The 72,089-nt window shown below is 40.5% G+C and overlaps 2 protein-coding genes across 2 annotated transcripts; both read right to left on the bottom strand.

The window, feature by feature from the left end:
- Positions 1-39,992: 39,992 nt before the first annotated feature.
- LOC136144941 (small ubiquitin-related modifier 2) lies at positions 39,993-41,015 on the bottom strand. The gene has a single exon (XM_065902981.1). The coding sequence runs from the start codon at positions 40,898-40,900 to the stop codon at positions 40,613-40,615; it is 288 nt and encodes a 95-aa protein (XP_065759053.1). The 5' UTR covers positions 40,901-41,015; the 3' UTR covers positions 39,993-40,612.
- Positions 41,016-52,745: 11,730 nt separating this feature from the next.
- On the bottom strand, positions 52,746-58,373 carry AARD (alanine and arginine rich domain containing protein). The gene is made up of 2 exons (XM_065902589.1): positions 58,056-58,373; positions 52,746-54,205 (listed from the first exon to the last, which is right to left on the bottom strand). The coding sequence occupies exons 1-2, from the start codon at positions 58,371-58,373 to the stop codon at positions 54,062-54,064; spliced, it is 462 nt and encodes a 153-aa protein (XP_065758661.1). The 3' UTR covers positions 52,746-54,061.
- Between the last annotated feature and the right edge of the window lie 13,716 nt (positions 58,374-72,089).

Below are 72,089 nucleotides of genomic sequence, written 5' to 3'. Positions count from 1 at the left end.
TCAAAATTCCATGAGAGAGCCTCAGAGATCTAAATGGCTTGCCCAAATTCACATAACTATTAAGCCATGCAGCTACCATATTTGAAAACCCAGGTCAGTACATATGACTCCATTACTGGACACTCTGGACATTGGCCAAAGAGTTGACTGCTAAAGACTCATAACCGCCTTCTCCTAAAATCTCCCTGCAGAAAGGAAGTTCCCTCAAGAAAGGGAGATGTTTCACCCAAGGATTTGCCCCCTCAATAAAAGGTACCAAGATCCAGTCACTTCACATTAATTTGAGAGACAGCAAAGCATTTCCCATGGGATCTTCAGAGGCCTTGGTTACAACTCTGTCACTGTTAAACTTCAGTTTCTGCCCCATTTCACTCCCCACACTTCCTTATGTGTGTTGTTCCCAAGCGTACCCATAGTAAAACTCACATGCACAAAACTCCATTTCTGATTCTGTTTCCAGGGAACCAACCTAAAACAAGTTCAAAGCCTGAGCTGTTGACCTTTATCATAAACTACCTCTTCACATCAAGTTTGTTGACTCTGCCTGCTTAACTCTAAAGAGATTGTGGGAAATGAATCATGAAGTTTTGAAAATGAGCAATTTCCAAACAGGGAACCAAAAGAAAAAGTTCCTGTGACATACTCAGAATGGTAGCATAATTTTATGTGAATTGTGGACCTAGTCAACAGTTTTTCAAGGTAAATATTTTATGTTCTCTATTACAAAGCTGAGCAGAAGGCCTTCATCATGTTGGTTTACTCTTTCCTGTCTTCTTGGCAAATTAAACTGTTTGATGAACAGCTTGCATTTAGCAGTTTCTCCTTTGTGGTGTTTTACAACATCGAGCTTGCCTGCCTGTCAGAAATGGTTTAGATACAAATTGTTTCCTTGAGGAGTAACCATGCAGTCCTGTACTCCTAGGTCACTGGGAATTTGATAATATTCATCAAGTCCTGTGGTATGTCAAATAGACACAAAATTACCAATCCTCAACTTCAGTCTGAGTTGCAACAGAAGCCACTGTAAGAAAGACAAGAAACCAAGAGCACTTTGTCCATCTAGTTCTTGAAGGATGTTTCAAGTTCATCTAGTCCTTCTAGAATTTTCAGAAAATGGTCATTTTTTTCCCTTCCCTCTCAGTATTTTTCAGTAAGAAAGACTGGCTTCCATGTTTGGATTTCTTGAGACTATTTGCAGTTCCACTGTTAGAAATTCTTTCTCTAGTTATCAGTCAAAGGCGACTAAGGCAACAGCAAACTTTTAAACCTTTTTATTGCAGTTCAGTATAAGGGTGACTGAGTTCACCAGCAAACAGGTGGTTTTGATGACTAAGTTCTATAGAGGGATAGGGTAGGAAGCCAGTACTGGTAGAACAATTATTTGTTCATGATACTTTGCAGACATGACTTTATTTCGTCCTCAACTAACCCTAAATTATCCCTGTGTTATCCCCTTTTTGGGCTTCCCTGGTAGCTCAGCTGGTAAAGAATCCACCTGCAATGCAGGAGACCCCAGTTTGATTCCTGGGTTGGAAAGATCCCCTGGAGAAGGGAATGACAACCCACTCCAGTATTCTGGCCTGGAGAATTCCATGGACTATATAGTCCATGGGATCACAAAGAGTCAGACATGTCTGAGCAACTTTCACTATCCTTCTTTTATTGGTGAGGAAACTGAATTTTAGAAAAGTAGATAGGTTTTCCAATATCACATACCTAGAAAGTATCAGACATGGGTTCCAGGTGGGGGCCTGCCTAACGGAACAGCATCATCCTCTCAAAAGATTGGACTCATCAGGGGAGAAGATCATGTAATCATGGTAGAAAAGTGAAGAATGGAGAGGAAGTACGAACCAAAACACAATTACTTAGCCTCACGAGCATCACTGTACTAGGCTCTCGGGCTAAGGTAACACAGACTGCACAAGGCATGACATGAAGCTGGAGGGACCTGGTGAAAAAGGCTCCTTCCCAACAAATAGACTAACAGTTCCCGTGAAGTAGGAAGGTCACCTCCTATGCATGGAGGCCGAGGACATCTGTAAACCCGATGAAATCTCTGGTGCCAGAGAAAGTCCAATCTGGTTTACAGATTCTTTGCTGTTTGGTACATCAGCCTGATATTTCCTCAGCCCACACTCAGAATTAGGGTGCTCAGAAGCAGACTGTGGAGATACCTGGAGAGGGGAATCATCTGAAAGCATCTGATCTATGTAGTTCCCAGGAGGCACTAATGGTAAAGAACCTGCCTGCCAGTGCAGAAGATGTAAGAGACAAGGGTTCAATCACTGGGTCGGGAAGATCCCCTGGAGCAGGGCCTGGCAGCCCACTCCAGTATTCTTGCCTGGAGAATCCCATGGACAGGGATCCTGGCAGACTACAGTCCATAGGGTCACAAAGAGTCAGGCATGACTGAAGCAATTTAGCACACACACTGTATGAGGCTACAGATTCATTCCCAAATAAAACAGCGTTTTCTTTGGGACTATCTACCGCTACATTATCCACAGTGCCTCTCCCTAAAATACCAATAGCGCTTAAGAGTTTGAAGTAGAAAAGGTACTCCCAGGTAAGGTACAACAAGCTTAGTTCTCCGAGTATAAGAAGTTTTACTTATATCATTGGATTTAGACAGAGTTCACTCAACTTAGTATAAATTCAGAAGAACCATGAAAAGACATAACTTTCACTGTATTAAATATAAAAGAAAGCATAATTTTTTTATCTCTGTTTAAAAATAGCATTTCAATCAAACCTTTTGATGATTGAATGATTGATTATTCACCATCTTTAAGTGAATTTTCTTCTAGAGCTCCTTTTCTGGCACCAATTTCCCATGGTAAAGAAGGAGTTTCCCAGAGCACCAGGCTGGGCTCCCTGTGTTGTATAGCATCTTCTCACCAGCTATCTGTTTTACACATGGGTAGCATATATATGTCAATGGTATGAGTTCACATGCAGATGTATGTGTAATATATATGAGTGCTAAATTACTTCAGTTGTGTCCAACTCTGCAACCGTATGGACTGTGACCCACCAGGCTCCTCTGTCGATGGGATTCTCCAGGCAAGAATACTGGAGTGCGTTGCCTTGCCTTTCTCCAGGGATCTTTCTGACCCAGGGATCGAACCTGGGTTCCTTACATCTCATGCATTGACAGACAAGTTCTTTGCCACTAGTACTACCTGGGAAGCCCATATATATAATGTAATGTAATACATGCAATTTTGTATAAATCATTCGGCTCAAGAGTAAAGTAGAATGATACCTGCAATTTATATTCAAATTGTTTAGTTAAAAATTGTGTTACTTATATATGGAAATGTAAAGGTGACCAAAAAAACCCGATAGTTACAAAAAAAAAAAAAAAGAGTTTCTGTTCACTGAGATGGGGACATGTTTGTGGATGCTGTCAAAGGCTCTTGTATTGATACATTTGATGACTCATGTCAGAGAAATCAAAGATCCCAGGAGGAATTACTTTCTACCAACTCATATGTGCTCAGCTTAAGTATGTATTTCCCAGGATTTTCTTCAAAGACAGGACTTTATGACAACTATTTTGACAAGAACTGAAAAAGATACATTCAGAATTTTTATCTCTCAGCTCCTTGTCTAGTTAGGTTTATCCTACAATACCTTTGTGACATTTTAAATGGCATATCCTTTAGCTGTGATGGGAATTTCACAAGGAAATCTCTTGAAGAACCAAAAGGAGTATGTGTACAGATTGAAAAGGCAATTTAAAGGACTATTGTTACCGTGAACATCCCACTGGACTGGATACAGCTGTGTAAACCCAGGGTGGGAGATGTGTAAGCAGAGGCTTGACAGTGAGATGCTGCTGAGTTTGGCTGGAGCTCAGATCACACATGTCAGTTTTAATTATCAGTATCTCCCACCATGTCTTTGACCTAAACAGAATATATTGTTGTCTCTTCCAACACATCTGTTTAAAGTCATATTGGATAAAGTGAGTATTTTGACATACAGCATCTGAAATTTTGACTTTAATGGAGGCATTCTTCTAAGGATCAAAGATTAACAAAAAAGAAAAAATACTTGTACAGAAGAGTAAGCAAAGGCAGAGATGCCAGAAGAATTTCCTTCTGGTTCACTAATCAGTACCAGCATTCTTTCAGTGAATTATTGTAAATAAATTAGTAGGGAAACCCATTTGTCATTACTCTATATGCTACTGAAATTCTATAGAGCCCGAGGATAAAGTGCTGATTCATTTCATTTATCAAAATCCTACTCACACTTTGAAACCCTGAATGTCCACTCCCTGGAATAGGTTTGCCCTGTGCCAGATCCCACCATGCCAGTTTTCTCTGTCATATGTAAGAAAATCATCTGATTACAAAGGATATCTTGGTAGACTTTATATCAGAGTTTGAATCCTGGCTTTTCCACTCCTAGCAGAGTGACACTAAGCAAGTAAGTTTGCCTTTCAAATCTAATAATGAAAACAATGATGACATGTATTGAAACCTTACCATACACAAAGCCTCATATACAATATAGTATTTCTAATCCTCACCACAACCTGCAGTGTGATCAGCAGTGTTCTCCACTGAGGAAATGGAATGGTTAACTAACTTAAGGTAACCCATTTAACAAGCTTATCTTCAAGCTTCAGCAACTAGGCATGTTCCATTCCTTATCCTACTTTTCTCACTTCACCTACCACTTAGGGAGCAAGTAACAAATAGTAGCTCTTATTACATACATGCTGACAATACCAGGCTGTTTATTGATTAACCACATAGGCTAGGTCCTAATGGGACGTTTTAAAGACCATGTTAACCACTGTGGTCTCTCAGAATCTCGGTTCTTCATTTTCTGTGGACAACTTGGACCTTGAATTTTACACTGTGCAGCAAAAACTGCAGCATCAAAGGCTATAAAATGCAACAAGATCTCATACATCTCATTCCTCTTTTCTTCTTGGTGAAAATAACCACTCTCCATAGATGGAGAACATTTTGACCATAATTCACTATATGAGTTCCACATTGATGAATCTGAGCATGATAAAATATTTCAAAATATTGTGATCTCAAAATTACTGGATGCTTAAAAGTAGACTTTATCAATTCCAACATTACGGAAACATTATAAATTGAATGTTTTAATCCTAGATTTTTATTTTAAGAAAAATTGAAAGAAGTATATTTTTATACTCATTTCAAAGTTGGATAAGAATTCCAAAACTTTATTTAGAATAACCACTCTTCAGTCTGGAATACAAGTATTTCAGCTCTTTTTTAAAGTCCTTGGGCGAGGTTTAAAATGGCAATTTAAGACATGTAATTTGTAACAGAAAGAATTCCTTTGAGGGCTACAAATTACTTGAGCTTAGCAACCAGGAGTTTATATATCTTTTCTTGCTCTTGGCAGTGATCTCAGAAGTCTAGCTTCTGAAAAGATAGTAAATGTGTTCAAATTAGGAATTGACCCTGATGAAGCTAGACTTTCTCCATTGAAAGCTACTTGCGTTAGACACCAATCCAGTCAATTAGACCTGTGAACATACTTACTAATAAGGATGGAACTGTTCATGCGTAGAGGCAGTGTGGTACAGTGACAGGAGCAAAGACTTTGAAGGAAAGAAGACAGAGGTCTGCACCCTGGCTTTGTATGTGTTAGGAGAGTTAATTACTTCCCTGGTGGCTCAGCGGTAAAGAATCCATCTGCCAATACAAGAGATGCGGGTCCAATCCCTGGGTTAGGAAGATCTCTTGGAAAAGGAAATGGCAACCCACTCCAGTATTCTTGCCTGGGAAATCCCATGGACGGAGGAGCCTGGTGGCCTAGTGTCCGTGGGGTCCCAAAAGAGTCAGACACAACTGAGTGAATAAGTAGCAGCAACCAAGAGCAGTGAATTAACATTCAGGAATGATTTACTGAGAGCTTGGCTTGTGCTGGGTACTATTTGGGGTATTAGGCCTTAAAACCATTCTCTAAGCTTCTTTTCCCTCATATTAAATCTAAGAAACAGTTCTTAAAATAAAGTAGGTGACTGATAAATAGTGGCTGATATGATATTGTTTCCATGGCCATGGAGGTTGTCTGAATGAATCTGACCTTTACAGCTTGATTTTTCTTTCTTCTTCAGCTCCCAATCAATGTGACTAAAGCTCAATTTATTATTTCAGAAATATATTATTCAGTGCTCACATGAAAAAGTAAAAAGTAGTCATTTGAATATTTTGCCAATACTATTAACCTAAAGTAATATTTTGCCAATAAGTTTCATCATTTTAGAATGAGTCAGTTATTCAGCATGTTGTAATAATAGTACTTGGATCAGGATGCTTTCGGCTGCAGTTAAAAGAAAAACTCCACTCAACACAAACAGTAAAGGAAATTTATTAGCTCATGTAATTGAAAGGTAGAGATAAATATATAAGTCTTACAATGTACCCATTTATCCTCTCCATTTTATGATAAATGAAGCCTGCAGAGGTTAAATAATTTATCCAAGGTTCACACAAACATTGTGTGGAAGTCAATAGTTGAGCCCATGTCATCTGACTCCAAAGTCCATTATAGATTTTAAGCCACTTAGAAAAATTCCTGGCATAGGACACACAACTAACATCTCCCTTTCATAATAACCACTAGGCTCTTTTCTGAAATATGGTGACTTTTTCTTCCATTTTCTATTTTAACAGTACAGTGTCATATAGGTAAAACCAAAGAATTTGGATTAATATAGTACATCACAGTCAGTTTCATTTTTCAGACCAACAAATACCTAGATCCAGGTGCAAAGCCAAGTACTCTGAAGGAGATAAGATATTTGCTCTTCATTTTAAGTTTACAGCATATACACTTATACACTTCCATCGTTTTTCAGGGTTGACAAGGCATAGAACCTGCATTATAGCAAAACTGGTCAGAATTTCTATAACCCTTATCTGAACTGTCAGGGGTCAAGGCCCACAGTAATTGTGGGCTGGCCAGCAATCTTTACACGAAATGTGAATATGTGCTGTAGCCCAGGGCTAGACCACTGGGTCATGGTAGTTTTTGCCAGTTTCTCTCATCACTACACACCCTTAGCTCACTCGCCCCTCTCTTGACTCTAAGGCTAGTGCTAATTTCAAAAAATGCCAACCACACTTGTAACACCAGAGTCAGACAAACGCTCCTTGGGTCTGAGTCAGATACTTAAAATAGAGCAACATGTTCAAGCAGCTTGAAATGGAAGCTTGTTTCATCATTTCTTTTCCTTTGTGTGGCTATAAAACCTTAGTTTATCTCTTGAAGCATCCTAAACATAATTATTTTAAAGTCCAGATCAATATAAACTATCATAAAATTTATAGTGTAAAATGTGGAAAATATATCTTTGTCATACATGCTATAGAATTCATGGTATCTCTAGTACATTCATGTCTCTATATTGATTTTGTTTCTTAAAGCTAGTTTTCTTTTTGTGGTTATGCATTTGGGCTTGCAGGCTCATTTTGAAAGGAAGCCTTTTGGCTGGGGGTTAGGATTTGACATCCGTTCTCTCACATCTGCCTGTGCACATGCTTTCGCTCACCTTGTCTGGATCCCCCTGCTCTTGCTGCCTGCTCTCATCTCTCCCCAAATCCCTGTGTGTCTCCGTCTACATTTGCTTAAACATGCCTCACCCACCCACCCACCCCTACTACAAAGCAGGTCTTTTAAGGTTTGAAGATTTGGGCTATATGTTAGTTTTCTCAGGGTACCACATTAAACTACCATAAGCTTGGTGCTTTCAAATGATAGAAACTAATACTCTCATAGTTCTGGAGGTCAAAAGCCTGAAATCAAGGTGTCAACACGTGCATGTTCCTTCTGAAGACTTTTAGGATGGAATCCTTCCTTGCCTCTTCTCTTCCCAGCTTCTGACAGTTGCTGGCATCCTTGGCTGGCAGTAGCTGCGTCACTCCAGCCTCTGTCTTCGTGTGACCTTCTCCCCAGTATGTGTCCGTGTGTCCTGCTCATCCTATCAGGACATCTCAGTCATTGGGTTCAGGGACCAGCCTAAGTCCAGGATGATTTAGTGTCTAGATACTTAACTAATTATATCTGCAAAGAGCTTATTTCCAAGTCAGGTCACATTCTGAGGTTCTGGATGGCCATGGATTTTTGCAGAGTTGGGGGAAATGTCTGTTCAACCTAGTGCAAGTCACAGGCCCTACGATGATATTGAGAAGAACAAGGACACAGTTGCCAAGCCCGTGGATGGTTTCATTCAGCTCCCAGTCACAAAGCTGTTTGTAAGTACCTTGACCCAGCCAGTAATCTACAGTACTTTTTCCAGCTTTTTGTTTTGGCGTTGAAGGGATGCCTGTCTCATGTAGAGGACTCTCAGTCCCTTGAAGAAACCAAATTCCTGGCACCCCTGCCAGTTGAGGGCACAGTGCATCTTCACTCTAGCCCTGCTACCTGTTCACGTGTCTATTCCATTTCTACTTCTTGAAGATACTTGCATTGTTTTTGAACCCAGCTATGTCTGCTAAGTTTGCTTCCTTTACATTTTTCTCTCTCTTCGTTATATGTTTCAGTACATCGAAGCATCAGTTGACCACATCATCTTGATGGGTTTGTTGACCACATCATATTGATGGGTTTCCCCTTTCATTTTTTTTTTAAGTGCATTCTGTGTAAGTCAAACAAAGTAAGCATCTGTCACTTGGCAACCTCTGCTGAGGTCAAGTGTCCCCAACTCTGGCAAATCTTCTCAGACTCTGCAGACAGAGACAGTTCACTCTGCTTTGTACTCAGCTTCTTTGCAGCACTGGCCAAGGGTAGCGCTGTTTCCAGGAGCTTATCTCCTCTTTGGACTGTGGACGGCTTGAGAGCGGGGACCCTATTTTCTCATCTTTATATCCCTGATATGTAGCACAATACACAGTTCCCAGCAGTCTCTTATATGCTCAGTGAATGAATGAATGAGCAGAGCAACTTCAATAACTTCATGAGTCTTGGGTCTCATTTTATCCCATTTCTGTCTCTGTTTGCCTTCCAAAGAAAACTCCTTCAATAAATATTCTTCATTTTCAAAACACCATCTGGGGTATTGTGCTCTGTACCCTGACTCACATAAAATTTCAAAGCCCTCTTTTTAGATCAATTTCACTTGGCAATTAGGTTTTGGTAAATAAATTTAATTCTCCTGTTCTGGTTTTAATTCAATGCAAAAACACCTCAGAAACAAGTTACCTTTTTTAAATGGCTTTAATTTTCTGATGGTTAAATTGTTATAACTGTTCCATTAACCCCCCTATAAATAATCTAGCAGCTGTGAACATTCTATACATCTAACAAAGAAATACTTTTAATAGAGGACAGGGGAAATGTCATAAATAATGAGGGTTGTTGTAAAAATTAATGTTTCTGCATTTTACAGTTCATCTGCAATGAATTATAGATTATATTTTAAAGCGTGTTCCGGACTTCCACCTCATAAAAACCATCACCAGAATAACAGGCAAAGTGTTCAGTTCCTCATTTTGTAACCCACTGCCCTCTGGGTGGTCTGACTTCTAGAGGTGGATGGTAAGAGGGGAATGGGGCATTATAAAGCCTATTTACATGGGGGTTGGTGTATTATAAAGTCTATTTACACTCTTAGTCTTCTGCTTCTGGTAGTAAAGGTTCTCAGAACCTATGCCCAGATATCCTGGTCATAGAGCCCTTCTGAAACACAAATGCTGCCTATATTTTCTTTGCTAAATTAGACTTTGAAAGGTGGAGTTATGCATAAGGACATCTCCACTTGAATGAAACACGCCAGGTTTCTATATTTAAATTATTTTCTATTTGGGAAACAGCACAAATAATGGAGTTTGGGAGTTGGGCCATGTTTTCCTTTGCTTTTGTGCTTTTCTTCTGATGAGAAGGTTCTGTATGCCTTTTCAAATACCTGAATACCACTGAGCAGAAGCCGTAGGTATATGCAAAAAACATCAGGTTCTCAAGGTTTCAAAGCTACCAGATAAATATACTGCTGCCAACATGTCTTTCATCCTACGTGTTCTCATGGAACAGTGTACATGGAGTGTGCCTTGCGGGATATGTATTGTGGTGGTCTGTGACCTGCACAGGATAAAAATAAGATCATCCACTGTGGGTGGGAAGAGCGAAGAGGGAGAGACAGAAAGAAGGATAGTTGGGGTAGGGAGCAGGAACATAGGAAGGTGGTGGGAACCTAGGTAAAGATAAATTTAAAAGGATGTGATTTTTCCCAAGTACCTGGGACTGAAAGCCCAAGCACGAAGTCCTTATCCAGCTCAGCCTCTGAGCCTCAGTTTCCTCATGTAAAATGAAAGCTTTGGATCCCGTTGGATCCAAAATTTTAAAATTACCATCTATTTTACTTATTAGAAACTTTTCTATTGATATTTATACTCTGCTGTATTTAAAATGGAGAACCTGTAAAGACCTATATTGTATAGCACAGGGAACTCTGCTCAATGTTATGTGCAGCCTGGATGGGAAGGGAGTTTGGGGCAGAGCGGATACATGTGTATGTATGGCTGAGTCCCTTCACTCTTCACCAGAAGCCATCACACAATCAGCTATACTCTGATATAAAGTAAAAAGTTTAAAAAGGAAAAAGAAAAATCCTTGGGGAGACCCAGGAGGCAAAATTAAAAAGTAAAGATATGAAGACTTGGAGATAGTGGCTGCTTAAATATTGTCCCCTCCACCTCCCTCCCCATGCCTGAGATATATCCGGCACCTGCCATATCAGCCTCCCCTCTAGGCTCTGGTCACATAGAATGTTCTCGCCAGAGTGGCACACGACAGTCACCAGAGGAGCTTTCTAAAGAGACACATCCCCTGGCTTGCACCAGGGGATGCAAATCCCATAGCCAGGGAAGGGGCCAGGGCTCTCATATTATAATAAATGTGGTTCTTGTATATGTCAATGGAGAATCACATGGGAAATGAAGTCCTTGTACGTTTAAGGCATCATTGGGATTTGACTAAATACAGATAGAAACTTGACCGTAAGCAACCTATTTGGGTGGCTTATTTGGCTGAAGAATACTTTAGGTCCAAAGTCCACATCTCCTTCAAATGAATTCTTGGCATTTCAACAGCTCCCATACCTGGGCATCTCTCAGTACTTTACAAATACATATTGAACCTCATTCTAGGGGAGAAAATGTCATCACAGCCATCGTGGGGTAGGGCAAAATCAGCTTAGAGGTGAACTCTCTCTCCTGGGGAAACCCTATGTAGGTGTGTGCCTACATGCTTTGTCATCAGCATTTGAAGAGGCATTGGAGTGACCTTCCATGCCTTTACTAACCACAAACAAGAACATGCATATGTAACTGGAAAACAGAGAGAAAGAGAAGCAAACCAATAAATTAATGTTAATCATACTACATTTTAACGATCATTTTCCATAATCAGGGTTAGTCGTTCATTCAGGGAGCTCCCTTCTTAAACCAGCTAAGACACATACATGTCATTTTCTCATGGCCTCAAACAGTAGGGATTACGCATGTTAAGATTTTGAGGATTTACTTTACTTTTGGAAACGAGAGGAGAAGGGAATTTCTTAAAGATGTAGAATACACACAGAGAAGGATTTGTCAGTCATTAGGTTACAACTCATTGAGTTTTTACAAAGTGATTCAGGTGTGTAACCACCTCCTGGATCAAGGTACAGTTTATTACCAGGAGCCTGGAAGTCTGTCTCTTCATGCTTCCTGGAATTACCTTCCAAGTAGCATGAGTTTTATGTCTATGGACACGTGGATACCTGTGGCCAGTTCATGTTGATATATGACAAAAACCATCACAATATTGTAAAGTAATTATTCTCCAATTAAATTAATTTAAAAAAGCAAATAACAACAAAACAAAATATGAACAGGGCTTCCCAGATAGCACTAGTGGTGAAGAACCTGCTTGCCAATGCAGGAGATACAGGTTTGATCCCTGGGTTGGGAAGATCCCCAGGAGGAGGGCATGGCAACCCACTTGAGTATTCTTGCCTGGAGAATCGCATGGACAGAGGAGCCTGGCAGGTTACAGTCCATGGTGCTGCAAAGAGCTGGACACAACTGAAGTGACTTAACATGCACATTAACATGAACAAATAGAATCCTACTGCATTTTAGGCTCTTTTTGCATGTGCATTCTTTCAGCTGACAATATTTCTGTGAGAGTCATCCACACTGAAATGTGTACTGTAATTTATTTTTTTTTTAATGTAGATGGTATTCTGTTGTTTGACTATACCACAATTTATTTACCCATTTGACTCTACCTAAACATATGAGTTATTTCTATCATGAATAATGATGCCATGAATATTCTTGTACATTCCTTTTGATGCACATATCTAACTTATATCTGTTGCATCTGTATCTAAAAGTAGTATGAAATGATCGTGGGGGGGACGCCATAGTTTGGTAGATAGTGTCAAATAGTTTTCCAAGACAGTTGCATCAGTTTACACTCCCACAAGCAGTATATGAGAGGTCTAGCTGCTCTGTATCTCCTGTATTTTATGTTCTCTTGAATAATTTCTGTGAGATTAGTTTTATTTCTTCTTTAAAAGTTCTGAAAAATCCACCAGTGAAGTTATCTGGGTGGGCCTGGAGGATTTTTCCTTGAGGAAGGTTTTTAGTTACAGATTCAATTTATTAAACAGATGTGGGAATGCTAAGATTTTCTACTTCTGTCTGTTTTGGCACATTGCATTTTCAAGAGATTTTTCCATTAACATTTCAAACTACTGTCAGAAATATGGGGGTCACCTTTTATGCTTTCCTTCTCTCAAGAATTAAAGCCCTGTGTTGGTTGCTATCCAGTGGCTGCAAACAGTTATTTTACACATTTTGTCCAGCTCTGATATACATTTATAACAATAGGGTGAGTCCAGTACCAGACAAGAGATGTCACCTCTCCATAGGTATTAGCCTCTTTGCTGTCTCTCTCTCAGTTTCTGAGCCTCTTATCACACGCACGCATCCTTTTGTAACTAATAGATGCCTCGTGGGGAGACTGCGTATATACTTCAGGGCTCACGTTTTGTGACTGCCATGGTAGGCTTGCTCTCCAAGTTTTGTCTTCCCTATACAAGACTGTCACAAGTTTCAGGAGATCACTTTTTCTTAGCATCTAAAGCTTCTATTATCAATAAGGATAAGCAAATGCTCTGAGGGGATAAGACCATGATAAATTTAGCGCTTACTGTGTGTGTTCATTCCTGTCTGCATCATGGCCACATGTTTCTGGTCATCTCAGTTGGTTTCCAGTACTTTCAAACATCTTTTTCCTTTGTTTTGTGCTTTAACTCAACTTATGGAGTTATTCTCAGCAGAAGAGTTAGTCAGATACAAGTTACTATCAATGCAAAAATCCCTCGCTTGCATTTTCACTGTAACTGTCTACCAGAACCATTTTTTTGGTTCTGGCCTGGAAGTTAAACCAAAATCAAATCAAGGGAAGAAATGGCATAACTGAGTTTTCCAAGCTTTGTCATCCTGTTATTTTTGAATCACCTCCTACATAATTTATACTGAGTTTCACCTATAATATAGTTCATTGATGCAAGCAATTTCAGTGCATTTTAGGCAAATAAATCTCACCCATGAAATATTCTTAGTTAATAACTAACACATAAAAAGTCAGAAGTACTTGCCAGAACCATTAATTTTGAGTTAATTTTATAGCTGTTGAAGAGCAGGATGTTATTCTAGGCGTAGACCCTGCATTGCCAGCCTCAGGGCCACAGGACACTTATTGTGGAATTAAATGGACTTTACTAAGCATCATCAAATGTGGCTCTTGTGTTCCTCTCTTTCCATGTTAGCAGCAAACCTGCACATGATTTTACAGGCTGCAAGTCAGAGGGAATATATTTTCTAGTCAGGGAAAGTAATTTAAACTCCAGTATTATGAATCTGTACTAACTAATGTCAGCAGGAAAGTTAAAGATAAAACAGCTGAATTTACATATCTATTGTCACACCAAATCTTTTATTTTGCTTAAAGATTAAGATTCACAACTGATGTCATGAGTGATAAAAGTTTGTCTGAGTTTTGCAAGTAGATTGGAAGAAAATAGAAACTAAAGCAGTTCAGAAAAACATATAAAAATGCAAGTGAACATCCAGAAAGGAGAAACTTTTGATAGAAGATAGCACGGTAGTATTCAAAATTAGAGGAAGTATAAGAGAAATAAGGGAAATGCTGAGTATTCTTCTAGTACTTCATTTATAAAGAGGAAAGGAGGAAGAAAAATTCAAATTATTAAAAGGTAAAGGTGACTTAAAAAATTGAATGGTAAATATTGGGTAGGCCAAAAGTTAGTAATTAAATAGATTACCAATAGCATTTCCCTGGCAAAATTCTCCCCAAATAAAACTGTATTCTGAAGCCTGAATTTAATGTATATTATTTGAATAAGGTTTTAGTTCACACACACACACACAAACACACAAACATACACATGCACACCCCAAACAAGAATACATATATCTCACTAATAAATGTTGTGTAGTGGCTGGTTAAGCGAACTTTTTATTTTAGAATAATTAGAGATTTACAAAAAATGTTGCAAAGATAATAAGGAGTTCCTACGTACCCCTCACCTAGTTTCTCTTAATGTTAACATATTCCATTATCTACAATACATTTGTCAAAACCAACACCAGTACGTTGCTATTAACTAACTTCAAATTTATTTGATTCACCAGTTTTCCACTAATCTTCTTCTGTTCCAGGATGCCACATTGCATTTAGACATCTTACCAGCTTATACAACTCTTGGCTCTGATGGTTTCTTAGTCTTTCCTTATTTTTGCATGACTTTGACAGTTTGGGGAAGTACTGGCCAGATGTTTTGTACAATGCCCCTTAACTTAGCGTTGGCTGATGCTTTCTCATGCTTAAACTTGGAGTTAAAGGATTTGGGGAAGAAGACCACAGAGGTGAAGTACCCTTATCACATCATAGCAGAGTACATGATATAAATATGGCTTATCACTGGGAATGTTCACCTTGATTACTTGGTTAGGGAGTATTTGCCAGTTTACTTGCCATGTGTGTACACACATACACACACACACATTTTTTTTTTTTCCTTTCTATGCACTATTCTTTGGAAGCCAAACTCAAGGGAAATGATAAAGATTAGACTCTACCTCCTTACAGGGGAAACAAATGTTTCCAAAACCTAGATTTTTAGAAATAAACATGAAAGAGTCAATAAAGGGACTTCCCTGGTGATCCAGGGGTTAAGAATCAGCCTGCCAGCACAGGGGAAATGGGTTTGATCCCTCATCTGGGAAGATGCCACGTGCTGTGGAGCAACTAAGTCCCTGCGCCATAGCTAATGAGCCCATGAACCGCAGCTAATGAGACCACGTGCTGCAACTAGTGAAACCCACGTGCCCTAGAGCCCGTACTCTGCAACAAGAGAGGCCACTACAAAGAGAAGCCTGTGAACTGCAGCACAGAGTAGCCCCCACTCACTGCAGCTAGAGAAAGTCCATGAGCAGCAACAAAGATCCAGCACAACCATAAATAAATAGGCAAATTAAGTACAAGCTTTTACTCAGTGTTTTATAACACCAAAACTAACATATAGTATATCTTATTATAGAACCCAACAGAATAAAAACTTAAATACCATGGTTTCAACCTCGGGAAGTTAGTTTTCACTTCTTGCTATCCAGTTGAATGACAAGGAAGATGACACAGTCCTGAGATGGTAAAGATAATGGGCATGCCCTCCTCGTTTTCGTGGCAGATACCGCTGATCAATCAAGAAATCTTGTCCAATTTTATCCAGTGTAGTTTTGGAGTTCTTTCATTGTCAACTATGCTGGCAATAGATACGTAAATAGAAGCCTAACACCCTTTCTTATTTTGTTTCTAACACTGAATAACACATCACAAAATTTAATATCACACTTCCCTGGTGGCTCAGACGGTAAAGCGTCTCTCTGTAATGCGGGAGACCTGGGTTCCATCCCTTGGTCGGGAAGATCCCCTGGAGAAGGAAATGACAACCCACTTCAGTATTCTTGCCTGGAAAATTCTATGGATGGAGGAGCCTGGTGGGCTACAGTCCTTGGGGTCGCAAAGAGTCGGACACGACTGAGCGACTTCACTTTCTCTTTCTCTTCAGCAAACATTTTAACATTGGCCAGTGGTCTTTCTTGAAGAGCTGTAGTTGTGTAGCACATTCAGAGTTATCTGCATATCTCTATTTGTCCCTTCTTCCACATTTAACTCAGCACAACTATGCTCTAATTCTCAGAAATCAACAAATGTAATCCTGCTTATTATTTATTTTTTTTGCATTCAAAGTTATTTTTTGCATATCTGCTTCATTCAGTGACTTGTGTTAGATTCTGTGGGGGCCATAATTCCACTGAGTAGCGTTACTGCCCTCAAAGGAGTCTATATGAGGAGACTTTGCATAAATCAGGGAAGACAGTGAAAAGTCTGTATGAATGGGAGAACGTATTAGAGGCATTAGGAAGATAGGGATCACTTTCCCCAGAGGAAGAAGCAGAGAAGGAAAGTATAGTTCCCCAAGGCAAGCCTGAGTTAATCCAGTCATTCTACAAAAGTAGAGGCTAAGGATTATAGTACAAGAACAATAGCAACTACAATAATATGAATAATTACTTTTAATTCAGGCTTTCTTTGTGCTAGATGAACAAAATTACAGACATGGTCTTTGACAAGTGTTTTGAGAGAAGCATGAGAAGGGTGCTAAGGAAATAGAGGGGTATCATCTAAAAAGGAATTTATGGAAGAGAAAGGCAAAAACTTTAACAGATTTCCCAGAAGAGTGACTCCAGCCAAGCTTTTAAAGATGAATAGGAGGTAGCCCTCTGTATGGGGCCAAAATCCCCACCCCGAAAGAGAGAAGAGCTTGGAGGAAGACCCTAAAGCAAGACAATCCATGGTGCATACTGAAAAAAACTGGATGAGGTGAGGGGAAGGGCACAGTCCCAAAGGAAGATGGGGCTGGAGGGACTTCCCTGGTGGTCCAGTGGTTAAGAATCTGCCTTCCATTGCCGGGGATGTGGGTTCGATCCCTCGTCAGGGAACTGAGATCCCACGTGCCACAAGGCAACTAAACCCTCTGCAACTACTGAGACTGTGCACTCTGGAGCCCATGTGCCACAACTAGAGAGAAGCCTACACGCTGCAACAAAGATTCCTGCGTGCCACAAGGCCTTATGCAACCAAATTAAAATTTAATTAAATTAAATTTTTATTTTAAAAAAATTTTTTAAAAAGATAGGGATGGAGGATTGAGCAGTATATGAAAGGAAGAATGAAGACTTGAGCTTCATAGCATTTAACCTTGTCAGCTGACTATATAGTATAACATGACAACATTCAAAGTGAAGTTTACACCTGCCTGCCATGTGCTCTGTTGGATTACGGGATTGCCTTCACATTGCCCTTTCATGACTTGCCCATCAAGATCACCCATTATCACATTTGCATGGATGAGTTTGTCAGAAGAAGAGTGAGCAGAACAGGGGCCCTGACAGGCAAGACGTGAGTCAGGGAAATCCCAATGGTGAGGAGTGTCATCCTATCAGATAAGTCTAAAAACATGGACCTCAACCCCAACTAGTGAAATGCCAAGTGGGGATATCTAAGTTGAAGAGTGAAGAGAAAGAGATCACCTACCAAGATAAAAAAATTAAAAATAAGTAAGTAAAAATATTAGAACACTCTTCATCTAGCTCATAAGCAATAGATATTTTCTTTTTGGCCTATGGTGGTAAGATGCCTGGGTCAGATGATAATTGAACAGCTGATGAATTCAAGATGAAAGAGGAGTACAGAGACTTCAAAAGAGAGAAACTTAATTTCCCTAAGTCTAGTCTTTTTTCCTTGGGAATGGTCTTGATCACTGCCTCCTGTATAATGTCATGAACCTCCGTCCATGGTTCTTCAGGCACTCTGTCTATTAGATCTAATCCCTTAAATCTATTTGTCATTTCCACTATATAGTCGTAAGGGATTTGATTAAGATCATACCTGAATGATCTGGCAACCCACTCCAGTATTCTTGTCTGGAGAATCCCATGGACAGAAGAGCCTGGTAGGTTACAGTCCATGGGGTTGCAAAGAATCAGTCATGACTGAGCGACTTCACTTTCACTTTTGAATGACCTAGTGGTTTTCCCTACTTTCTTCAATTTAAGTCTGAATTTTGAACTGTGGTATTGGAGAAAAATATTGAGAGTCCCTTGGACAGCAAGGAGATCCAACCAATCCATCCTAAAGGAAATCAGTCCTGAATATTCATTGGAAGGACTGATGCTGAAGCTGAAGCTCCAATACTCTGGCCACCTGATGAGAAGAACTGACTTACTGGAGAAGATCCTGATGCTGGAAAAGATTGAAGGTGGGAGAAGAAAGGGACGACCAAGGATGAGATGGTTGGATGGCATCACCGACTCAATGGACAGGAGTTTGAGTAAATTCCAGGAGTTGGTGATGGACAAGGAGGCCTGGTCTGCTGCGGTCCATGGGGTCACAAAGAGTCGGACACAACTGAGCAACTGAACTGAAGTTCAGTCTAGAAGATATTTATTTTAATCTTCTGTTTTTAACAGAGCTATCCTCTTATTATAGAGACTTTCAGAAAAAATACCCTGTAGAAGTTCTATTCCATGACATGAATAGAATTTGGGTTCTCAGGCTTAAGCAATACTTATCCTGTTACTCACTCTAAAAATGAAATTTTCTCCTATGTCGATACACTATTGTCATTGGAATTTCATCCTGTATAATTTACTTAGAAATGTGTCTTAATATATAAAGACTAACAGTGATAATACAGACCAGTAAAAAACTGTGTGACATATCATGTTATTTATGTTCTCGCTTTAGAAAATGAAAGGTGATAAGAGAAATATCAAGTAATAACTTTGATTTTTCTCAGGTCTAAATATTTTCTTTATCATAACCGGTTTTTTAAAAAATAGAAAATATTCATTCATAAAGACCATCCTTGTAAGTTGCAATAAAAATCCACTTTACACCTCCTACTTGTAAACCCCTGTGTGCCCGCCCTGCCTGTCCCCCAGGCTTACACTTGTTTGCTGATAGCTGAGAAGGCGATCATTCTTTATCATGCAGATTTCTTGGCTGGGGGATGACAGATGAGCTGCTAATTTGCTTGTTTTTAGGTCTATCTTCTGACTTGGTGATTGATTCCTACCGCAGATCATCAGTGGAAATAAAGTGTTCTGGTCCGGCTCTTAATTTGTACTTTAATTAAGTTTTCGATCCAGCAACAAAAATCTCCAATAGGTAGAACTGCCCTTTCTCTCTACTTGTCTGCTCATCATTATGGGATTTACGTTTCCCTGCTCTGTCCTTGCCTGACTCCCCGTCCAGGATTCTTTGAGGGCTCTCAGCAGACATCTGTGCAGACCCATTCGCTCTGTTTTGTCTTCATCCCCACATTGGACTGTGGGTCTGTGGACACAGTCCTTATGTCTCCAGTGCCCTAGGCCAATGCCAGTTAGGTGGTAAATAAATATGGCACCGTGGTAAAGAAAATGCCTGCCAATGCAAGAGACCCAAGAGATGTGTATTGGAGCCCTGGGTCAGAAAGATCCCCTGGAAAACAAAATGCAACCTACTCTAGTATCCTTGCCTGCAAAATTCCATAGACCCAGGAACCTAGAGGGCTATATAGTTCAGGAGGTCGTAAAAGAGCTGGACACAACTGAGGACAACAGCAAATAGTTAAATAAATGAGCAGAAAGATAAATGGGTGGCTAAACAATAAAGAAAATGAAAATGATACTATTTATTAGGTGTTTCTCTGTTTACAGACAAATCTTCCCTCACTTGAAAACCTGTGGGTGATCGTTGACTTCTAGAATTATGTGGTGGGTGGGACATTTCCTACTAATGACACCAATGATGGATCCCATCCTCCCTGTTAGCACAGCGAGGTAGAAAGTTGCTGACTCTCCAGAAAGTGAAATTCACCTCTGTTGGCTTTAGAAGCATATCCTTTCTTTTACTGTAAAAACCTTAGTCAGCACATATTCCAAAGAATTTGAATTTTATAGGGTGAAACGTAAAATTGTGCTTCTTAACAACCTTAAACTGATACAAACACATACATGCACACAAACTCACCATCTCTTAAGTCTATTTATAATTCAGAAAAACAAGAGAACAATGTCTTACTTCTCAGATAGGCAAATAATAAAAGCTTGGGTAGTTTCAGAAAAGGTGTGAGGATATTGGAAAGTCGGCACTTCCATACACTGTTAGCAAGAGCGTATTCTGATGTTTCACTTTTAAAGGACAGCTTGCCAATAATATCAAAATTGTAAAAGCACATATCCTGCAAATTAAGAGACTTATATCTAGGAATGTAGTTTTCATAAACACTTGTATAATAATATGTGCAGGAAATTTTATTGCAACTTTATTTCACACGGGAAATAAAACTCCTGTAAGTAAACTAATTGTTTATTATTGGTAGAAAAGTTCTATAAATTATGGTTTGTCCCTGCAGCTGTGAAAAATAATGAGAATGATCTTTACTGATATATCTCTTTACTGTAGAAATACCTCAAGTGGGAAACAGTGTTACAAAATAATACATACATTATGATCCCCTTTGAGTTTAAAAAAAGAGATAATTTATGAGTTTGTATGTGCAGGGTTGTGTGTGTGTGTATCTGTGATTGTGTGTGCTTAGAACAGTTCTACAAAGATATACAAGAAATAATTGATAATGTCTACTTCAAGAAATAAAGCAGGCATAAGTAAAGGCAAATTTTTCTTCAAATTTTACTTTTTGAAATTTTTAATGGATATGTTTACTTTTATGGGCTTCTCTGGTAGTTTAGCAATAAAGAATCTGCCTGCCAAGGTGGGAGATGCCTGGGTTTGGAAGATCCCCTGGAGGAGGAAATAGCAACCCACTCCAGTATTCTTGCCTGGGAAATAGCATGAACAGAGGAGCCTGGTGGGCTGCAGCCCATGGGGTTGCAAAGAAACATAACTTAACGACTAAACAACAGTAACTTTTATATTTTTAAAAATAAGTTAATAAAAAAGACTTGTGTCCAAAATAAATACATGCAAAATAATTTTTAAAATCTGGGGGTAGAGAAGGTCTTCCTGTGGAACACACAAACCCAGAAACCATAAATCAAAAGATCAACAGATTTGACTACATTTATTTTTAAATTTTAATACCAAAGGGAAAAAATTAAAAGGCATTGTCCAAGGCTGGGTCAGCAATTTTTAGAGAAGATACCAAGAGTAAGATTCATAAAAGGAAAAAAAAAGATAAATTGGTTTATATCAAGATTAAAATTTTCCTCTGTAAAAGACCCAATACAAAGGATGAAAAGACTAACTGTAGACTTGGAGAAAATATTTGCAAATTACATATTGGACAGAGATTATATCTAGAACATATAAACAGCTCTCAAAGCTCAACAGTTTTTGTGTTTTTTTTTAAAGAAAGCAAATGACCCAATTAAATGAGCAGGTTTCTCACAGCCCTCTGCTAGCCCCATTGGTCTGCAAACCACCTCCCGGGTGTCAGATCCCAGGGCTGGGGCGCCCAGTGTGTGGTCCAACTGCTCACTCCCCAGGAAGGATCTCTGAGCCAGTGTGGACCCCTCCTCTTCTGTGGCCCCTCCTAGGGTTGCAGGTCCTGATCCAGTGGCTTCTCTTCCCTTCCTATTTGACTCCATATGAGTCTCTCTTTAGAGCCTGGCTTGTATTAGGGCTTTTCTGACCCTTCAACCTTCAGTTTGTTTTCAACGAGAGCTGCTCCACATGAGGATGTATTTTGAGGTGTCCATGAGGGGAGGTGAGGTCTGTGTCCTCTCCCTCCCATGTTGATCTCCTCCCAAGATTGTGTTCTTGCTTCAGTTCCCTGTTTCCTTTCCTCCCTCAGTCTCCTGCTCCTGAAAGCACTCCGCTGACAGATCGCTTAAACAAGAATCCCCATCTCAGACTTAGCTTCTACAGAACCGCTGTAAGATAAATATATGTTATTTCTATAACCCAAACATAATAACAACAAACCAGAAGCAATAAAAATTTGTCGAATCAATTTCCATAGAGGCAATAAAACTAGGGCAATAAGCACTTACTCGAAATTTCAGTGGTCAGACCATAAAGTCTAAGTTTATGTGAGGTAAGAATACTGGAGTGGTTTGCCATTCCCTTCTCCAGTGGACCACATTTTCTCAAGCTCTAAAATCACTGCAAACTGTGACTGCAGCCAGGAAATTAAAAGACGCTTGCTCCTTGAAAGAAAAGGAGCAAACCTAGACGCATATTCAAAAACCAAGACATCACTTTTCATTTTGCCAAAAGGTCTGTAATAGTCAAAGCTATGGTTTGTTCCAGTAGTCATGTACAGATGTGAGAGTTCAACCATAAAGAAGGCTGAGGGCCAAAGAATTGATGCTTTCAAACGGTGGTGCTGGAGAAGACTCTTGAGAGGTCCCTTGGACAGTAAGATTAAAGCAGTCAATCCTAAAGGAAATCAACCCTGAACATTCATTGGAAGGACTGATGCTGAAGCTCCAATACTTTGGCCACCTAATGCCAAAGAGCTGACTCATTAGAAAAGACCCTGATGCTGGAAAAGATTGAGGGCAGAAGGAGAAGGGGGAAACAGAGGATGAGATGATTGGATGGCATCACTGACTCAATGGACATGAGTTCAAGCAAACTCCGGGAGACAGTGAAGGATGAAGGGGAAGCCTGGAATGCCGCAGTCCGTGGGATCGTGAAGAGTTGAACACAACTTAGCAACTCAACTCAACAACAACCTTTATGTGCAGTTTCCCATGCCTCAGAAAGAGCGGTGATCAGGAAATCACATCCACTATAGTTTTCCTTGTTTTCACAATGCAATTTTAAGTATCAGATTTCTATACAAATTCAACCTCATGTTAGGCCTTCTTCTTTTACTTCCTCTAAGTGTTCTGTCCCTTTAGAAATGATTCTACCTTCACCTCATGAAAATTTTTAATTTTATTTCTCATCTTTATTCCTCTGCTACCATGGAACTGATTTTTGTTGGCATAGTTCAAGCAACCAAACCCCTGGGGAGTCATGGCCAGGATGTATGATAACAGACTGCTTTCACAGGTAGAAGCATCTTGAAAAGGTGATGTCTGCAGTAGTCCTGGAGGGAGGCACTCACTCCTCCTGGGGCAAGTGAGTACATGAAGAATTCACTTGGGCTGCCCTGCGCTTCTATTGTACATTTCAATAGTCCCCTTCATCGTTTGCCCTGTTTTTTCTCAGCTAGCTACTTGAGTACAACATAAGGAAATTCAATTGTAAGGCTTTCAAGGTTTTGATAAATGTCTCCTAGGAATGGGCCTGAGACCACTGGTTCCCAAAGATGCATTAAAAAATCATCCTAGGGCCACTAATCACCTGTCTTGTCTGACCTCGGCAAAATGAAAACCAGTGACAAGGGATGGGAAAGGCATCCCGCTCCATTTCCCAATTCCCTCAGACATTCAGTCTCTCTTCCTTTTTTATCACACAACTTTATAGGTTCTTTGGGGATGTCTGATGTTAGAATGAATTGTACCCGAGTCACCCTAGGATTGGGCTTCGCTGATGGCTCAGCAGAAAGAATCTGCCTGCATTCCAGGAGACAAAGTTTCAACCCCTGGGTCAGGAAAATCTCCTATAGAAGGAAATGGAAGCCCACTCCAGGATTCTTGCCTGGGAAATCCCATAGACAGAGAAGCCTGGAAGGCTACAGTTCATGGGATGGCAAGAGTTGGACATGACTTACCAATTAAACAGCAACACCAATCCATAAGGCCACTGGCTAGGTCTCAAATTTTTCCAGGAAAATTAAAAATTTCTCCAAGGGGAAGTACAGATTGTGTCTGAGCATTTGGACATATTCCTCCCAAATACGTAGAATGTGGCTTTCTTTTGTAACATTTTTTGCATGATATTTTATTTACACTTTTGTACATTTACTAAGAGAGAGGGAAAATGAAGGGAAAAGAGAGTAACAGTTATCACTGATGAGACTTACCAGCATTTTTATCCTTGGTTTGCAATATGACTGATCATCTCAAATTAAGAGCCTGCTAAGAGGAGGTCATAGTTCTGGCTACATTTTATAAAGCATTAAGCATCGTGAATGCTCAAAATGAACCTTGTTACTGCTTCATGGCCAGGGCTTTTCTATTTATTTATTCTGTTTTCCATAAATGATGCAAATGCTGCTCAAAAATTTCCACCTACCTCTAAAAAAATTTTAACGGTGATATATATTTTGCATATCTGTTCTTCATTCAGTCAACAGGCATATTTATTACTCATAATAATAGCAAACATTGAGTGAGAACATAAAATATGAGAATATACAATAGTCTTAGACCAGTGCCAGCTTCTACTCTTTCTTTATTAGCTGCTAGCTCAGCTCTCCCTATTTCAACAGCAACTAACTTGATGCCTGGTTCAGAAGGCCATAATTACCTCCTGATAGCTGAACTGTCTTATGGAACTCCCTTGAGAAAGGCTATGAATGAATCTACCTCCTGCTATTTCAGGTATAGATAAAATGAACATTCCAACCTTGCAGGCCCCAAATTTCTAGACCTGAGATTTAGCCTATAGACCAAAAGCAGGGGACTTCCCTGGTGACTCAGATGGTAACGAATCCACCTGCAATGCAGGAAACCCAGGTTTGATCCCTTGGTCAGGAATATCCCCTGGAGAAGGGAAAGGCTACTCACTCCAGTATTCTTGCATGGAAAATTCCATAGACAGAGAAACCTGGAAGACTACAGTCCATGGGATTACAGGGAGTCGGAAGTGACTGAGTGACTAACACTTTCACTTTTCACCAAAAGCAGAAAAAATCTCCATTAGTATAGTTATACTCTCTTCCATCTTCATTTACAAAGTGGCCAATAATTGTCCAAGCTCATTTCTTTCTTCTGAAATCTTTGTAAAATCAACAAAAAACAGTCAACATAGTCAACATATCTGATGGTCTACCTTCTTCTAACCACATCTCTAAAGTTAAGTGCTATTTCTTTCAAGTCAGTGCATATAACAGTTTTACCAAAAACATTCTCAAAGTATTTCAGAAAAGTCATAAGCCTTCCAGCCTTAATAAGTTTCTTGGTCATCTTGCTTCTGACTACTAAGGCCAAATATTTGAGGTTTTTGTTACAGCTACAATATAGTTTCAGATACTAATTTTTATAGTGAGTAAAGTACAGGTGAAGATTTATAGCAAAGATACCAAAATATAAAGTGTTTTAAATAAATACAATTTATTTTTCCTCTGTACTATTTTTCCCAGAACTAAGTAGTCTAATGCTGCTTGATTAGCCCTGATACTCAAATTGTTCCACTAGTTGCCACTTTCCATAAGGAAAAGGTCTAGATAAAACACCTTGAAAAAAAAAAAAAAAAAACAGAAAGGGACCTAGAAGGTACATATAGCACTTCCACCCACATCTCATTAGTTTGAATTTAGTCACACGGCCACACTTAACTGCAATGAAAGCTTTGAAATGTCATCACTAGAGGAAGTCCATATGACCAGATGAAAATGAGGGGGCCTATTATTAATAAGGAAAACAAGAGAGATGGAAACCTGTGAACACTTGGTGGTCTCTGAACAGGCATAAACAGAAAACAAGACATTGTTTTTCATAGATCAGCATCTGCGTATCAGCTCCAGGAGGCAGTTTTCCTCTGACAATTTGGATGAAATTTCGGGTCAGTCCTATGGTTTTGCTAGTCACTCTCAAATTCTGAAAAGTCTACTGCTGACTTTGGGGGGTGGGGGGGAGCCACTCAGTCATGTCCGACCCTTTGCAACCGCATGGACTGTAGCCTGCCAGGCTCCTCTGTCCATGGGATTCTCCAGGCAATAATACTGGAGTGCATAGCCATTCTCTTCTCCAGCGGATCTTCCTGATGCAGGGATCGAACCTGGGTCTCTTGCTTTGCAGACAGATTCTTTACCATCTGAGTAACCAAGGAAGGCCACTGCTCACTTTAGTCCCCCCAAATATTCTCAGTCAGTTCACTAATTCATATGTGCAGCATAATAATTAAAACTCAGACATTCATTAAAAGTTAAGGTTTTTCTTCCTGTGAGCTCAGGTCTGCTGAAGGTGAGAACATACATTAAGAAAGAGTACAGAGTTGTCTTCTACTCCTCTTCCTTATAGTCCTAACCGTCTTGAATGAATGAGTGAATATGAAGTTGCTCAGTTGTGTCTGAATCTTTGCGACCCCATGAACTGTGGCCTACCAGACTCCTCCGTCCATGGGATTTTCCAGGCAAGAGTACTGGAGTGGGTTGCCATTTCCTTCTCCAGGAGATCTTCCCAACCCAGAGATTGAACCCGGGTGTCCAGCATTGTAGGCAGACGCTTTACCATCTGACCCACCAGGGAAGCCTCAACCCAGCTCAGAAGTAGCAGTCGTGTGTTCCTCCATGATTGAAGTCACTCACCCGTTGACTTACTTCTCTGCCTCAATTCCACGAGAGTTCACAGACTCTTATTTCATTTGTTTGTGGGAAGGCCAGGTCCCAAACCTCCGTTTCAATCCCAGTGTCTGGATAACTTTTTCAGCAAATTTGTACATTGTTCCTAGATGCCTGAATCTCATGCCAGGAATAGGAAGAATGTTAATAATTAGAAGATAAGGTAGGGACTTTCCTGGTGGTCCAGTGGCTAAGACTCCATGCTCCCAATGCTGGGGGCCTGGGTTCCATCCCTAGTCAGGGAACTAAGATCTCATATGCCATAACTAAGTCCTGGTACGGCCAAATAAATTAATTAAGTAAATAGAAAGAATAAAACAAAGATGTAAACGTGCAATTAGATGTGATTCATTGGAAGAAGATGAAAAGAAAAACTTCTGAAGTAATGTAATTGTGTCACTGGTTCTTTTCTTGTGCTTTTGTAGCATCTGTTGTTGTTATTCAGTCACTAAGTCGTATCTGACTTTGCACACCATGGACTGCAGCGGGCCAGGCCTCCCTGTCCTTCACTATCTCCCGGAGTTGGTAGTATCTAAAATGAGAAATTATGGGATTTGATCTAGTTTTTCCTAGTTTGTTCATTTTATAATACACAAAAGGTCATTATTGTTTTAGTTGAAACATTCATTTATATATATATAAATATAGATATCTATAAATATTTAGATATTAAATATTAGTATCTCCTTAACTAGTAAATTTTGCAGGGACTATATAAAGGAAATTAAGGTTAAATTTTCAAGCAGAATCTGTTATATAGATGGAGGAAATTAATCAGACACAATTTGCTCTATAGAATTTCCATCATTATGATCGTGAGGAAAGATGGTGATGCTCTACTACTGTTGCAGTGTTATTTTGGGGAATTACCTGTTTGATTATTTCTCAAAATAGAGTATTAAAATAGTGGAAAGATGCCGTACTCATTGTCTTAGGAAACAAGCTCATGGGAGGAGAGAAGGACTCATGTTCATGATCAGAAACCAACATCTTTTTGTATTTTTTAATTAAGTTATTTATTTTTAAAATTTATTTAATTGGAGGATAATTGCCTTACAACATTGTGTTGGTTTCTGCCATGCATCAACATGAATCACCATAGGTATACATATGTCCCCTCTTTCTTGAACCTCCCTCACACCTCTCCCCCCATCCCACCCTTCTAGGTCGTCACAGAGCAGATTGAGCTCCCTGTGTTATACTGCAGCTTCCCACTAGCTGTCTATTTTACATATGATAACGTACATATTTCAGTGCTGCTCTCTCAATGCATCCCTCCCTTTCCTGCCCCTGCTGTGTCCTTGCGTCTTTTCTATACATCTGAATCTCTATTCCTGCCCTGAAAATAGAACCATCAGTACCATTTTTCAAGATTCCATATATAAGCATTAGTATACAACACTTGTTTTTCTTTTTCTGACTTACTTCACTCTGTATAACAGACTCTAGGTTAATCCACCTCATTAGAACTGACTCAAATTCATTCCTCTTTATGGATGAGTAACATTCCATTGTATATACATACCACATCTTCTTTATCCATTCATTTGTCGATGGACATCTAGGTTGCTTCCATGTGCTGGTTGTTGTAAATAGTGCTGCACTGAACATTGGGATACATGTGTCTTTTTCAATTATTATTTTCTCAGGGTATATGCCCAGCAGTCAGATTGCTGGGTTATATGGTAGTTTTCTTCCTAGTTTTTAAACATCTTTCTGTATTTTATTTTTTGAAAACATAGAGAAAAAGCTTCTCTCTGCCCCTAAAAAATTACTTTCCCTAAAAGCTATTGAAAATGGGAATATCATCAAATGGTCTCAAAAAGAGGAAGCAAAGTTAACAGCTTATGCCATAATGTTAGCCATCAAATCCTCCTTCTTGCTTTTTCTGCCAGGATATCTTCAAAGACTGATGACCAAAAAAGAAAAGAAAGTGGTAAAGAATCAATGATACGGACCAGTTGAATTGTGTAGAGAAGGTCACTTTAAGAGATGTGGGAAATTAATATACCATCCTCCTATCATAGCTACTTTAATTGACTTGTTTATTCTACAAGAAATGCCTATTTAAATTTACTATCCCCTCAATATAACCAGTGATATTAATAGCTAACACATGTTACTTACTATGCATGTCAGTTTTCATTCTATGTATATATACATTTTTATGTATTTATATATACACAAAAACTCATATCAGTTTCTTAATCATCCTATGGGAAGGGATAAATATTATTATCCAAATTTTCCTGATGAGCAAACAAGCATAGAAAGATAATAGAAAGTAACTCTAGAGGTAGGATAAAAACCCAAGTTCAGAGTCTATGTTCTTACCCACCATCCAGTGCAGCCTCTCTAGTAATAGCGATTGTGGTGATAATGTAATGCACTGTATTCAGTCATATCTGACTCTTTGTGACCCCATGGACTGTAGCCCTCCAGGCTCCTCTGTCCGTGGGATTGTCCAGGCAAGAATGCTGGAGTGGGTTGCCATTTCCTGCTCCAGGGGATCTTCCCAACTCAGGGATTGAGCCCAGGTCTCCTACATTATAGGCGGATTCTTTACTGTCTGAGCTACTAGATGTATTATTATTCCCAACAGTTCACTCTCACTTCCTATAAGAGATTAAAATATATTTATTCATTGCCATGAGACTTGCAATGGCTTTGGGGGACAAGTGTACTTCACTTCTTCATTAATAGCAAGCTTTGTGACGCAGCTTACTTTGGCTGTTTGTTCCCACAAGAGCATATAGAAGCATAATGTACTTGCTCTAATTCTCTTTCAACCTCCCTCTCTGCCATGAATAAAACAGGTCTCACATAGATGCTGCTCCATCTGACCTGCAGCTATTGACAAGGAACACGGGCAAGAATAACTGTTTGTTGTCCTAATCCACTAAAACGTGGTAGTTATTTGTTATTGCAGCACAGCTGATTAATACAGTTGCCTCTCCTGTGTGCCAATAGGAGTTGAAATGAATTCTCAGATCTTGTAAGTATAATATGTCATCCTTCAGAATTCACAAGGGTAGTTAGCATGTATTTGAATAAACCAAGGGGTTTCATAGGTTTTATCGTTAAAGTATCATTACTTTCAGGGCTTCCCTGGTAGCTCAGACGGTAAAGCATCTGCCTACAATGCGGGAGACCTGGGTTCAATCCTGAGACCTGTTCAATCTTCCCTGTGTCGGGAAGATCCCCTGGAGAAGGAAATGGCAACCCACTCCAGTACTCTTGCCTGGAAAATCCCATGGACTGAGGATCCTGGTAGGCTACAGTCCATGGGGTCGCAAAGAGTCGGACACGACTGAGTGACTTCACTTTTTTTTCACTCACATCATTACTCTCACCTTATAAAGGAGAAATAGTTTTCATATTAAGTGATTTGGCCAACATCACAAAATTAGTATTGGGAAACTATTCCCACCCTTTTTTGGTCTGTGATATCAAGGCACAGGCCTTCCTTATGATAGTATAGTGCATGTTCTTCCAGGAGAGAAAAGATCCCAGAAGACCCGCATTACCTTTAGAGAGTTTATGACTCTGAAGGTTGAAGACTTTGAATCTCCAAACTTCAGCTAGCCTGCCCTAAAATTACTGAGTGTGTCATACAATTTGTTCCTTTCCTAATCTAAAAAGTACAACTGTAAGTTATATCTTATCATTTAGAAAGAACTATCACTTCTAACTGTAGCTGGTTATACTTTATAAACATATATGCTACCATGAGGAAATTACAATATATCTTAATCAATATGAATCATCTTCATGTATGGACTTGGTTTACTCAGGTATATGCTAATTACCTCTGTGAACTCTGAAAGACAAACCATTACACTTTGAAGATTAGAAAATCCAATTGACCTTGGTGGTTTCAAAGTTATAGAGGTGAAATGTAGCTTGATCAATGTGGAAATCAGAGCACATCAATCCTTGTTAACTATCAATGTCCTGAGTGGATAATTTCCATGATAACGTGGAAAAATGCATGAATGAACAACATGTTTCAAGTAGATATAGATTATTCAAATTAAAATAATTTGCTGTGTGCTTAGTCACTCAGTTGTGTCCAATTCGTTGTGACCCCATGAACTCTAGCCCACCAGGCTCCTCTACCCATAGGGATTCTTCAGGCAAGAATACTGGAGTGGGTTGCCATGCCCTCCTCCAGGGGATCTTTCCAACCCAGGAATTGAACTCAGGTCTTCCACATTGCAGACGGATTCTTTACCATCTGAGGCAAAATAATTCTGTAGACAATTTAAAAGTCATATAGAAAAGATAAGGTGATTCATCAATTTTTTATGCTAACTTTCCATTACCAAGTCTCTTCTCTTCCATCTGCTTTTTAACACAAGCTAAGTTGGACTCACCAGGATTACATGCTTTTTATATTTTTAAATTTAGACTACCACTTCAGACAGAGAAATCCTAAAAATGTATTCACTCTACACTTCTAAAAGTTGATTCCTCAATCCTGAGGGATATTTGTTTGAGTCACAACACTGTCTTAGACCTTTATAAAATGCACGTACTTACTTTTCTCTTGTGACAATGACAAAATATAGCTGTTTATTATTTTTCAAGGTTTAAAAGAAGCAGTTGAACAGCCAGAAACATTCAAGGGGTGAGGATAGATTACTGCAAATTGCCCCCAAAGCTCCCTTTGGTGAATGAGTCAGAGACTTGTGTTATTCAAGTCTGGTTCTTGTATTTAGACACACATTTAAAAGATGGGAAGCTAGCAGTAAAGTGTTTTTTGGAACTTAGCATCATTGCCTTCGTGGCACTAATGGGCTTTTATTGTCATCATTTTGTACTTGAGTGTTAACACCCTCTCCTCTGGTAATTTTTTTTTAATTTTTAAAATTTTTATTGGGAGTATAGTTGATTTAAAATGTTGCATTAGTTTCCAGTGTGAATTAGTCATACATATATTCACCCTTTTAGATTCTTTTCTCATATAGGCCATTAGAGAGTACTGAGTAGAGTTCCTTGTGCTATACAGTAGATCTTTATTAGTTATTTATTTTATATATAGCAATGCGTATATGTCAATCCCAGTCTCCCAATTTATCCCTTCCCTCTCTTTACCCAGTGATAGCCATAAGTTTGTTTTCTACATCTGTGACTTTGTTTCTGTTTTGTAAGTTCATTTGAATCATTTTTTTAGATTCCATGTATAAGCACTATCATATGGTATTTCTCTTTTCTGTCTGCCTTACTTTATTTAGTATAATCTCTAGGTCCATGCATGTTGCTGCAAATGGTATTGTTTAATTCTTCTTTATGGCTGAGTAATATTCCATTGTGTATAAGTACCACATCTTCTTTATCCATATTTTAGTAACAACACCCTCTCCTCTCTTATTTACCTGGTAATTTTTTTTATAATTGAGCAAGCATCTCTTAGGATCACAATATGACAAAAAGTAAGCTATAAGAAAAAACTGCAAAGACACATGTGGGGTCTCAACAATATGCTGGCAAACAACTAGTGGGTTGTGGGAGAAATCAGAGAGGGAATTTAAAAATACATGAAAACAAATGAAAATGGAAACACAGTGATCCAAAATCTATAGGATGCAGCAAAAGCAGTTCTAAGGGGGAGATTATAGCAATACAAGACTACCTCAGAAAAGAAGAACAATCTCAAATAAGAATCTAACTCTTCACCTAAAAGAACTAGAAAAGTAAGATACAAAGTGAATAGAAGGAAAGAAACAAAAAACAGAGTAAACAGAGACAATAAAATAAATAGAGACAAAAAACAATAAAAAAAGATCAATGAAAAAGAACTGACTCTTTGGAAAGAAACAAAATCAATAACACTTTAGCCAGGCTCATCAAAAAAAAAGATAGCAAGAGCCCAAATCAACAGAAATCAGAAATTAAAGAAAAGTTACAGCCAACACCACATAAGAGATAATTGTGAACAATTATATAGCAGTATAAATGGACAATTTAGAAGTATTGGATAAATTCCAGAAATGCACAATAGAAGAAGAAATAGAAAATATAAACAGACCAACTACTACTAATTAAATTGAGTTGTTAATAATTAAAAAAAAAAAAACCTCTTGACAAAGAAATGTCCAGACTCAGATTGCTTCATGGGTAAATTCTACAAAACATGTTAAAGAGAGTTAACATCTATGCTCCTCAAACTATTCCAGAAACTGGCAGAGGGAGGAACACTTCCAAACTCATTCTACGAGGCCACCATCAGCCTGATATCAAAACCAAAGACTCCACAAAAAGAAGTGAAATTACAAGCCAATATCACTGATGAATATAGATGTAAAAATCCTCAATAAAATATTAACAAACTTGAGTTCAACAATTCTTTGATACTTTCACAAAGTGGAATTTATCCCAAAGATGCAAAGATGGTTCAATAGCCAGAAGTTAATCAATGTGATGATAGACAGCTTTAACAAATTGAAGAATAAAAATCATATGATCATCTGAATAGATACAGGAAAAGCTTTTGACGAAATTCAACATTCATGATTTAAAGAAAAAAAACTCTCAAAAAACGATGTAGAGGGAAAATTGTAATTGTCATTGTATACTCGCTAAGTCTTGTCTGAGTAGTTTGTGATCCCATGGACTGTAGCCCCCCAGGCTCCTCTCTCCATGGTATTTCCTAGGGAAGAATACTGGAGTGGGCTGCCATTTCCTTCTCCAGGAGATCTTCCCAACCCAGAGATCAAACCTGCATTTCCAGCACTGGCAGGCAATTTCTTTACTGCTGAGGCGCCTGGGTGGCCCATAGAAAAAAAATACCTCAACCTAATAAAGACCATATATGATAAACTCACAGTTAATATAATGCACAACATAAAAGTTGAAAGCATCTTCTTAAGAACAAGACAAGGATGTCCACTGTTGCCAATTTTCGTATTGATAAGTCCTAGCCACACCAGCGGAGAAGGCAATGGCACCCCACTCCAGTACTCTTGCCTGGAAAATCCCATGGACAGAGGAGCCTGGTAGGCTGCAGTCCATGTGATCTCTTAGAATCGGACACGACTGAGGGACTTCACTTTCACTTTTCACTTTCATGCATTGGAGAAAGAAATGGCAACTCACTCCAGTGTTCTTGCCTGGAGAATCCCAGGGATGGGGGAGCCTGGTGGGCTGCTGTCCGTGGGGTCACACAGAGTGGGACATGACTAAAGCGACTTAGCAGCAGCAGCCACGCCAGAAAAGAAAAAGAAATAAAAGGAATCCAAACTGTAAAAGAAGTAAAACCATCACTATTTGCAGATAATATGATATTATATATAGCAAATCCTAAAGACTGTCAAAAAAACTATTAGAACTAATATATAAATTCAGTACAGTTATGGTTACAATATTAATGTACATATCTATTGTGATTTTTTTTACACTAACAAAAAACTCTAAGAAACAGAAATTAAGAAAACAATTCCATTTACAAATTCATGAAAAAGAATGATATACATGGAAATAAATCTAGACATTATGACTAGATAAATCAAATAAATCAAATCCCTTATGACTATACAGTGGAAGTGAGAAATAGATTTAAGGGACTAGATCTGATAGAGTGCCTGATGAACTATGGATGGAGGTTCGTGACGTTGTACAGGAGACAGGAATCAAGACCATCCCCAAGAAAAAGAAATGCAAAAAAGCAAAATGGCTGTCTGAGGAGACCTTACAAATAGCTGTGAAAAGAAGAGAAGTGAAAAGCAAAGGAGAAAAGGAAAGATATACCCATTTGAATGCAGAGTTCCAAAGAATAGCAAGGAGAGAGAAGAAAGCCTTCCTCAGTGACCAATGCAAAGAAATAGAGGGAAACAACAGAATGGGAAAGACTAGAGATCTCTTCAAGAAAATTGCAGATACCAAGGGAACATTTCATGCAAAGATGTGCTCGATAGAGGACAGAAATGGTATGGACCTAACAGAAGCAGAAGATATTAAGAAGAGGTGGCAAGATTACACAGAAGAGCTGTACAAAAAAGCTCTTCATGACCCAGATAATCATAATGGTTTGATTACTCACCTAGAGCCAGACATCCTGGAATGTGAAGTCAAGTGAGCCTTAGAAAGCATCGCTACGAACAAAGCTAGTGAAGGTGATGGAATTCCAGTTGAGCTATTTCAGATCCTGAAAGATGATGCTGTGAAAGTGCTGCACTCATATGTCAGCAAATTTGGGAAATTCAGCAGTGGCGACAGGACTGGAAAAGGTCAGTTTTCATTCCAATCCCAAAGAAAGGCAATCCCAAAGAATGCTCAAACTACCGCACAATTGCACTCATCTTACATGCTAATAAAGTAATGCTTAAAATTCTCCAAGTCAGGCTTCAGCAATATGTGAACCATGAACTTCCAGATGTTCAAGCTGGTTTTAGAAAAGGCAGAGGAACCAGAGATCAAATTGCCTACATCCGATGGATCATCGAAAAAGCAAGAGCGTTCCAGAAAAACATCTATTTCTGCTTTATTGACTATGCCAAAGCCTTCGACTGTGTGGATCACAATAAACTGTGGAAAATTCTGAAAGAGATGGGACTACCAGACCACCTGACCTGCCTCTTGAGCAACCTGTATGCAGGTCAGGAAGCAACAGTTAGAACTGGACATGGAACAACAGACTGGTTCCAAATAGGAAAAGGAGTACGTCAAGGCTATATATTGTCACCCTGTTTATTTAACTTTTTTGCAGAGTACATCATAAGAAATGCTGGGCTGGAAGAAGCACAAGCTGGAATCAAGATTCCTGGGAGAAATATCAATAACCTCAGATATTGAGCTGAAGAATTGATGCTTTTGAACTGTGGTGTTGGAGAAGACTCTTGAGAGTCCCTTGAACTGAAAGGAGATCCAACCAGTCTACCCTAAAGGAGATCAGTCCTGGGTGTCCATTGAAAGGGCTGATGTTGAAGCTGGAACTCCAGTACTTTGGCCACCTGATGCGAAGAGCTGACTCATTTAAAAGACCCTGATGCTGGGAAAGATTGAGGGCAGGAGGAGAAGGGGATGACAGAGGATGAGATGGTTGGATGGCATCACCAACTCGATGGACATGGGTTTGGGTGGACTCCGAGAGTTGGTGATGGACAGGGAGGCCTGGTGTGCTGTGGTTCATGGGGTTGGACACAACTGAGCAACTGAACTGAACTGAAATCTAGACAAAGAGGTAGAAGACTTGTTCTCTGAAAACTGTAGGACATTGATGAAAAAAATTGAAGATGACGCAAACAGATGGAAAGTATCCCAGGTTCATGGATTGGAAGAATTATTATTTCACAACTAAAATAATTCTAAAATACATATGGTAACATTGAAGACTCTGAATAGCCAAAGCAATTTCAAGAAAGAAGAACAAAACTGGAAGTATCACACACCCTGGTTTTAAACTACTGCAAATCTACAGTAATCAAACCAATACAATACAAGCACCAAAAACAGATATATAGATCAATGTAAGAGAACAGATAGCTCCGAAATAAACCCATGCTTAATGGTCAGTTAATCTATGACAAAGGAGACAAAAAATATACAATGGAGAAAAGACCAGTCTCTTCAATTAGTGATGCTGAGACTATTGGACAACTACATGTAAAAGAATCAAACTGGACTATTTTCTCACACCATACACAAAAATAAACTCAAAATAGATTAAAGACGAATGTCAGACCTGAAATTATACAACTCCTAGAAGAAAACATAGAGAGTACTCCCTTTGACATAGATCTTAATTATATACTTTTGGACCTGTCTCCTCAGGCAAGGGAAACAAAAGCAAAAATAAATAAATGGGACTACATCAAACTAAAAAACTTTTGCACAGTGAAGGAAACTATCAACAAATGACAGGTCAACCTACTGAAGGGGAGAAGATATTTGCTAAATACATAATAAGAGGGTAATATCCAAAATACTCAAAAAACTCATACCACTCAATGTTTTTTAATTGATTAAAAAATGATCAAAGGACCTGAATAGATACTTTCCCATAGAAGACATAAAGCTGGCAAACAGTCTCATGTTAAAAGGCTCAGCATTGCTAAACATCAGGGAAATGCAAATCAAAAGCATAATGAGTTACCACCTCACACCTATCAGAATGGCTATTATTAAAAAGACAACAAATTTAAAATGTTGGTAGGGGATGTGAGGAAAAAGGAAACTCTCATTAAGTGTTGATAAGATTGTAAATTGGCACAGCCACTTTGGAAAACAGTGTAGAAATTCCTCAAAAAAAATTTAAATAGAGCTTATATATGATCCAGCAATTCCACTCTTTTGAGTATTTACCTAAATAAAAACAAAAATACTAATTTGAGAAGTTATATGCACCCCTGTGTTCATAGCAGCATTGTTTATAATCACCGAGATATGGAAGCAACCTAAGTGTCCATCAGTAGATGAAAGGGTAAGGGAGACACAGTAGCCCACCAGACCCCTCTGTCCACGAAGATTCTCCAAGCAAGAATACTGGAGTGACTTGCCATGCCCATTGCAGTTCCGCCTGCAATGCGCAAGACCTGGGTTCGATCCCAGGATTGGGAAGATCCCCTGGAGGAGTGCATGGCAACCCGCTCCAGTATTCTTGCCTGGAGAATCCCCATGGACGGAGGATCCTGGCTGGCTACAGCCATGGGTTGCAAAGAGTCAGACACGTCTGAGTGACTAAACACACACAGCACATATATGTACTCATGTATGCATATGTATACATATGCATATGTACATGTATATTCCACACAATGGAATATTACTCAACCATTAAAAAGAATGAAATATTGCCATTTGTGACAACACCGATGGATCTAGAGGGTATTAAGCTAAAGTGAAACAAATCAGAGAAAAATGATACCATGTGATCTCACATCCATGTGGGATCTAGAAAGCAAAGCAAAAACCGAGCTCATAGAGAACAAATGGGTGATGACCAGAGGAGGAGGTTTGGGGGCAAAATGGGTGAAGGGGATTAAGAGATACAGACCTTCATTTATAAAATAAATAAGTCACAGCAGTATAATATACAGCATAAGGATTATTCTCAATAATATTATAATAACTTTGTATGGGGATAGATGGTTACCAGACTTATCATGTTGAGCATTTCACAACGTATGCAAATATCAAATCACAAAGTAGTGCACCTGACCTTAACATAATATTACACACCAATGGTGGCACTAGTGGTAAAGAATCCGCCTGCCAGTGCAGGAGATGCAGGAGGCATGGGTTCAATCCCTGGGTCAGGAAGATCCCCTGGAAGAGGAAATGACAACCCACTCCAGCATTCTTGCCTGGAATATCCCACAGACAGAGGTGTCTAATCCATAGAGTTTCTCGAGGCTGCAGTTCATGAAGTCACAGAGTCAGACATGACTGCATGACTGAGCACAGCACAGCGTATTTAAAAAAAAATAGACAAAATTTGTTACTATTTTACATTTTTTATTTTATTTGAAGGTAGCTAACATTAACAAAGATCTCAGGCTTTCAGAATAAGTTATCCTTTGGTCTGTATTTCAGCTTTTGTCAATTACTTTTACTATCTATTTACATAATTGTTGTGAGCATCTAAAATAAGAAACGTAAAATGCATAATACATAGTAGCACTAAAAGACTTAATACTTGTACAGGCTGTTTATTGGGTTAAGGTATGTGAAGGTACAGGTCTTCCTTGATGGCCCAGTTGGTAAATAATCCTCCTGCAATGCAGGAGACTCTGGTTCCATTCCTGGATCAGGAAGATCCACTGAAGAAGGGATAGCCTACCCACTCCAGTATTCTTGGGCTTCCCTTGTGGCTCAGCTGGTAAAGAATCCACCTGCAGTATGGGAGACCTGGGTTCGATCCCTGAGTTGGGAAGATCCCCTGGAGAAGGGAAATACTACCCACTCCAGTACTCTTGCCTAGAGAAGTCCATGACTGTATAGTCCATGGGGCCGAAAAAAGTAGGATACGACTGATCGGCTTTCATTTCCACATGTGAATATACCACCTTTCCCAACAAGGTGCTTGAGTAGGTAATGGAGAGATTTTATATAGCATCAGGCATTTTTAAATGACAAAAATTTAGACAGGGCTCTTGATGTCTTGTTGTTGCTTTTGGGCCTGCTGTGTGAGCTTCTACAGCCACCTCGGTCTACTGTATCCGGTCTTGGGTTGATTCAAGCCTAGGATACAGGTTTTTCTCAGAAAGTCTGACATCCAGGAATCCAGATGCTGAGGGGAGTGGTCTACATAAATACTTTGTTAAGTTGATGATCTTTCCTAAAGCACCAATGTGAGCCAAGTATATAATAGGAGCTCAGACAAATATGTAATTGTCTGCTCTTCTCAATAGAGTTTTCAAAACAGTCTGGAGCCATAAATAGTTCAAATTTGTTTTTTACCTGGTTATCTCTCAGAGACCATTATGAAGGTTGGCTGGAACAGTGCAAATGTCATTGGTTCATCTGTGCTTGAGCTTCTACTTTGGATTAAAGCAATCCTGGATTTCAGTTCATTAGAATGTCCTGAATAAAGATAGTTTAATTAATGGATTTAACAACCACAGTCAGCATGCCCATACTTCAAAAGAATTGCACTTTTTTGTGCTTCCAATAGCTCATTAGGAAAAACAGGTTAGATGGTGGCAAACTAATTCAACTCAATTTGTCTCCTTTCAGCTTCAGGTTTTCTAAGATTATAAAAGCTCACACCTATAGAGGTTGAATTTCATGTAAATTTATTGAACTATCAAACTTCTTGTACACTACACTGTAATGAATGCCTGCGTACATAATACCTCTAATTTAAATATATAAAGGCTGCTTTCAGATGGCCTTTAATAGTTTCACAAAAATTACTAATCCTCCAAGTGATCTTTTAAAGTCAAGAGAGAAAAAATTAACAAAGCACATGATAGCCTTGAAAGAAATGCTTTCTCATTAAAAGTAAATTCAGTAAAATGCTGTAGCTGCTGTGGCAAGTAATTTGTGGTTCTATGAAAAGCTAAGTATAAAATTACCATGTGGCCCAGCAGTTTCATTTCTCATTCTAAACTCATAAGAACTGAAAACAGGTGTTCATAGAAAAACTTACATACAGATGCTTGTAGCAGCGCTATTCACAATAGCTAAAAAGTTGATCCAGAAGTTCATCAACTAATGAATGGGTCAGTAAAATGTAGTATATCCTTAAAATGGAATATCATCAACCACAAAAGAAATAAATATGCCATATGCTGATATATGATAGAGTACGGATGAACTTTGAAATTATTTTGCTAAGTGAAAGAAGTCACACACAAAAAGTCATATATTTCATGAAATAGTCATATCTTCATATCATATTCATATTCATATCATATCATATGAAATATCATTCATATCATATCATCAAATATTACACATCATAAGAAATATCCAGAATTGGCAAAGCCATAGAATATAGAAAGCATTTTATTTTATTTTATTTTTTCATTTTAAACAAGAAGTTTATTTAAACAACAAGACGCTTGACTTGAAGGGAAAACTATCTAGGATTCATTTCTTTTAGAGTAATTTATCCCTACTTAAAGACAGATTGCCCTACATGTAACAGCTACGCACAAAAAAGTTATAAAATTGTCCTTGGTTTTACAATGATAAACGAAAAACATTAAAATTCTCCAATCGAACAAGGTATGCAAGAATTTTTATGTTGTTCTTTTTTTTTTGTTCAACAGTGAGAGCAAAATAACTTACCGGAATATAAAGATAAGAGCTGATGAGCATGCCACTAATGGAGAAAAGGGGGTATTTTCACAGAATCAGTATTTTTCCCCATCCCATCTCCATTTGATGTCGATCAAAACATACCATTAGCCATTTAGTTAAAAAAAAAAAAATGCAATATGCTTGTGCACATACACCAGTTACTTTATGTGCAATAAAGGAACGGGGAAGGGGAAATGGAAGAATAGAGAAACTATACTGTAGTAGTCAGGATGTGGTGGAACCAAATTGCGGTTTTCTAATTGAGAATGTCTTCTTGGTCTGAAGGAACAGAATTCTGGAGTAAAGTAGCAGGTTCCCTTTTTAGTAGACACCTCCTGTCTGCTGCTGGAATACATCGATTGTATCTTCATCTTCCATCTCCAACTGTGCAGGTGTGTCTGTTTCATTGATTGGCTGCCCGTCAAATCGGAATCTAATCTGCCTCATTGACAAACCCTTTCGTTCACAATAGGCTTTCATTAGTTTACTAAGTGGTGTATGCCTCTTAATCTTAAACTGCACCACAGAACCATCCTGCCCCGCCACCTTCAAATTAATATGATCGTTGTTCTCAGTCTTGACTCCTTCCTTGGGCTTTTCGTCCGCCATGGCAAGCGCCGGAGTCTCCTCAGCTGCCGCTTCACAAAAGAGGTACCAGGTCCGCACGGAATGAGCACTCAAGCAGCACCAGGAGCGGCAGAAGGAGGAGGCGACAGCGGTGGAGGAGGGAAAGCAGAATACAGAAAGCATTTTAAAGGTTGCCAGTGTCTAGAGGGAAAGGAAAATGGAGGTGTGACTCTTTAATGGGTATTGCATTTCATTTAGAGCTGATGAAAATGTTTTGGAACTAGATAGTTGTGATGGTTGTACACTATTGTTAATGTGCTAAATATCACTAGTAGTAAGTTTTATGTTATGTGTATTTTAACCACAATTTTTTAAAAGAAATTATTTCTGTAAGTTTTATTCTCATGTTTCTGGGAGGGTATAACTACAGTCCTGCCTGAAATCTAAGAGGGAAACTTTAAACAGCCTCATGGTTCCCTTCAGACCTGGTGTTTCAGGGAAATAAATGAAGCCCCATTTAAGTAATTTCCTCAATTCCATGAAGTGAGCTTTCTCTGTTAGTCTAAAGACCTCCTAAATTTTTAAGCAAAGCCTTCCCTGACCTCCCCAACTCCCAATCCAATTTAGATGCCTTATGTAACACCTATTATACAATACCTATATTAATACCATCATATTGCATCATACCTGTTTGCTGGCTTGTCTTCCTTCCCCACCAGACTCTGAGTTCCTTGAGTCTTGCCGTTTTTTCTGTGGTCCTTGCACTCTACTTTCGCATGTAGGAGGGATTTCAGAAATTACTCTCCCTTGTGTATAAAGTGAAAACTGTATGCTGTTCCCAAATTATGAACTGTTAATGCACTAATACTTCATAAAGCAGTGTGTCAGTTTCCATAAACTGAAATCAGATCTTTGCTGGAGAGTGTCATAAATGAAGTGCCTTTAGACAGGGATATGGTTATATTTTTTACTACGTGGTGAATAAATACGTTAAAAGCAACATGAGATTTTTGTAACTTGTGTTGATCTTGCTTTAATTTTTAACTTTTAATTCAGTGAAAATGAATCAACTCTTGGATAAACTGAACAAATTCAAACTATTCCTAGGCTATTGTTGCCCATAAAATGACTTTAATGTCATGGCTGAAGTGAGTATCAGTAAGAATAGTTTTGTGATGAATTGAGGAGAGTGAAAGTTACAATGGGGTAAAATCTATGTCAAGGTCTTGACATCAGTGTAGAATAAGAAGGGATAAAATGGAGATAGGAAGAAGGAAGATTACTTAAAATAATTAAGATGACTCTTTTTTAATACCCAGGTAGCATGGCTTTTACTTTTTGTTGTTGTTCACTCACTAAGTCATATCTGACTCTCTTACCCCATGGACTGCAGCACATAAGGCTTCCCTGTCCTTCACTACCTCACTGAGTTTGCTCAAATTCATGTCCTTTGAGTAGATAATACTATCTAACCATCTCAGCCTCCACCGCTCCTTTCTCCTTATGCCTTCAATCTTGACCAGTGTCAGAGTCTTTTCCAATGAGTTGGCTTTTTGCATTAAGTGGCCAAAATATTGGAGTTTCAGCTTCAGCTTCAGCTTCAGCAACAGTGGTGGTGGTTTCGTCATTAAATCGTGTCTGACTCTTGCGACCCTGTGGGCTGTAGCCTGCCAGGCTCCTCTGTCCATGCGATTCTCTAGGCATGAATATTGGAGCGGGTTGCCGTTTCCTTCTCCAGGTCAGCAACAGTAGTTCCAATGAATATTCAGGGTTGATTTCCTTTAGGATTGACTGAATTGATCTCCTTGCTGTCCAAAGGACTCTCAGGAATCTTCTCCAGCACCACAATTTGAAAGCATTGGTTCTTTGGCACTCAGTCTTCTTCATGGTCCATTTCTCACGTCTGTACGTGACTACTAGAAAAACCATAGCTTTGACTATGGATCTTTGTCACCAAAGTGGTGTCTCTGCTTTTTAATATGCTGTCTAGTTTTGTCATAAGCTTTCCTTCCAAGAAGCAAGCATCTTTTAATTTGGTGACTGCAGTCTCCATCCACAGTGATTTTGGAGCCCAAGAAAATAAAAATCTGTCACTATTTCTACTTTTTCTCCATCTGTATGCCACGAAGTGATGGGACCAGATGCCATGATCTCCGTTTTTTTGTATCTTGAGTATTAAACCACCTTTTTCACTCTCTTCTTTTACTCTCATCAAGAGGCTCTTTAGTTCTTTGCTTTCTGCCATTAGAGTGGTATCATCTGCGTATCTGAGGTTGTTGATATTTCTCCTGGCAATCTTGATTACAGCTTGTGATTCATGCAGGCCTGCATTTCACATGATGTACTCTGCATAGAAGTTAAATAAGCAGGGTGACAATATATAGCCTTGACGTACTCCTTTCCCAGTTTTTAACCAGTCCATTGTTCCATGTAAGGTTCTAACTGTTGCTTCTTGACTCACATACAGGTTTCTCAGGAGATAGGTAAGGTGGTCTGGTATTCCCATTTCTTTAAGAATTTTCCTCAGTTTGTTATGATCCATACAATCAAAGGCTTTAACTTGTCAATGAAATAGAAATAGATATTTTTCTGGAATTCCCTTGATTTTTCTGTGATCCAGTGAATGTTGGCAATTTAATCTCTGATTCCTTTGCCTCTTCTATACCTAGTTTGTACATCTGGAAGTTCTCAGTTCATGTACTGCTGAAGCCTAGCTTGAAGGATCTTGAGCATAACCTTGCTAGCATGTGAAATGAGTGCTTTTATGGTAGTTTGAGGCATTGCCCTCCTTTGGGATTGGAATGAAAACTGACTTTTTCCAGTCCTGTGGAAGTTGGCCTAAACAAATGTATGTATACATATAGCTGACTCATTGTTCTACAGCAGAAACTAACACAGCATCGCAAAGCAATTATACTCCAATGTTTTTAAAATATTGGTTCTTGTTAGTATAGCTCTATAAGGTTAATGTTCCATACTAAAGGCAAAAGTCATCACTCTGGAAAGCCTTCATTGAACCCAATTGTTTTCCAGTTAATGAATTAATACAATGAGCTAACTTATTGAGCTCCTAGGCATATATATTATAAATAATTTGCCCTTGATGATTCACTATAAATAGATTGCAGTGTTAGTTGTTGGAAAGCTTAGGCTCAATATTTGACCTATTGCTTAAAAATACTCAAAAACTGATATTTCAAGTACTGATCTTACCCTGGTGTCAATTATTCACCCAGTTTTATTTCTCCTTGTCCCACTTTCTCATTTGGATCTTCATTTCTGCCTTTACATCACATATATCTTTGTAGGTTTCCATAAACAAGGTAGAATATTATACATAAATAGAAGAAATTCAACTATATCTTGAATGAATGAGTGAATAAATAAATAGCTGTACTTAGCTTTTCTTTCTTCTTTCCTTCCTTTATTTTGTGTTTCCTTTATTTTCTTTTCCTTCCTAAGGATATTGAGGAAATCTTAAGGGTATTTATTATTTAAGATACAAGAGCCATAAAAAGTGGGAGCATAAATCAAATCACAAAGTATAGAAGCATTAATATCCTCCACATTCTTTAAGACAAAAAATCAAGACAGACATTTCCCTAACATTGAACTCTCATTAAAGATGTGAAATCTGCATTTCCCTCAGTTCAAGTGTGGTTGCTTCAATTTCTGTAAAATTCTTCTAGATTCTAACCATTTCAGTTTCTTAGCTAAGTAGACAGAAATTATGAGCACACATATAGTATCCCAAAATGCTTAACCAATTATCTTAATGAACTTATAGAGTTGTTTTAAGAGTAGCTGAGATATGACTAAATCCAAACATTCAGTATTCCTTACTATTGCGTTGTGTGTGGAAACCTGCCTGTAGACTTCTACAGAAAGGTATATTCCCCCTCCCACCCCATTATAATATTGGGAAGAGTAAAGGGATTAGAAATAAGAGAGCTAGAATTCTTCTCTGTCATAATAAGAAAGCATAATATCCAAAAACAACAAAAGAAACAGGCATTATTTTGAAAGTGAAAGAATTGACAGTGGTTTCCTCTGGGATGGTATCAGGGCAGGGGTACCATTAGGGCACTGAGAGTTTTTAAGTAAGGCTTTTAGACTTTACTGTTTTTATATATTATGTGCATGTATCATTATAATGAAAATTGAATTTTAAAATATTCTTTAATGCCTACCCTTGTTTTTAAGGATAAAGTCTGAAATCCAAAGGGAAGCTTGCGATGTTTGTCATCATAAAGCCACATCTCCTTACAACTCAAGCCATACTCCTCACATCTTACCCTTTCCATCTAAGCTCCAGTTATAGAGCCTCTTCACCTCCTCCTAGTAGATGATGACTTTGCTCACCTCTGGGCTTTCCATGAGCAGTTGCTTTTGCCAAAGACTGTCTGTTCCTCCTCTTCTCTCCCCAGCCTCCTCTGCTGGAAGCCTTCCCCCTCCCGACTGACCCAAATTAAGTGTGCTTCCAGTTTACTCCCTCAGCACTCTAAATTCTCTCCCATTACAGCATTGATCATATCACACTACAGTATCTTAATGAATTATCTGCCCCCTCATCCAAGGTATAGACCCATGAGAGCTAGGATGCCTTCTTTCATGTTCATTCTCCTATGCTTAGCACCATCAAGATGTTCATTTCAGTGTTGATGTCCAACACATGCCTAGAATAGTGCCTGGCCCCCAATAGGCATAAAACTAAAGTTAAATGAAAAAAGGAAGGGAAAGTGGAGGGAGTGAGGAAAAAAAAAAAGAATATTTGGACTATTAGATTCATGCCTGTCAATTGAACTTAAGGCCAAATTATAAAGGGCAAAGAATTTAAATTTTGTATTTTTCCCTTAATTCCTATTCTCTTCTTTAATTGTTCACTACAGATACTCTAAAGGTCAGTGTTTCCAAATCACCACCTAAAATAATCCACGCCAAAGAACTGGTGAAAGCATGGTTTCCAAGGGTGATTCCAAAAGCATCAGTTGGAGACAATATGCTTAACCCCAAGAATCTTAAAGATCATTTTGAGTTCAACCTCTGACTTTATAAATGAGGAGATTGAAACCCAGAGACATCAACAGTTCACCAGATATCACACAGCAGGTTCAACTCAGAGCTGGCTCCCATAGCTGGATTTTCTGACTCCCAAAATGGTACTTCCTCCTGGAGGTAATACTGACCACTTAGGGAGAGTGACATCTTGGGAAGCAGGAAGAGGGTGATATTACCAAAGTCAAACAAGCTTTCTTGCTGCCCCTCAAATTTCAACAGCCTCAAGCAACATACCTCCAGAAGGTTATTGTGGGTTTAATAAACATTTGGCTCTGACAACAAGTGGTAAATTATACACCATAAAGAACTCGGTAAGCTGTAGGGTTCAGGTAAACAATAAACCATCAAGTCATTGGTTGTGCTCTCAGTAACCTGACAATCTCACCTCGAAATCTTGAGGAATTTTTTGCATGGCAATTCCTGAATGAATCCTTTAGAAGTTTAGAGAGAGGAGTATCCTTGATACCAGTTCAGAAGCAATTTTTGTATAGACTCGATTTTGGCTGGTTTTTATTTTTTGGACAGTTTGCTAAACTTCCCTGAAATAAAAATTTAAAGTTGATGAACAGTTTACTGTATTTTGCTGCCAGTTCACTCTTCAAACACTTTAGGAAGTTATTTCATTCCAATTTATTTCAATTGCTAAAAAATAAAATGACTTCTCTGACAGACTCAGATAGGTGGTAGGTTCCATAGGCATTTGGGTATCCTTGACGGAGTGTGTTAAAAGATAAACTGAGACATATTAAAAAATTTTAAGAGTTTATTTGAGAAAAAAATCGATTTGAAGCAGACAGCATCCAACCTTGCAGATAGGAGCTCAACAAAATGAAAGACTCTTATAGCCAAAAGGGAGTAGAAACAAGGAAGTTATATTAGGCCCCCCCAAAAATAAAGTGGGTTGGTTGTTGCAGGGTCACTTTCTTTTAGGGGATGGCAGGGTTCTATCAGACAAATTACCTGATTAGTGCTGATCACATGATTACTGGCTGACTGGTTTAAGCTTCCATCTCTCAGAGGCCCTAAACTGTAATTGACTTAAGTCTCAGCTTGATGGCATGGGGCTTAGCATAAGTGACTCCATTTTGGACCTGTTATCTTTCCCTTAACAAGTGTGAGCATGTGGAAATATTTTCATTAGAACATTTACTGCGGAATTCCAGAGCCTCCACAGCATTAGGGAGAGGGTCTCTCTCAGACACATTTTGTTCTGATATGAACTTTGACTGGCCTCCTGTTGCATTAAGGTAGGTCCTCATTACAGGCATTTAAGCAACTAAATGATGTTTCTGGAGTCCTTTGCATGTAGCTTCCGATATCTAAGGTTCCAGTCAGATAATACATCATCCTGAATCTTCATCCCAGGAGGTTGTTGAGATTCAAGCGTGTCAGTTAGTGATCCTTCATTGTGTTCATGGAACTAAATACTTAAATAAAAGTGATGAATAATTCAGTTTTATCCATGTTGCTCTTCTATTAGAGATCAAGACTAGCCACAGGTAGGCAGTCTCAGGGCTGGCTCAGGACCTCACTGGTGGCCTCAGCGACATTGCTTCTCTTCATCTTGCTGTCTCCCCATCCTCAAAGAGTCCAGGTACCTGCTACCTAGGTCACAGGGTCGCTGCAGCAGCTGCAAGCTTTCCCACCTTGTGTGACAGTGTTCCTCAGCAAGAAGGACATAAGGAGAAAGAGAGCTTATTCCTATTCCTCCTCTTGGAGGAAGAGAAAATGGTTCTCAGAAAGTGAAAGTCGCTCGGTCGTGTCTGACTCTTTGTGACTCCATGCCAGACCATGGAATTCTCTAGGCCAGCATAATGGAGTGGGTAGCCTTTCCCTTCTCCAGGGGATCTTCCCAACCCACGGATTGAACCCAGGTCTCCCGCATTGCAGGCGGATTCTTTACCAGCTGAGCCACAAGGGAAGCCCGGTTCTCATAAAAACCCCTGCAAATTTCCTTTACGTCGTATTGTACAAAACTGGATTTCATAGCCATCTTGAGCTCCCAGAAGATCTGGGGAAAGTGAAAACTGCCCTTCTCAGTTTCTCTTGGAATTGGGCACTTCCAATAGACAAGAAGGATGAGCAGGATGTTTGTTAGGTGGGCTGTTAATAAGCACTGCTTGAGAGCATTCTAAACACTTCACATACCTTAATCCATGAGATCGCCACAAGTCCATCGGGTGGGTAGGTGTGACTATTATCACTTTACAGAGAAGCAGCAAACTGAACGTCAGCAGTAAGAACACAGGGAGGCATTGAAGAAGCCAAGATTTCCACCTCTGTCACCGGACTCCAGAGACTGCACTCCTAGCTACATATTACACTGCTCTCAGCCTGCGGCGTCCCCCACAGCAGGCAATCTGCCAGGCTGCTTCCAAAATCTAACACATAAAAGGTCTGAGCAATGCTTGCCTCCTTGTGAAGTGCAAATGTGACATTTTCCCCTGGCTGCAGTCACAGTGTGGGTGAGAAGAGCAGAGAGGTATCTGAGAGTGACAGAAATTGCTTCCCGTTGTCATCAAGGCTGCCGCAGCCAGGGCGTGATGGGGTCAACGACCAGGAGAGTACAACTCGCAGTCCAGGGCCAGTGATTAACAGCCAGCAGCTCGCCTCCACCTCTCCTACCCCATCCACAGGTGTCAGGAAGAATGGGTGAGTCAGAGGTGATGGAGGGTCCAGGTACAAGCAGGCAGCACTGGAATAGAGTCTCCAAGTTAGAAAAATGCTTTAGAGACCACTCCAGTCTTCCTCTCATTTTCCAGTGAGTAAAGTGCAAGTCAAAGTCATGTCTGACTCTTTGCAACCCCATGGGCTGTAACCCACCAGGCTCCTCTGTCCATGGAATTCTCCAGGTCAGAACACTGGACTGGGTAGCCTTTCCCTTCTCCAGGGGATCTTCCTAACCCAGGGATCTAACCAAGGGATTGAACCCAAGTCTCCTGCATTGCAAGCAGATTCTTTACCATCTGAGCCACCGGGAAATCCTCCAATAAGTAAAATGAGGCCCAAATAGAGTGGAGTAGTGTGTTTGGATCACCCAGCTTGTTTATGTAGAATGTAAGGCACGGAATGAGGGTTTTTTTCCAGGTGAAACAGAAAGAACTTAAGAGCATGTCCTCAAGGAAATCTTGTCTGACCCTTGCAGAAAATATGCCTAGCACCTCACTTTTTGTTAGTTTCAAATTTATCCACTTGTGTCTGGGTCTCCCTACTACCTTGAAAGTGAGTTGCTCAGTCGTGTCCAGCTCTTTGTGACCCCATAGGCTATACAGTCCATGGAATTCTCCAGGCCAGAATACTGGAGTGAGTTGACTTTCCCTTCTCCAGGGGATCTTCCCAACCCAGGGATCAAACCCAGGTCTCCCACATTGCAGGCGGATTCTTTACCAGCTGAGCCACAAGGGAAGCCCTTGGGAGAGTCTCAAAAACCACACTACACCCAGCCCTGGACCAGAATCTTGACAGTTCCACTCACTTAGCCTCCTTGATACTCATCTCCTCCTCGATAAAACGGGAAAAGCAATAGTTCCAACCTCACAGTGTTGCTGGGATGACTGAGTTCTAAATGCACATGGCACTGTGTGCCAGGTAGATTCAGGGGTTGGTAAGTAGCAGTTACTGGTGACTTCATATCTCCCTGGTGCCTCCTCTCAAGTTTGGTAAATCAATTTACCAACCAGCAGAAGAGGCAACATCACAACAGAGAGCAGGTGGCAGAACGTTAGAGAGTCACAGTGAAGACATGATGAAGAAAGAGGCACAGGAAAGGTCTGAGTCCAAAAGTGCAGTACGATCATGTAGAACTGAAGATGTAAAAGAAAGAAATGCAGGAAGTGAAAGAGCCGTCACCACTCACTCTCTCCCAAACCTGCTTCAAGGTTCTTTAACTTGAGCTCCTCAGGTTTTAAATAAGACAGATACTATTTTGACTTGGGGCTTCAGTGGTTCAGCAGTAAAGAACTTGCCTGTCAATGCAGGAGACATGGGTTTGATCCTTGGGTCAGGAAGATCCCCTGGAGAAGGAAATAGCATCCCACTCCAGTACTCTTAACCGGGAAATCCCATGGACAGAGGAGCCTGGTGGGCTACAGTCCATGGAGTTGCAAAGAACAGGCACGACTTAGCCACTAAACAACAACAACCCATTTTGACTAGCTTCTTTCAACAGATCTAAAGAGATTAAAAGCAGTTTAGGTTATAAAGCTGGCACGTGACAGAGCCAGGGCTAACTACCAAGGCCAGGTGACTTCAAAATCATGGTCCACGTGCATATCAATCATTATGGGATTAAATAAGCTAATACATACTGTACCATTCCTGGAACAACACTGGGCATAGAAGAGAATGGCCCGTGTCATTGCTGGCTTCATTATCATTACATTCCAAGGGTCCCTCCTGCACTGGTCCCGGCACAGAAGGATGGAAGTAGTGTGGTTCTTTAAGGAAGAGGTAGAAATTTGTAAGCCCCAGCATTCATCAGAGGCAGGACCCAGAAGCACTGATGGTGCCATGGCCCCCTGAGAAGCGGTACCTGGCTCGGGCTGCTGTGAGAGGTATGTGCCCATCTCTGAGTTACAGCACCTCGTCCAGGTGAAACAAGAGGCTGCCAGACGCAGAGGTAAGCAGAGTGGCATAGGTTCAACCTGAAACCTACCCATATTTCTAATCCTTCCATAACCCTTGTTAATGACACAGCCAAAGAGGCAGGAGAGGTGGCGACAATGAACGAGAGGAAGCAGCTGGCACCGGAGGGCCCCGTGCCAGGCTCAGGGCTGGGAGGGACTCCGGCAGTGATAACAATGGTGAATACACCAAACTGATGGTTGCCTGATGGCCTGGCACCCTGGCAGTGGAGATGGTGTTCTTGCAGTTAACACTGGTGCAGGCCCAGCCATCCCAGGTTTACCCACATCAGACTCTGCCCAGGCTGGTGCTCCAGAAGCACCTGTATAATAGCAGAAGCAGTCTGGCAAGCAACCAAAATGTGGATTCATCCAGGCCACCTGTAAAGGGATTTAATGCCTAACAACCTGTGCAAAGTTCCTAAGTGTCATCATTAATTTGGCACCTCTTCACTGGTAGGTCCTGACCAGGTACCATAGAGTGAAAGCCTGTTCCCAACTAACATGGTTCCCCCTGTAATTAAAGCTATGAGAAATCAGCATTTTGGAAAACCTTAACACCCTGTTTTCCTCACTAAACTGTCTTTTCAGTTCTCGTCTTTGGCATTCTCTATCCACTACTGGGATGAACATCTTACGTACTTTGACTTACCCAATTACTGCTTCCCTGATGCATCATTTAGGCATAATTATTTTCTAATTTTCCCCTCCAGCTGGCAGTAGTTTGGTCCCTTCCACCTCGTATTTCTTTAAAATGTCACACAGTTGCTCTCACTTATTTAAACGCTCTGAAAAGTGGGGAAGTGTAGCCATGGAAGTGCATTCCCACGTCCTATAGAAAAGAGTCCCTGTTGTCTGTGTGCAGCGAACAGAACCAGAATTCAGCAAACAATAAACAGCTGAGTGCAATTGCAAAAATATATCTATGTATGAACACAATCTGGCTTCTGCTACTTAAAAAAAAAAAAGGAGGGATATGGTATGAGAGCAGAATTCACTTCATGAGGGGAAACAAAGGAAAAACACTTAATAGTTGTCCCATGTATCAAGTTCTCACTGTATCTCTCTGTGTCAGCTAATATCACAAGCCACCTCCTCTCATGAGGGCTTCAAAAAATAAGAGACTTTTGAAACAAAGAGTTTCTTTTTCTGTTTCTCCATCTGTCATTCCTAAAAGATATGGTGATCCAAAGTTTATCACTGAAAGATAGGAAAAAAACTGGTGACCAAGAACTTTACAATAAATTGTGGACTTTTTATCTGACAATGTGAAAAACAATGCATCCATTTTCAGAAGTTCTCTTTTTAAGCTTCTTTTGATTCCCAACAGAGCACATTTAGTGGAATCAAATCATTCACATGAATTCTAACTAATGTCGGTTTCTCTGCATTCTGTAAGGAATTGCACTTATAAAGTAAAGCATTTTGAGTATCTGCTAAACACAAAATCTCAAGAATTTATAAACGTTAAACTGTAAAATGTACTTAAGAATGACTGCTCCAATATCTGATTAGTCTCTTTTGAAGAACAGATCATGAGGAATTCCACTGCCTCTTTCTTCAGAATGTCTATAACTTTGATGAAGAAACATAGAAGAAATCCGTTTTACAAATACAATTTAAGAAATCAGCCTGTATATTTGGAAGGCAGGAGCACATATGCAGACTATTTCAAGAAATACAGGGACTAGGTCTCATGATATTGCTGACAGCTCATTGACAATGTCCTGGAAGTTGAACTCTAGTGGTACCTCAGTTTAACAGACAGAAGAAATTAAGTATCAAAGAATTTAAAGAATTCATTCAGTTCAGTCGCTCAGTCGTGTCTGACTCTTTGCAACCCCATGAGCCACAGCACGCCAGGCCTCCCTGTCCATCACCAACTACCAGAGTTGACCCAAACCCATGTCCATTAAATTAGTGATGCCATCCAACTATCTCATCTTCTGTCATCACCTTCTCTTCCTGCTCTCAATCTTTCCCAGCATCAGGGTCTTTTCAAATGAGTCAGCTCTTCACATCTGGTGGCCAAAGTATTGGAATTTCATTAAGAGTAACCCAAAAAAGTTAAGGACAAACTAAAATTTGTTCAGAAAATCCTCAAATTCTCTCACACATAAAACTTGTATTTAAGAGAAAGACCACATTCATTCTGTTCTGCTTTTTCTTCCAGAACTAATTTTTATTGTTAATTAAATGTGCAAATGACCTGTTTTATAAATTCATTTTTACAGATGATTATTATGACTATGGCAACTATTTTTAAAATTAACTTTATTTTTTGCATCCAGAAGGCAGCACGTTTAAGGTAAAGGTAGCTATTCTAATTCAACAGGAGCCCTTTAACTCCTGAAAGCTTAATAACAAAAGAATTGTGTTAGTTAGGAATCTTTGGCATACAAGTCGTAAAACTCCAACTCAGCTGATTTGGCAAAAGGACATTGTAATAGAAGGCTACTAGAGAATTTTCATGTATCCTAATGACAGCCAGGACTGGGGATTTAAACAGCTGGTCCCCAGAGCCAAGGAAAAGCAGTTCTCTCTCAGGGGTGCTGTTTAAATCTTCTGCAAAGAGCTCACACCTCACTTGGTAGCCGCCAGCAGCTTCCAAGCCCCTCTGTCCCACAGCTTTTCCACCATCACCTTCTAAGACTCATCTGCTCCCTTAGTTCTAGTCCAAAAGCTCCCAAGAACAATCTGACCAAACTGCCTTAATTTGCATGACTATATCCAAGGTAGTGAGTCACCCTTAATGGCAGACTCTACCTGAAGGGTATGGTTGGAATCTAGGCAGAAGTAATTCTTCCAAAAACAAGGATGGGGTAGGGTGCGGAGGGAAGACTACTGAACAGTTGACTGGGCAGACAAATGAGGAATAATCAGAACAAAAACTAACAGACTCTGTTGAAAGTTCGGGTATGGTCAGAAAATTAAGGTAGCACAAGAGAAAATGCTGGAAATTGGCACTAAGACATTCTTCCATACATTCTTCTTTTACAGCTTATTTATTTTGGCTGTGCTGGATCTTCATTATTATGCGGGCTTTCTCTACTGGAGGCGAGTGGCTGTGAAGACAGCAAGTTGTGGCACTCAGGCTTCTTATTGCGGCGGCTTCTCTTTTTGCGGAGCACGGGCTCAGAGCGCGCGGGTTTCAGTAGCTGCGGTACGTGGCTCAATAGTTGCAGCTTGGGCCTTAGTTGCCCCACAGCATGTGGGATCTTCTAGGACCAGGGATCAAACAAGCACTGGCAGGCAGATTCTTAACCACTGGACCAATACGTAAGTCTCAGTACATTCTTTTACCTCTATGTCCCACACAAAACAATACGTAACTTTCAAACTTGTCAACACACCATTTTCTCTCTCCCCTCTCATAGCACTGGCACATCCCCATGGCCTAGAAGATTTTGGTCTAAAAATTGCCCCTAAAATCTTATGCTAAGCATCCATCATGTTACTGTTAGAACTGTTTTGGCATTGTCTGCATTATTCCTAGGTTTCAAACCTTCATCTGTGCATGTACTCATTCCAGATTCTGAGCATTATCTTCAGAGCTTTGGAATTCTGATGCAGTTTCCATTTCGTCCTCCTTTTTCAGTTGTTGCATTTTCATGCTTAAATCCAGCAGAGTTCTGGCCAGCTGACGATTCTGGAAACGCATTTCCAGCTGAAAGTTAGAAAAAGAATAAGGGTTTTTATTAGCCTGAGGTATGGATCAAATGAACCTGCTCTCTGCACAGGAAAAATATAAGGATTTTGTAGGAAAGCAAAACAAGACATCAAGAAAGATGTATTTCTCATCTCATTCTCCAGTTCTGACTATTTGGCCTGACTATAAAACTGACTTTCTATACGACAAGGTAAAATCCAGATATACAAATAGCTTTCAAAATGGCCTTGCAATGAAAACAAAAACAGCTGATGCACAGAGCTATCCATTTGAAAAATTCCTGTCCTTGGAAGGCTGTTTCCAAGCAATGGCATGTGATCTGCGAGGAAATCACTTATCTTTATGAGCTTTCTGAGCTCCAGGATAACTGCCCAGGGCCACCTGAGCTTTCAGGACCTGGGCCCATTTACTTGATTACTTGTCATTTCAAGTTCTTAGGATTTTAAACGGTCTCCCTGTTGAGCAAAACATTTAATGACCCCTTAGAGGCACATGTACAGTTATGTGTACTTATAGAATCTAATAATTTTCACTCTAGAGTGAAATCTGTTGCAGAGCAAGGTTGATTTATAACCTCCCTCCAATGGGAGTTTGTGAAGGTCCTTGTATATTAAAAAGAAAAAATAGATCTTTCGGGCAGTGTACCTAAGAGGCAGTCCAGCATAATCTTTGCATTATAGTTGAAAACTAGTAACCAACTCTGCATATTTCTTCAGTTAGGGTCTTGTTTAATGCAGTTCAGGAGAGCCCTGTTCTCTCTGCTGAAAACCCCACATCAACTCCCCATCAGAAACCACCCAAGGGTGACCCAGGACATTCCATTGGTAAAAAGCAAACATGGGTGGTCCCCTCGTAATTCACAAAATAAAATCATTGGATATAATTTCTTTCAGTTTTCCTCTGACATATTTTTCATTCTTCAGCACTTGAAACCATTTCTCTAATAGCAAGAATTTGTAGAATGAAGTAAATGAACATCCAGGAAACAAACGGTAATAACACAACCACCAGCACAAGAAGCCCCTACACCTTGCCTACAGGAAGCGTCAGTTCTCCAGTGGCACAGAGGCCCTATAACCCTGCCCTGCTCTTCCAGCTTTATTTGCTGGCCCCCTCCACTCACACACACAGCCACCCCGGGGCAGCTGGTCAGAAATCTGCCTGTCCTGGAATAAACATGTCATACTGAGCCACATCTTCTGCCCTCTCTGCCCCTTGCCACCCACTTGCTGTTGAGCCCAGCCAAATGCCAGCTCTTCTTAGAAACCCTCTCTGTCTCACCTTATCTGTGCCTCCACAGCATTTTGTACAAGTCCCTCTCCTAGCACACAGCCTACACTAAACTGGTGATTTTGAGCACAAAGTCTGTTCCTATCCTTAATTGTATCCTTAACTACGGGTACACTGCCTGTGCACACAACATGTTGGGTTCTCTGTGTATTTGTTAAAAAACTGAGTGAAGGAATGAATAAATGGATGAACTGATGAATACCCATCCTGTACTTTCATGCCAAGAATCAGTTAAATTATTGATAATGGCTTACCATCTAAATTTTTTTTTTAATAGCACATGTAACTCATAATTCTTGAGGAAGTCTGAACACCAATGGTTCCTTAATTTTCTCTCCTCATGGATCACATTGAGGATCTAATGAAAGCTATTAACTCACTCTGGGGAAAGATGTGCATTTTATGTGTACACAAAGCTTGGCATACAATGTGAAGCATATAGAACCCCTGAAATTCACTCACAGACTCCCAGAACTCAACGCATCCCATTAAGAAGACCAATTCAAACAAGTAATAGCATAAATGACATCTCAAAAATAGCAACATGAAAATAAATGAAAACAAAAATAGCAACATGTCTGTAAATTAACTGAACCTGTTCATCACTGTTGCTTACACAAATAGCACCTTAACAAATGAGGTGTGGATATACACGTATGGATGGGTATCAATTCCTATAGAAATCTGGCTAAGAGACCATTATCAGAAATGACTTGTTCTAGTGGTGATAGTGTTAAGGATCCACACTCTTTTGCTTCTTCTTCATGACTGGTCACATACAATGGTAAAATGGCTGGCCAAGACAATGACTATGGTCTGTGTGTCTGGAACACAGCATCTGGGTGACAATCTCTACCTCTTTCCAGCAAAACCCTTGATCTTTCATGCCTATGTATCTGCCATTTGGGGGGCACAACCAAAAAACAATAAAAGCCACTCAATAGTGTCAATATTCTAGGCACTTCGTGTAACATTATCTCACATAATACTTACAGCCATCCTATGGGTTTATTATCTCCATTTTACAGATGAAACCTAAACTTGCTAATTAGCATTCCTAAGGTAACAGGAACAATAACAGCAGAAACTGTAAATATTAATGCTGGGCTGTGAACCCTCACCTGTTTGAAATTTTATTCTCTACTTTCTCCCCACCCTGGTACATTACTTGCTTAAAACTCCTTCTGGTGGAGTGACTAGTTAGAATGCTAAAGTTCAAGTGTCTCAGAGCTTCTTGAATATACTTTCTTCACCTGATTTAAGTATCAGTCAACTGAGGCGTGAGGGGGTGACACTCCAGGTCAGCAGCAGAGAGATGGCTCAGCCATCCCGTTGGCATCCTGACCCACAGCACACCCCTCCAGGCCATCTCTTCTAATAAGGGGTCTCACTCACCCACTGCTCAGCTGTCGGGAGAAAATCATGTTTCTTTGATATGGCTGGGTCAAAATTAATGCCTTCTTTGTCAAATTCAAATTGTTAACACAGGTACAATTAAATGAAAACTAAATGTACTACCTTCTTGCCCTTCTTAAAGACAGAAACAAGGTGAACTTTTAAGGTTCAGACAATTAACTGATGGTTGAATCAGTTCTAAAGTAGGTACTACTTACTATTTTATTAGTATGCAGTGAAAGAGAGTATAACTTTCCAAATCTCCACTGTGCATATTCAGGGTGATGGTGGTTTAGCCGCTAAGTCGTGCTCAACTCTTGGGACCCCATGCACTGTGCAGCCTACCAGGCTCCTCTGTCTATGGGATTTCTCAGGCAAGAATACTGGAGTGGGTTGCCATTCCCATCTCCAGGGGATTTTCCCAACCCATGGATTGAACCGGGTCTCTTGCATTGCAGCTGTATTCTTTACCGCTGAACCACCAGGAATTCCCACGCAAAATCATACGTAGCACCATTTTAAAGCTTAAATTGCTCTTATTTCAAATTTTGCCTAACTCGAAAATGGTTTAAATTACAAAACAGTAACTAAACTATTTACCTACAGTTCTCCTGCCTAATGTTAAAGAGCTACAATTTTACAAAATTCCTTATTACCATTTCCTGTTTTCTGAATTCTTACCAAGGAGAAAGGTAATAGTAAAACTTGCAGAATAAAAGAAACATTTGCTAATGGACTCTCTCCACCCATCCCCTGAGTTTATTTCATTGAAATTTCCGCCCCAGCCCCATTTATGCGCATATACTGCAAGTGCCCTAGAGGGAACTTTCTATTTGGTGGGAAAAAAATGGAGAACAAGCTGAGGAGGAGTGGTTACGGGGGACTTCGGTGTGTCACCAGTAGACTCAGCCCTCGCCGGAGACAGTCAGCCAGCACCTCGGCTCTGCAGGGCCGGCTCCCTCCGGATGCTGCCTAGGAGGCAGTAGCATCAGCGCCGTCGGGGACCCAGCTGGCCCGCGCTGCACGGCCTCACCGTCTCCCCGGGAAAAGCTGCCCTCGGCCTCCCCAGTCCTCTGTGGGGCACGTGTGCGACCTACAGCCGAGGGCCCCGGGCGAGGACCAAGGCGAGGTGGCCCCGAGAGCCCGCCGCGGGCACGCTCACCAGCTCGGCGCGCAGCCCGGCCAGGGCGCTCTCCACGCGCGCCCGGCTCTGCGCCTCCCGCGCCGCCGCCTCTTCCCGCAAACGCCTGGAGCTGCCGCGCAGCACCGCCCGCTGGAAGGCGCGCACCAGCCGCCGCTTGAGCTCATCCAGCCGCGGACCGGCGGCCTGCGCCTCCTCCGGGCCGTCCATGCCCCTGCCGCCTTCGAGGAAGCCTCGTGAGGGACGCAGGGCGGAGGACCGGAGCCCGGCCGCGTGGAGGATGCTGTGGGGCCCCCGGGAGGTCCCCTCTCTGCGGCGGCCGGAGTCCTCTAGGCCCATCTCGGAGGTGCCGGCTCCCAGGCTGCAGGGCTTGTATGGCTAAGGGTTTCTTTCCAAGTGTGGGAATTAGGGCGGGTGAAGGCGGGGGCGGGGAAACTCGTGGGACCCGCGGGACCCCTGCCAAGTGGGACGCGGCTATCGCTTGCTACTCGGAGGCGCTCCACTCCTACAGCCTCACGTCTGTCCTCCTTTCCTCCTTAGCAACAAACGAAGAAAGTAGTTCCCATGACTCCGGGAAGAGTTTTCAACTGTATCCCTTTTTCTCGCTCCTTGAGTGTCATTCCAAGGAGAGACTGAGTCCATTCCAGGTAGGTGGAAGAGAGGTCCGGCTGCAACATTTGAGACCCGGGTTGCCTTGATTGTTTAATATTTCAGAAGCCCTTTAAAATATTTTTCTCTGGCTTTCTACTGACGGCCAGGCATTATGACAGGTGTTGAGGATATAAAGTTTAATTAGACCCCTTAGCCATCCCAGACATTGCTAAGACCGTCTAGTGGGAGAAGCTTGGCCCTATTTGCAAGTTAGAATAATCTTTCCACAATTCTAGGCTTGTGGGAACCCACAAGGCTTCCCTGCTGACTCAGCTGGTAAAGAACCCCTGCCAGTGCAGGAGAGGTAGGTTTGATCCCTGGGTCAGGAAGATCCCTTGGAGTAGGAAATGGCAACCCATTCCAGTATTCTTGCCTGGAAAATTTCAGGGACAGAGGACCCCAGCAGGCTGCAGGCCATGGGGTCACAAAGAGTCCGACACAACTGAGTACACACACACTTGTTTCCACAAGCCCAAGAATGTAGGAGACACTTAGTTTCTGAAACTCCATGTTCTTTTCTATACTTAAGACCATTCTGCCACTTTCACATTATGAAGGGGTTAAAATGAAAAGTAAGCCTGGAGTGATGCCGTCCTTGGGGTCGGAAAGAATTGGATACAACTGAGCGACTGAACAAGGCAAAGTCCTTTACTCCAAAGTGTTCTTTTCTAAATCCCAATTCAGTGTAATCATGTGCCAATATTACTTGTATATCCTTTATCAATGAACATAATCAGCTGCCTCTTTGGCGTCTAATGAATTTCTAAAAAGGAGTAAACAATTAAAAGTTTTATGTGATCATAGAATGCAAATACCTCCCCCACACACACACACACACACAAAGGGCAGAAATATCTATGTAGTACTCTCAGAATTAATCATTTGTTTAATAAAGATTTACAGGTTACCCACAATTCCCACAAACTGTTCCAAGTTCGTGATTGGCATTGAGGGCATTGCTATTAGTATTTACTGTGTGTCAGGCCCTTTTCATAGATTAACCCATTTTATCTTCACAGTAACCCTGTGAGAAAGGTGCTGTTAGTTTCTCTGTTTCACAGGTGAGAAAACTAAGGCAGTTGTTAAGCGGTAAGTCTTCCCAGGTGGTACTAGTGGTAAAGAACCTGCCTGCCAATGCAGATATAAGAGACACGTTTTCGATCCCTGAGTCGGGAAGATTCCTTGGAGGAGGGCGCTGGAAACCACTCCAGTATTCTTGCCTGGAGAACCCCATGGACAGAGGACCTGGGCTGTGGTCCGTAGGGTCACAAAGAGTCGGACACGACTGAATTGACTTAGTGAGGCAAAGATCACCAAACTGGTAAGTGGTAGGGCTGGGATTTTGCCGGACCAGCCGGGAGATTTCAGCGAGCAACACGACGCGTTCCTTTAGACTAAGAAATAAAGACACAGGACAGATGGGGTCGAGAGGATCGCTGCAGTCAACGATGCTCCTTTATTTCTCTAAGCTTCATTTATACTTAAACCAAGAAGGAGACATCACAAAGAAAATTCTTCCCCATGTACATCATCTTAACAATAATTAGAACTCTCACTAGGCGTCAGAGCACAGGAATGGCATCCTGATTTAGATTAGGGGTAATCGTAAAAAGGCTATCTGTCTGCGTCTTGTGTGCATTCAAGGCTTACTAGTGTTGTGTTTATCTTTGGATACTAAATTCAGAGGGGTGGTGGGACAGAGAGCTATGTCCTTGAAGGAACCCTTGATAGTCAAGGCAGCTCCCAGAGTCAGCTCTTTCAAGCCGCTCCCCGCAGGATTTGACCCGAAAACGTCTAGCTTGTATTCTAAGCCACTGAGACACACCTTGGATACACACTACTTCCGAAAGAGGAAAGACATGCTCAGTTTACATGTTGCATGACTGAATGTGCAGATTCCCTCTGCTCTTAAAATTCAACTCTGCAGAAATGGATTAAGGCTATAATTGAATAAAGTGGAATGCAGGTTACTGCTTCTGCAGATAATCTGCCAATTTCAACATGTTTCAGTAGTTTACAACCTGAACAGCCATATATCTATCATTGTATATTGTTCTATCAAGATTCTCTAGAAATGTTTGAAGGTGTGTTCTCTTGGTGGAAGTTATGGACATTCATATGGTCTACTATGAACCAACTGAATATAAATTTAGAGATTTAGGGGTTTCTTTATTTTTGTGTGGCTTTTATTGCATGTATGTGATAGGTGATGAGGCTTAAAAACCAGCACCTGTCAATGTGCAGTATAAATGTTTAAAATTAGTTTTCTCCCATGATTTTCCACTTCTGCTTCTAGATCATTTTCTTCAACAAGGATTTCAGCCAAGTTTGATTTAATTCAACAAACAGTGAATGGAGCATGTTCAGTTAAGCATTGTTTCATATGGGATAAAAAAAGGAATAAGGCACAGTTTTTGTCCTCTAGAAGCTTAAAACCTGAAGGAACAAATTCATTCATTTATTCATCAGCAATATTTATTTAATATCTCATTATATACCAAGTATTAGAGTGTTCAAGCTGTGAAAGTAAACCACTAAGACAAAATGGTGTTTTAGAAGGATAGTTTTACCACGAATTGATAATTTTCTCCATAAATAGATATTTTTCAGTTGTGGTGCATTTTGGTGCATTTTAATGTTGAATTTTACAGTATTTTTTTATACAAATAAGGTGAATCAAAGCATTGATAAATCAGAGTGAATATAGCATGCAGAGACATTTGAGTTAGGAGATGGATTTGTTATTCATTGCTGCATAAGAAATAATTCTAAAATATAGTGGCTAACAACGATAAACATCATGTCTCATGGTTTCCATGGGCAAGAATTTGGGAACAGCTTAGATAATGATCTGGGACTTTCGTGACGTTGCAGTCAAATGTCAGCCAGAACTATAGTCATCTAAAGTTGGGTGTGATTGGAGCTATAGGGATCACATGCAAGGTCGATCATTCACATAGCTGGCGGTTGGTGCTGGTGTTTGGTGGAAAGCCTCAGTTCCTCTCTTTAAAAAAAAAAAAAAAAAATTATTTATTTTTGGCTGTGCTAGGTGTTTGTTGCTGGGTGGGTTTTTTCTGTAGTTGTGGAGAGTGGAGGCTGCTCTCCAGTTGCGGTGCACTGGCCTCTCATCGTGCTGACCTCCTTTGTGGGGCATGGACTCTGGAGTGTGCGGGCTTCAGGTGTTGTGGCATGGATCCTGCAGTGCTGGCTCCTGGGCTTAGCTGTTCCTAGTTATGTGGGATCTTTCTGGGCCAGGGGTTGAAACTGTGTCTTCTGCTTTGGCAGGTGAATTTTACTACTGGGCCCCTAGGGAAGCCCCTCGGTTCCTGTCTCTGTGCATCCTTCACCAGGACTGCTTGAGTGTCATTATGATATAGTGGCCAGCCTACCTCAGAACAAGACAGAGAAAGAGACAGTCAGATGGAAGCTCTGTCTGTGTGTTCTGTTTTATGATCTAATCTTGGAAATCACACGGCAGCACCACATTCTGTTTACTAGAACCAGGTATCTAAATCTGGACCCCGTTTAAGTGGTGGGGGATTAGGCTCCATGTTTTGAAGTAAGGAGTATCAAAAAATTTCCAGACATGTTTTTACTCTGCCACAGGAAAAATATCCACATATGTAAACAACGATTAAGTGACTGCTGACTTCCTGTCAGAAAAGAAAATGAAGGCCAGAAGATATTAGAACAATATTTTTTTTAGATTCAGAAGAAAAAAAGTAACATAGATTTCTGTATCCAGCAAAAATAGCCTTCAAAGGCAAAATAAATGTGTTTTGAAACAGAGAAAATTAGGAGAATCTGTTAGTAGCCAACCTGAACTGAAGTGAAAGTCGCTCAATCATGTCAAACTCTTTGAAACCAGGCCAGAACACTGGAGTGGGTAGCCTTTCCCTTCTCCAGGGGATCTTCCCAACCCAGGCATCGAACCTGGGTCTCCTGCATTGCAGGCAGATTCTTTACCAGCTGAGCTATCAGAGGAGCCTTTGGCTATTAGAAATACTGAAGGAAACAGCTCAGGGTGAAGTACCCCCACCCCCAACTCAGTAAATGGAAATTCTGTTCTGTCAGTTACCCAAACCATAAACCTGGGAAGCACCCACACTTTTTTTTCCTCCCTCTTTCTTCCCAGCCGAAATTCATCAGCATATGGTGTAGGCCCTACCTTGCGATATATCCAGAGTCGCAAGGAAACTCAGTTCATCTCAGATCCTCCCTCTCTCTCCTTTGCTTACGCCATCCTGCCACCCTTTTCTCTTTACTGTTCTGATTTCAGGGCCTTTGCTTTGTTGTTGTTTCTTCCTAGGAGTCTCTTCTTGCAGATTCATGAATGGCTAGTTCCCTTACTGGGTTTGGGTCTCTGCCCAAATGCCACTTCATCAGAGAAACCTTCCTTGATCTAAATTAGCAGATGTACACCCCTCGGTTCCTGTCATTCTCTGTGTCTTTGCCCTGCTTCGTGTTGCTTCACACCTATACCAACTGTCATATATTTACTGTTATCTCATGTATCTTCTATGTCTGCTAATAGAATCTGCATGAGAATAGGTACTTTCTTCTGTTAACTGCTATAACCTCAGTGCCTAAAATGGCATCTGGCATTTAGTTGTCGTTCAGTTGCTAAGTCATGTCCGATTCTTTGCAAACCCATGGACTACAGCACACCAGGCTTCCCTGTCCTTCACTATCTCCCAGTTTGCTCAAACTCATGTCCATTGAGTCGTGGACATCAATGGATGCCATATTGGATGGACATCAACATCCAGCCATCTCATCCTCTGTCGCCCCCTTTTCCTCCTGCCTCCATCTTTCCAGCATCAGGATCTTTTCCAGTGAGTCTGCTCTTTGCATCAGATGGTCAAAGTATTGGAGCTTCAGCTTCAGCAGCAGTCCTTCCAGTGAATATTCAGGGATGATGTCCTTTAGGATTGACTGGTTTGATCTTGTAGTCCAAGGGACTCTCAAGAGTCTTCTCCAGCGCCACAGTTTGAAAGCATCCATTCTTCCATGCTCAACCTTCTTTATGGTCCAACTTTATATGACTACTGGAAAAACCATAACTTTGATTACATGGATCTTTGTTGGCAAAGGGATGCCTCTGCTTTTTAATACACTGTCTAGGTTTGTCATAGCTTTCCTTCTAAGGAGCAAGCGTCTTTAATTTCATGGCTCCAGTCACCATCCATAGTGATTTTGGAGCCCAAAGAAATAAAATCTGTCACTGCTTCCACTTTTCCCCATCTGTTTGCCATGAAGTGATGGGACCAGATACCATGATCTTAGTTTTTTGAATATTGAATTTTAAGCCAGTTTTTTGCTCTCTCCTTTGACCCTCATCAAGAGGCTGTTTAGTTCCTCTTTGATTTCTGCCATTAGAGTGGTATCATCTGCATATCTGAGGTTGTTAATATTTCTCCTGGTAATTTTAATTCCAGCTTGAGATTCATTCAAGCTGGCATTTCTCATGATGGACTCTGCATGTAAGTTAAATAAACAGGGTGTCGTACTCCTTTCCCAATTTGGAACCAGTCCGATATTCATTGTAAGGTTCTAACTGTTGTTTCTTGACCCGTGCACAAGTTTCTTAGGAGATAAGCAAGCTGGTCTGGTATTCCCATCTCTTTAAGAATTTTCCACAATTTGTTGTGATCCACATGATCAAAGGCTTTCATGTAGTCAGTGAAGCAGAAGTAGATGTTTTTTCTGGAATTTCCTTGCTTTCTCTGTGATCCAATGAATGTTGGCAATTTAGTGTCTGGTTCTTCTGCCTTATCTAAACCTTTCTAAACCCAGCTTGTAGAACTATAAGTTCTCGGTTCATGTACTGCTGAAACCTAGCTTGAAGGATTTTGAGCATAACTTTACTAGCATGAGAAATGTAGGCACTGTGTAAAATTTTGTTAGATGAATGAAAAGAAGGGAGAGAGAAACAGAGGGCTTCAGAACAAAGAGAAGGATGAAGGGGAGAGAAATAAGGCAGAAGGAGTTGAGTAGACCAAGCAGAGAGCCAAGACAAATGTCAGTTTATGAGATTCTCCAGAGTGACTCCAAATTGATAAATCGGGCCTGCTTAAAAATAGCACAGCATCCTCTAATGAAAAGAAAAATAGTTCCTGTCCTTGTAGCATATATTTCTTCAGTGCATTTGTGCAATATGGATTGCATGATGCAGTGACAGGTCATGACAGCAATCCCAAGTCTATCCAGCTGACAGTGCCTGAACCTAGAAGTCTCAGCGAACTTTTTGAAACCATGTGATGTCTGGAATCATGTGGTCTATATGTCTATTTCTCCTTTAGCTTCTTAAGGACTGGGTCTCTGTCTTCATCACCTTTTCGTCGTCTTCAGAAACAAGCACAATGCTAGCATGAAACAAACACTTAAATATTGGTTAAATGAGTTAGTAAATTGATTAATACCACAAGGCAGAAAGCAATTAACATTCATAGAGCACCTCTAAAGTAGTATATAGGTATAGATATGGACACAGGTACAGATGCAGATATTTTCATAGATATACACACATAAATATAGACACAGATATAAATAGTATACAGTTTATGTAATCTTCACAAAAATCCCATGTTAGGTTTGTTTTGTTCTGTTTTTTGTATGGAAACCTGGAGTTCAATGAAAATAAGAGACTTGCTTAAGGTCATATAATAGACAAAGAAATGGCTGAGGTAAGATTTGATACCAGATCTGTGTGTCTCCAAGGGTTTTGCTCTTTTCTTTATTCCGTATCAGGCAGTATACAGTTACAGAATCATTTAAAATCTGCTAAAGAAGGTTAGAACTTTGAATTTCTTTTATTCCAATTACCTAAACCAATTCTTCCCTAGCCCAAGTGCCATCCTGCTTCCTCCCTTGTGTTTAGCAAGGCCACCTTCTCTCCGCCCTTTTGAACAGCAGGAGGTTGAATGCACATGTGTGTGCGTGTGTGTGTGTGTGTGTGCGCACACGTGTGCTCAGTCGTGTCCGACTCTTCATGACCCCATGGACTGTAGCCCGCCAGGCTTCTCTGTCCATAGGATTCTCCAGGAGACAATACTGGAGTGGGTTGCCATTTCCTTCTCCAGGGGATCATCCCAACCCAGGGATCAAACCTGTATCTGTTAGGTCCCCCTGCATTGGCGGGCAGATTCTTTACCACTAATGCCACTTGGGAAACCCTGAATGCATATGTCATCCTCCTATGTATGAACAGCAACAAAATAAAAGTCAGAAATTCTTTATGCAAATTCTAGTCTCTCTAAGTCCTTTTACGTAAACTCACCAGTTAATATCCACCTTTGTTGCAACTCGTTTCTACTTTTTTCCTCTGCCTATTTGCTGTTCCCTGGGAAACCTGGATCCCAGTTCTTTTATGTATTCTTTATCTGTACCTTGAAAACCTTTAGCTCTAATTTCACTTCTTCACTTCATCTTCAACCATCCCCTCTGAACAATTATTCTTTTAAGCAGAGGGTTCTCTGTGTTCCCACTGCAAACAGAATGTCCTCAAGTGTTCTGTGCAAAAAAGGAACAAATATTTCTCTATCAAGTGTTCTCAAATATTTTTCTATCAAGTGTTCTGTGCAAAAAAGAAACATGTTTTCTAGGCTTCAGAGAAAGTAGATTTTCCTTGTAAGCCTTAAATATTTTGTAATTTATTTCAGTGAACAGATTAGTGATTTGAATCACTTGAGAGCCTGTGGGGAACGTGGTCATTCTGTTTCCTGGCTAACTAATAGTTGGCAAAAATTTCTTTTTGGTTGTGGAATGTCTGGAATGTAGTCACTGTCTTTCTTGCTTAATTTGCCAGAACCCTGGGGTCAAAATGTTGGCTTCAGATCCCAGCTTCACCCCTTGCTGGCCATTTGACTTTGTGTAAGCTCTCTGGGTCAATTTGTTCACAAGTAAAAAGAAAATAATCCTTTCCTCTTCACTCAGTTACTAAGTAGATTAACTAAAGCACACAGGAGCGCACTGAACCATTTATGCCCTATGGCCCTTCATATATGTTATGCATACTTCTCACATGAGGGATGTGATGGGGTTCTTGATGTAGAGACATGTTTCTGAACATGACATCAGCGAAAATCAGTGCCATGAATCTAAAAGATATAAGAGAATTGGTATTAGGATTGCAAGGGAAGCTGAGTCAAGTCTGCACTACAAAAGTGAATTCAGCTTGGATCCAGACCATTCTCATGGGTTGGATGACCATTTTAATTTGTCAGTGATCACATGGCATCAGTACAATCATCTCATTCATATCTTCTAAGTGTGTTTAGTAAGTTGTTTTATTGCTCACAGTATTCTCTGCTTCTTGCAATGGAAAGATTGTATTTCTACACTACAGTGACTTCAGGCTTGGCCATAGGACTAGCTTCAGCCAATGAACTGTGAACAGATGGGGCACTTGTGATGTGCCAGCGAAATCTGTAGATGGTGTCACACAATCAACCCTCTTCTGTTTTCCAGCACTGTCCCTGGGCAGGCAACTCCTCACCCTGAGTCGCAGAAAAAAGATAATCATGAACTAGAGGGGAAGCTGGCCTATCGTGGCTATACAGTTTGAGTGAGAACTAAACAAATGTAGAAATCCAAGAAGATGAGTGTATTTTCTGTTTTGAAAGCCTTGATATCTGATTATCCTTTTTCTTTATTTCCTTTTTCTAAAAGTAGAGTGCAGATGTAAGCATCCAGAGGACTGGGCGTTTTGGTAAATTGAAATTTGACTGAATCATTTCTGGGCAGAGATGTGCAGAGGCATATTTGCCTCAAACAGGAAAAAGCTAGTTGTTGGAAGGTACAAAAAATTTCTAGTAACTGTTCAAAAACACTTCCTGTTTTATTAGGTTAAATGAGTTATGGGTTATGTGTGAAATATAGATAACAGTAACTTTTTTATTGACAGAGTATATAGAAGCAGATATACAAGACACTGTAATTTTAGACTGTCACTTTATAGTCTGAATAGAGCATCACAGCTTCAAAATCCACACCACATATAAAAGGGGTATGTTATTTTAATATAGTTTTGACTATTTATCTTGTCTTCAGGCTATGTTTCTTGAAGACATTTCAATTACAGCCTTCTTTTAAGATTCAACTAAACATGACACCAGAAAAATACAGAAACTTGAAAACTTAGAACATTTTTCTGCCCTTTATGTACTATGATATTCAAGAGTTTTGAGAAATAGAATAAATGTCATATTTGTCCAACAGCAACTTTGATACCCATTCCAATAGATATATTTTTACATAAGATACATGACTTAACTATTTGGTAATTTCTGTTCTCAGAATAAGTTATAAATACCCAGGAAGTACTCAGGAAGCAAAATCTGCTGGAGAATATTATTACCTTCTTTTAAGATTGAACTTTGCAGTGAAAGTTAAATGTTACTCAAACAACCAACATGTTCGTTGGACCGTATTTAGTGCAGCGTGCTTCCCAGATGGCTGAGTGGTAAAAGAGTCCGCCTGCCAATGCAGAAGACACAGGAGATACCAGTTCAATTCCAGGGTCGGGAAGGTCCCCTGGAGGAGCAAGTGGCAACCCACTCTAGTATTCTTGCTTGGAGAATCCCATAGACAGGAAGGAACTTGATGGGCTACAGTCCATGGGGCCACCAAGAGTCAGACACGACTGAGCAACTGAGCACAGAAAACCCTGTTCAAAGAATGCCCAAGCAGAAGAAATATGCTAGCAAATGCCTTCTTTTTGTGACTGATGACACAGATTTAAATTGAAGCGCTGGTAATTGTCAGAAACATTTTTAGTATTTGGGGGTGTGCATGCCTGGAGCTAAGTCACTTCAGTCGTGTCCGACCCTTTGTGACCCACTGGACTACAGCCTACCAGGCTCCTGTGTCCATGGGATTTTCCGGGCAAGAATGCTGGAGTGGGTTGCCGTGCCGTCCTCCAGGGGATCTTCCTGACCCAGGGATTGAACCCAAGTGTCTTCCACCTCTGCATTGGTAGGCAGGTTCTTTACCACTGGTGCCTGGAAGTGGGATGTCACTTCTTAGATTGTGTTCATGCTCGGTTGCTTCAGTTGTGTCCGACTTTTCGCGACCCTATGGACCGTAGCCCACCAGGTTCCTCTGTCCATGGGATTCTCCTGGTGGGAATACTGGAGTGGGTTGTCATACCCTCCTCGGGGGGGTCTTCCTGACCCAGGGATCGAACATATGCCTCCTGCATCTCCTGCATCGCAGGAGGATTCTTTACCACTGACTGGCCCCTTGAAATGGCATGTCACTTCTTAGATGAGGTTATAGAAGGACTGAGTTTGACCTTCCTCAGTCTTTTGTACTTCCTTGCTTGCTTCTTCTGAAGGACGCGGATTGCTATGCCAGGAGCTGACCTGCGAGAAGCCACGAGGCAAGGGCTGGAGGACAGCAATGAGCCCTCTGTCCAGCGGTCCATGAGACACTGATACTGACATAACCACATGAGTGAGCCCGAATGAAAATCCTCCCTGAGCCAAGCCTTCAGCTGACTGCAGCCCCATCCAGCGCCTGACTGCATCCTCCATCAGACCCTGAGGCAGAAAACCCAGCTGAGTTACACCAGATTCCTGAACACAGAAATCTTAAGATAGTAAGTGTTTGTTATGTTAAACTTGTACTTTTTTCATGTTGATTTTTCTGTGAATTGTCTCTTCTTGTCTTTGCAATGTCTCTTTTTCTATTGCGTGATTTGTCTTTATTTTTAATTGGAGTATAAGTGCTTTACAATGTTGTTAGTCTCTGCCGTATTACAGCATGAATCAGCTCTACGTGCACATATATCCCCTCTCTCTGAGACCTCCTTCCCATCCCACCCCCATCCCACCCCTCTACGTTATTACTGAGCACCGAGGTGAGTCCCCTGTGCTATATGGCATAAGCTTGCACTGATTTTAAACTGTTTTCTTTTATCTAAAACAAACAAGTAGCATTTTATAGAGGTATGACTCACCTACAGAAAGCTGTATACAGCTTGAGGTTTTTTGTTGTTGTTCAGTCGCTAAGTTGTGTCCAACTCCTTGCAATCCCACGGACTGTAGCAGGCCAGGCTCCTCTGTCCTCTGCCATCTCCCAGAGTTGGCTTAAATTCATGTCCCCTGAGTCTGTGATGATATCTATCCATCTAATTCTTTGACGCCCCCTTCTCCTTTCACCGTCAGTCTTCCCCAGCATGAGGGTCTTTTCCAGTAAGTTGGCTCTTTGCATGAGGTGACCACAGTATTAGAGCTTCAGCAGCAGTCCTCCCAGTGACTATTCAGGGTTGATTTCCTCTAAGATTTGCTGGTCTGATTTCCTTGCAGTCCAAGGGATTCTCAAGAATCTTCACCAGCATAACAGTTCCAAAGCATCAGTTCTTCAGCTCTCAGCCTTCTTTATGGTCCAACTCTCACATCCATACAATTACTGGAAAAACTAGCTTTGACTATTTGGACCTTTGTCAGCAAAGTGATGTCTTCGCTTTTGAATATGCTGTCTACGTTTGTCCTAGCTTTCCTTTCATAGAGCAAGCATCTTTTCATTTCATGGCTGCAGCCACCATCTGCAGTGATTTTGGAGCCCAAGAAAAGAAAATCTGTCACTGCTTCCACTTTTTCCCCTTCTGTTTGCCATGAAGTGATGGAACGAGATGCCATGATCTTAGACTTTATAATGTTGAATTTCAAGTCAGGTTTTTCACTCTTCTCTTTCACCTTTATCAAGAGGCTCTTTGGTTCCTCCTCACTTTCTGCCATTTGAGTGGTATCATCTGTCTATCTGAGATGATTGATATTAATATTTTTCCCAGCAGTCTTGATTCCAGCTTGTGATTCATCCAGCCTGGCATTTCGCATGATGTATATACGTTAAATAAGCATAGTGACAGTATACAGCCTTGACACACTCCTTTCCCAATTTTGAACGAGTTAGTTGTTCCATATTTGATTCTGGTGTTTCTTGACCTACCTACAGGTTTCTCAGGAGACAGGTAAGGTGGTCTGGTATTCCCATCTCTTTAAGAAAAATAAAATTCTTAAAGAACAGTTAAAAGGCAAGATGGAATGCGAGATTGGCTACCTGTTGACTCTGTGACCTTGGAGGTGTCACACAGCATGCAGGTCTTCTCCTACAAAAGAAGGTGTGTTAGTTTCCTATGATTGCCAGAACACCACAGACTGATTTATCCTCCCACAGTTCTAGAGGCCAGAAGCCCCAAATCAAAGTGTCAGCCCTGCTGGGATCCCTCCAGAATCAAAGGAAAGATTGCTGCTTCTAGCTGCTGCTGCTTCTTCTAGCTTCTGGTGGTCACTCACTATCCTTGGTGTCCCATGGCTTGCTCTGCACTTCTCTAATCCTCGTCTTTAAAACCATGACCCCCAATGAGGCTAGGTCTTAGCTTTTGCCAGCAGTAAGAAAACTGAGCAAAGTACAAAAAAAAAAAAAAAAAGCCTTGCTTCCTGCTTTCCAGTGCCTGGGGGCCCCCTGCTGTCCACAAAAAGACATTGCAGCCTCTCCCCAGGCTAACGGGCGTGTTCGACACTTAATATACTATTTCCTAAAAACTTACTTTTACCACTTCACAGACCAGATCATTACTATCATATGCTTTTATCAACCTCATTCTGGATCAGCCAAGTCCTCTCTCTGGGTTTCCAATTTTTCTTAATGGTACCACCATGATCCAAATCCTCCTGGCCCCAGCTCTGCTTCCTGCTGCTCCTTTTTCAGCAGTATCATTGTCATGCATTAAATTTCTGCTGTATGTCGGGCACTGTGCCGAAATCTTCACATACATTATATGTCATTTAACCTCTCAATAACCCTTATAAGGCAGACAATTATGTTCCTTTTCAGTTCAGTTCAGTTCAGTTGCTCAGTCGTGTCCGACTCTTTGCGACCCCATGAATCACAGCACGCCAGGCCTCCCTGTCCATCACAAACTCCCGGAGTTTACTCAAACTCATGCCCATCGAGTCGGTGATGCCATCCAGCCATCTCATCCTCTGTCGTCCCCTTCTCCTCCTGCCCCCAATCCCTCCCAGCATCAGGGTCTTTTCCAATGAGTCAACTCTTTGCATGAGGTGGCCAAAGTATTGGAGTTTCAGCTTCAGCATCAGTCCTTCCAATGAACACCCAGGACTAATCTCCTTTAGGATGAACTGATTGAATTTCCTTGCAGTCCAAGGGACTCTCAAGAGTCTTCTCCAACACCACAGTTCAATTCTTCGGCGGTCAGCTTTCTTCACAGTCCAACTCTCACATCCATACATGACCACTGGAAAAACCACAACCTTGACCAGACGGACCTTTGTTGGCAAAGTAATGTCTCTGCTTTTTAATATGCTGTGTAGGTTGGTCATAACTTTCCTTCCAACGAGTAAGAGTCTTTTAATTTCATGGTTGCAATCACCATCTGCA

This window comes from Muntiacus reevesi, chromosome 12 (assembly GCF_963930625.1).
Source record: "Muntiacus reevesi chromosome 12, mMunRee1.1, whole genome shotgun sequence".
NCBI classification, from domain to species: Eukaryota; Metazoa; Chordata; class Mammalia; order Artiodactyla; family Cervidae; genus Muntiacus; species Muntiacus reevesi.
This window is presented reverse-complemented; position numbering and strand designations above follow the sequence as displayed.

Excerpts from the sequence above, each read along its gene's own strand:
- LOC136144941 (XM_065902981.1), bottom strand. The coding sequence starts at position 40,900 with ATGGCGGACGAAAAGCCCAAGGAAGGAGTCAAGACTGAGAACAACGAT.
- AARD (XM_065902589.1), bottom strand. The coding sequence starts at position 58,373 with ATGGGCCTAGAGGACTCCGGCCGCCGCAGAGAGGGGACCTCCCGGGGG. Across the intron at positions 54,206-58,055 it reads CCGGGCTGCGCGCCGAGCTG|CTGGAAATGCGTTTCCAGAA; the intron begins GTGAGCGTGCCC and ends TCTAACTTTCAG.